Raw genomic sequence first — 64141 nt, 5'->3', positions numbered from 1 at the left:
GTCAGCACGAGATGTCGGAGGCATGCTGAGACGAGAGCTCGAGGTCGGACTCGGGGTCAAGAAGAGGTCGATATGAGATGTTGAATGCATGCTGAGATCAGAGCTCATGGTCGAGAAGAAGTCGACACAAGATGTCGAATGCATGCTGAGACTAGAGCTCGAGGTCGAACTCGAGGCCCAAGCAGAGGTCGATACGCGATGTCGGAAGATGTCGAGACCAGAGCTCGAGATCGGACCCGAGGCCGAGAAAAGGTTGGCACGAGATATCGAATGCATGTTGAGACTGGAGCTTGAGGTCAGACTCGAGGCTCCAACAAAGGTTGGCATAAGATGTCAAATGCATGCTAAGACTAGAGCTCGATGTCGGACTTGAGGTCGAGTAGAGGTCGACACGTGATGTCGGAGGCATACTGAGATCAGAGCTCGAGGTCGGACTCAAGGCTAAGGAAAGGTCCGCACAAGATGTCGAATGCATGCCTAGATCAAAGCTTGAGGTCGGACTTGAGCTCAAGCAAAGGCCAGCACAAGATGCCGAGACCAGAGCTCGTGGTCAGACTCGAGTTCAAGAAGAGGTTGGTACGTGGTGTTGAGTTTGGGGGTTGGAATTTAAAGTCAAGAACCTAAGGTATTAAGATTCAATTTCGATCTATAATCAAAACCAGGATTAATTATTATATTTATTCGATTATTCTCTCTACGTTTCTCCAAAGTTCTCTTTCTTTATTTTAAGGTCACGTAGCAATCCTGGGCTATCGCATGACAAGCACGTGATCACTTAGAGACTCCACCGTATCAATGTCATATTGATATGGCCAGGACTCAATGCACCTGAGGCATGAGTAATTTGACAGAGACATCTATAGTGGTGAAGTCAAGCTGCGGAAGATAAGCTTTGGTATATAGTTGTAAGAGTTGAGAGAATGTACTATTAGGAGAGAGTAGATCTCAAGTTAGATGAGACTTGATCAATCGAATGATTGTAGTTAGGTTTCAGTTGACTAGAATGAAGTCTAGACTACTTGAGAGCTAAATAAACTATAAAGTCAACCAGTGAACAAAATATTCCTATTTGATTGAGTAGTTTACTAATTTGAGTGATGATAAAATCCATTGAATGATGCTATGGAATGAAAATAGAAAAGAGTCATTCATTTGACAAAACTATATTGCAATAATTGGTGTGCAGTTGATTGATGGTGAAATCCAATCGACTCAAGTAACCATTTATAGACTCAGATTAAAAGTAATCAACAAATAGGTAGATTAGTCGGTTGATTAGTGACAGATCATCGTAACAATAAGTGAAGAATGAAGAGTGATTAAGATAATAAAAGGGGTGCAAGGTGAGCAAGCTATGATAAGTGAAATAGAGATGGGTTAAATTATATTAGGTCTTTCCTTGTACTCTTTACATTCCTCATTGTAGTATTCATTATAATTGCTTATGAGATGTTTTTTCATTGCTAATAGTTCATCACAGGAGTGACTCATTTATGTTTTTTTATTTTCGCTGCTATTTTTTATATGATCTTGCAAAGCTTCTAGAATATTCACCTTACCATGGATCAAATTTGTCCTAACATAATTTTTTATGTTATCATTAGGCTATGTAAGAACAAGTGTCCTGTAAAGGAGGAGTCTACTGGATGCATAGTAAAGAGAAGTCTCTACATTGCCATCAAACTAAACTACGGTCTACTGTGCAGTGGTAAGGTGATTCGGAAAAACTTAGAGCATCGTGGTTCGATCCCCAACTATAATATACTTGAGTATTTAATTTTGAGAAAAAAATTATGTTGAGGAATCCACGATTGAAATATTCGATTTGCAGTTCAAATAATTTTACAGTGGTGGAAAGAACTCTATGTGGAGGTTGACATGCTAGCATAGTACTACGATACTTTCATATCTAAAAAAAAATTGTGTTGAGAAATCCACTAAAGATTTATCTTGATAGTCGGTAGGAAAAATACTTGAGTAAAAAAAATCTCTGCACAGTCAGTTTTTCTTTTTTTTTTTGGATGAACGGTAAATATTATAAAATCAAAAGTTGTTTGTTGTACATGGTGATGTATACATTTGACAAACAGTTTATCGACACTAGATACATCATCCTCATGTTGACACTTATTTCTAGTTTGTTACAAAAGATAGATCATAGATAAGCTAGTCAAAAATCACGCTTTGGTCAAGCACCCATTGCCACGGAATTTGCTTCGGGCATAGCCTCGGGATCCTAGGTGGATTCTATCGGATGCCTAGTCACTGCTTCACCTTTGTTCATAAAATCTATATTGATCGGGCATTGAAAGAAGAGATGATCCCTCGATCGTCGACATGTTAGCATAGTGGGCAGGTCTTGCTTGCCTCATATGGCAGCCGATCCTTTGTTCATAGTCGACATTGATAAGCAACCAAAATGTAAATATGTGCTTCAGCAGAAGATATTTCTTCCACATAATACTAACCCAGACTTGTTTGGTGCCTTTTGGTCGAAACAAATCCTAAGCCTTGATCATAGAGTTGTCAAATGGATCAATCCATGATGAGACGAGGCCAACTCGTAGAAACCCGTCGTATAACGGGGTGGGGCGGGCCGGCCCGCAACTTGACGGATTGAAAAATTTCTAACCCAACCCAACTTAAGGCGCATCGCGGATTACGCCCACGGACCTATTAAAAAATAAAAAATATTAAAATATTAAAAATTTTAAATTTGGATTGTAATTTAAACGGGTCAAATTAAAAATTTTAAGTTTGTATTGTGGCATAAATGGATCAACCCACTAATTTATTAAATTTTCTCCTTTAATTTTAAATTTTTTTTAAAAAAATAAATTTTCTCTATCTGCGAACCAACCCATGCAGGTCGCGGGTCAATCCATACAGGTCATGGGTCTAGACAAGTCGATCGACCTGAACCTACCTTAAAATGAATTGATAAAATTACAATCCAATCTGAAATTGTTCCAGGATCAATTCGACTAATAAATTGACGATTTTACTTGGCCACACTTTGTTTCTCTAAAACATATCAATCCATGAGGACCGTATTGGCACTGCTCTGTCCGTCGGATTGCTGCACAATTTGATCTCGCAGCCGCAGCAGCCTCTTGATCAACAATAAACTTATGGCTTTGGCTGGCCGCAGCTTGAACATCCGTGTGAAGTTCTTCACAGTCGTTCTTACAAATAAATAGAAAGTTGCGTTTTGTATTGAACTGCCTTTTGCAAAGTATGGCGTAGTGGAGGAAACTAAAAGGCGACAACGCCAATCTGATCGATCGATCTTCTTCACCCAATCCTATCTACACAAAAGAAAAGAAAGGATCCCTCGATCCACGAACCTCCATCAGTCGATCAGATCAGGAGAAGGTGATGATCGGAAGAAGAAGAACAACAAAAAGTAAAGCTCGCTGCCTGGCTCCACCAATAATTGCTCCGCTTTAAGTTTTCCACGACAATGAAGTGCACTGCTAGACCACGACCTTCTTCTTCTCTTCTCGCATCATTTCGGCTTAGAAATCTTTGTCTAGCTAGAAACTTTATATACCCGATCGCCATGGATTCCAGGTTCCAAACGCATATGCTTAGCTTTTGCTAGCTATGTCTCTGCTCAGCACTGCCTCGCCTAAGGACTGCTCCGAGCAAGGCCTACGCAGCTTCTTCCACTTGGGGAAGAAGAAGAAGAAGTTGCTTTACTGCCTCGCTTCCCTCCTCGCCACCCTCCTCTCCCTCTTCTTCCTCGTCTGGTTCATCCTCCACCCTTCCAAGCCGGAGTTCTACCTCAAGGACGCCTCCGTCTTCCAGCTCAGTCTCGTCGCCCCCGCCCCCGCCGCCGCGCTTCCGCGCTTCCTCAACTCCACCATCCTGACCACCATCGTGTCCAGGAACCCCAACGCCCGCGTGGGGATTTACTACGACCACCTGCGCGCCTACGCGGCCTACAAGGGGGAGCAGATCACCGGCGACGTTGTGTTGCCGCCTTTTTACCAGGGCCACCAGGACGTCAACGTCCTGAGCGCGGCGCTGCGAGGGGCGGGTCTGCCGGTGGCGCCGTCGTTCGGGTACGAAGTGGAGCGCGACCAGAAGACGACCGGGAAGATGTCCCTGGAGCTGAGGATGGACGGCCGGCTGCGGTGGAAGGTGGGGACGTGGGTGTCGGGGGCTTACCGGGTCGACGTCGACTGCGTCGCCGTCATGCTGTTCAGATCCACAGCTGATTCCGATTCAGGACCCATGGGCTTGGTGCAAGCTTCTCAGTGCTCCGCCAACATTTGATACATACATAAATAGCTAGGGTTTATCAATCAATGGTGTAGATATTTCTATGCATTTAGAATAATCAGTGTTCAACTTTCCGCGAATTGTAATCCCATCGAATATCGAGATATCGACTCAAATTTGAGTGTATCTAAGTTTGAGTTGGTTACTACGAGGCAGACTTGTTGCAGTGGACGAGGATCGGGGTATAATTCAGTTGGTTACTATGAGTTCAGATTTGTTGCAGTGGACAATGGTCGAATCTCGATGAGACTGAAGTAATCTCTTATCCGTAGTAGCCAACTGCAACTTCTAGATTTACCTTCTCACAGATGGTCGTGGGGTTAGTCTAAGATATGAGAAATTTTTTAAGATGTAAATTATCTCTAATTAAATAAGGTTAGAATTAACCAATTAAAGCCTAGGTTGTTATTGGATTGAGCTCAAACTTGGGTTTACTATAGAAGCCCAATCAATCAACCCAATTAGCCCATTTAACTCAGCTCAATTAATTAAGTGGGTTGGATCGGATCTAGACTGTTCTAACTCGTTAAGAAGGATTAAGTCGCGATTGGCATTCTTCTGCCCGAGCTCGCGATTTCCCTTCTCTCGGTGGTCTTCTTGGTCGTAGTGGTTTTCTCTGCGGCGGAGTGGTTTTCGCATTGGTGTGAGAGCATTTAGATCGCTAACCCTACTCCTCCAAATGCTCCACCAATGAATCGATCCATCAATTCATCCACTAGATCCCTAATCTCGGTGGAGGAGCCGAAGCCTGCCCACCTTTTCCGTCCCCCTTGCTGATCGATTCCGAAGTTAGGGATCGTTGATCTCATCAGTTGCTGCCGGTGCTAATTGATTGATCGGCAAGTGTCTATAGATCTGATCAATTGAGAACGTTGTGCTCTCTCGTCCTGCGATTTTACCCTTTTCTAAGTGAGACTCTCATCTTATAGCTAAAAGAAAGAACTCATCTTTCTATTTTGACTATGTTATATCGGGAGGACATCTACATGTTATACAAAAAAAAAAGGAGATCCAAGATTTCACGATTCAAATATCAAATACAATGCACTGTAAGATATTTCCCTCTAATGGGATAAAAAATCTAAATAATTATTTTTCAGTAAAAGGTGGAATTTATCCCAACGACCTTATACAGTTGGTCTCATGACTATCTGTGAGGAGGTAAATCAGAAAACTACAACAGGTCATTACGGAGGAGGGCATTGTCTCGACTTCGTCGAAATTCGATCCTTACTCACTTCAGCAAGTCTGTCCCATAATATATTCCTCTAATGGGATGAAAAATCTAAACAACCCACTTCTAAGACTAGTTGAGTCCAAGACCTATATATCTGAATTATTAAAAAAAAAGAACTCCTTCGATTTCCTAAATATACATCTCCAATATCATGTTCTTGGTTACTTGGATACGATCTAAGTATTTGTCTATAAACCGAGATTTAGATCCTATGTTGCCCCCATGAGTGTGCTATAATGATAAACCATGAATATTTTGATGATGGATATCAAAATATTACTTTGAAATAATTTGGTAAACAAATTAGAAAATATTTGAATTTTAAAATATTTCTTAGAGTATTTAGGATATAATATTTAGATTAAATAAAGTATAAATTAAAATAAAATATATAGTATATTATTTTTTTATATAAGGATTTAATTCTTTTTTAGAATTTAAGATTCAAGAGATATGGAGAAACAGACTTGCTATGCTGTGTGACTCCTCGTCCGCGACACGTCCACGACACTCGCGACCCACCGTCACTATCGCCGCCCTCGCCGCACCGTCTGACCGCCGCCTCAGCCGCGATCGACGCGCCACTCGCTGGCACTTCAACTGGTGCCAGATTCCGATCGGATAGTGGTCGGAATCCGGTGAATTTGGCTAGAAACAGCTGCCCCCTACTGCGTGACCACTGTGGACGGTGATCGGGCCGGATTCCAGTCGAATCGTGACCGGAGACCGATCAGGAAGGACTGGCGTCCGTCGTTTCTGGCCAAATTACGGCGCTGCCACTATAGATCCTGTTTCCGACCGAATTCCGCTAGATTCCAGCCATTATACGATCGGAATCCGATGTTGTCGGAGCGCCAGCGAATGGCGTCGATCGTGCCCGAGGAGACGGTCGACGGTGACACGGTGAAGACGGCGGCAATGGAGGTAGATCACGGCAACGCGCAGGGATTCCTCATCGCGCAGCGTGTCATTTCTCACGGAGATGCATTCAACAATATTCCGATCGATTTTTTTTAGAGGATAAATAAGAATAGGGTTTTTTTTTTCCTCGAAGCACCGCCTCGATGTAAACTTCACAGCAAAAGCTTTCTTCCTTCACACGCGGTCAATTCAAGTATTCATGGAGGATTCCCTAAGAGGAGGGCAATGGCGGCGAGCTGCTGGGAATGGCAATGGAAGGTGGCGGCTGGACGGCTCTCTGACTGCCGTTGCGTCTTGCGCTTTGGCGGCGTCGGAGGAATTGCTGGGTTCGTGGATCCCTCTGAGAAGGGCGGCGACATCCTTCATCGCCGGGCGGTCGTCGGGGCGGGCGCTGGCGCAGAGGAGCGCGATGCCGAGGACCTGGAGTATCTCCTGCATCTGGTGCTCCGGCCGCCCCTGCAGTCGGGCGTCCACCACCTGCGCCGCCTCTCCTTTCCTCCTCAGGTGGTCTCGCACCCACTCCACCACGCCCCGGCCCTCCCCGTACGCCGAGTCCGCCGGCCGCCTCCCCGTTATCATCTCCAGCAGCACCACGCCGAAGCTGTACACGTCGCTCTTCGCCGTGATCCTCGCCGAGCACCCGTGCTCTGTTCGATCAAATGCCCATTTGAAAACGATGATCCGGTGGACGAAAGGGAAGCAGCAGAGGAGAAGAACGAGGACTCACCGGGGGCGATGTAGCCGTACGAGCCCGCAAAGGCGGGTCGACGGAAGGGATCTCCTCCGTCAGCCGATCGAGCGAGGCCGAAGTCGGCGAGGCAGGCTTCGTACCGCTCGCCCAGAAGGATGTTCTCCGTCTTCACATCGCCGTGAATGATGACCGGCGCGCAATCGTGGTGCAGATACGCCAGCCCCTCCGCCACGCCGACGGCCACGCCCAACCGCACCGCCCACTCTGCCACCCCTGTCGGACTGTGACTGTGGAGCAGCCCGCCGAGGGTTCCGTTGGGAAGGTAGTCGTAGAAGAGCAGCCGCGTGCGGCGATTCGCCGCCCACCCGATCAGACGCACAATGTTCCGGTGCCGGATGCGCGCGAGGGCCTCGATCTCGGACGCGAATGTCGCGGCCGCCGCCTCGTCGCCGGTGCGGAACTTCTTGACGGCGATGAACGCCCCTGTGGACGGCACTCGAGCACGGTACACCACTCCGGACCATCCTCGACCGATCACATTGGCGGCCGTCAGACTCCGTGCTACATCGCCGACGCTAATCTCCATCTTCTGGAACACCGTCAGTTCCCACGGCGGAGCTAGATCGCCGTTCTTCTCCTCGTCCTCGCACAAATCACTGCGCTGCGCTCTTCTCCTGCTGATGAGTGCCAGGAAAGCCATGGCCAGAAGTACGACCGCAACGGAGAGAAGAACCGCCATGGCCACTCGGACGGTTCTACGTCCCTTGCTCCGGTCTTCGTTGTTCGAGCATCCAGCTAGGCAGAGCGCGGGGTTGCCTTCCATGGCGGAGATTGGGAGCTTCAAGAAAATGGGACTGTCGGGGATGCCGCCGGAGAAGTTGTTGAAGGAAAGATTGAGGGCCACCAGATTTTGGAGCGCGGCCAGAGGCTGGAGGTCGCCGGAGAGCCGATTGTGGGACAGATCAAGGACACACAAACGGAAAAGCTCAGCAAATTCTGTAGGTATCGGGCCGGAGAGCTCATTGGAGCTCAGATTCACGGCGATGTCCAAGGACATTATTTTCCCAATGCTGCCTGGGATCTCGCCGGAGAGTTGGTTGCTGCTCAGATCTAACAACTGGAGGCGCGAACACGAGCCGATCCCCGGAGGAATTTGGCCGGAAAACCGGTTCCTACTCAGGATTAGCTTCGTGACCGAGGTCAGGAGACCAATATTCGGCGGTAAACCCCCGTCAATCGAATTGCCGGCGAGGTCTATGTATTGCAATGATCCGAGGCCGTCGAACAGCCTATTCGGGAGTGTTCCTCCGACGTCGTTATCGTGGAGGTCGAGGAAGGTCAGGTTGCTACACTCGGTTAAAGCCTCCGGTATCGCTCCGGTGAGCCTGTTGGAGCTGAGATCAAGAAAGCTGAGGTTTTTCAAGCTGCCAATCTCCGGCGGAACCGCTCCGGTGAGTCGGTTGCTATTGGCTCTGAACCGGACTAAGGAGGAGCAATCGCCGATCGCCGGCGGGATCTCGCCGGTTAAATCATTCTGGAGTAGCAGCAGCTTTCTCAAGCCGCGCAACCGCAAAATCTCTTTGGGGATGGAGCCGGTGAGGTTGTTCTGTGAGAGATCCATGGCCTCGAGATTTAGGCAGCTTCCCATCTCCGCCGGTATCGTCCCTGTGAGCTGATTCGCCCAGAGATACAGCGTCCGGAGGTTCCCCAGCTGACTGAGTCCCCGGGGAATTCCTCCGGTGATCTGGTTGTTGTCGAGCTCGAGATCAGAGAGGTTTCTGCAGTCGACTATCTCCGGCGGGATGCGCCCCGAAATCTGGTTGATGCTCAACTGCAGCTCTCGGAGGTCGGTGAGATTGCCGATGGTGGCCGGAATCTTTCCCGACAAGCCATTCATCGAGAGATCTACCACCTGGAGCTGGCCGCTCTGTCCTAGCTCAGGCGGGATCACTCCCACTAGATTGTTCTGCCATAGGAGAAGATTTTGAAGGTTTTGAAGTCGACCCAGTTCCGGCGGGATAGAGCCGGTGATGGAGTTCTCGTAGAGGTACACATTCTGCAGCTCCGAACATCCACCCATCTCCGGCGGGATTTCGCCGGACAGCATCGCGGTGTACACGGCCAGGGTCTGCAGATTCTTAAGCGATCCCAAGGTCGGAGGCAATGCCCCGGCGATGCCGGTTTCCGCCAGTCCAAGCATGACGAGGCTGGTGCAGTTACCGATCTCCATGGGCAACGCTCCGATCAAGTTCTTGTTCCCGCCCGCCCGGAACACCTCCAGCCGCGCCAGTCGGCCGATGCTCGCCGGGATTTCTCCCTCGAGCTGGTTGTCGTAGACAACCAGCCACTGCAGCGCCGACAGATTGCCGATGCAATCCGGTATCCGCCCCGCGATGCGGTTGGAGTTGAGCAAGAGCCGCTCGAGGCGGCTTCCCGACCGGCGGCATATCGCCGCCGGTATGCTGCCGGTCAAAGCATTGTCGCTGAGATCCAGGTGGGTGAGCAGCGGGAGCTGTCCCACCAACTGCGACGGAATCGGCCCCGAGAGGTTGGCGCCGGAGAGGACGAGCTTCGAGAGGGAGGTCGCCAGAGCAGTCAGGTTCGCCGGCACGCCGCCGAGCAAATCCACGTACTGTAAATTCAACTCCACCACCCGCCCGCTGAGCCCGCACGTCACGCCCGTCCACCGGCACGGGCTTGGATCGCCGGGGTTCCAATCGGCGAGAGCATCGCCGATGCTATTCTCTCGCTTCCATGAGAGCAGCGCTTCGCCTTGCGGGTCGACGGCGAGAACGACGACGACGCCCATCAGTAGGAGAATCGAACAAAGCGTCCATAGCCATTCCACTACTCTGTTGGACATCAAGTTCGATTCAAGCTCAAGGAGAGTGACAATGGACAGCATCAGGAGCGATTATAAACGAAGAGGGAGAACGGAATCATCATGGAAGATCCAGAAACTCCGGATCGCCGACCACCACCACCACCAGCAGCTGCTGGGCCAACACCAGGTAATTTCTGGGCAAGGTTTGGGCTGTCAGTGCCAGACAGAGGTGAAAAAAACAAAAGAAAAGTTACGGGAAAGAAAAAGCTGGATGAAAGGTAGCATGATCGCCATTTGGATCACCTCGTGTGGAGTGCAGTCGACGTAATGATGGAGCAGTAATTTAAGCAGCGAGAGCACCAGCAAGATTCCCTCGCGTTTGGCCAGACGAGGAGGAAGGAAGGCGACGACTGGTAATGACAGTGCAGGATGATGCTGAGGATGATGCTGATGCAGATCCCGATCTGAAAGAAAGATAGGAGGAATTGTTTATTCGACTGCAAAATCGATGCAAGAAGGCCTCTATTCTTCGGTAAAATATGGAATTTATCATTTCAACAGCTTTCACATAATCAGTTTTATGATCATCTATAAAGAAATCAAAAAATTAAAATCATGACAAAGGAAAGTATTACTCAGATGCAAAAAGTCCTCTAACTCTCAGTTTAGAGAGGTTAGAGAGAGACTCTCATCTAGGGTTTCAATCTAGTCTCCTCTTGAGCTTTTAACATTTTCACTGGAGAGTCTCTGTCGTGCTCTAGTAGACTGATGAAGAAGAGGATAGAACTTGTGTTCTAATAGCTAGCAGTTCTGAATTGGAAGCTGATAATGAAATGGAAACTACACTCAATAGGGGGATGCACCTAAGCAATGTCGGAGCCGTGATCTACTCGGGTTGATCCCGGACTGTGGGCTACGCTGACATGATACCTCAGGCTACCTTCTCCATTCTCTCTTTTTTTTTTCTTCCATTCGTAAATTCAAGTTTTTCTCTTTCTCGACGTCGTCGAACTACCGGGCCCCCGGGCTACAGCCCAGGTAGCTTATAACGTGGCTCCGCCCTTGCAATGGCGGAGCTAACCCAGATGATCTACTCAGGCTGATCTTGGACTGTGGGCTACGCCAACGTGATACCTCGGGCTACCTTCTCCATTCTCTTAAATTTTTCTTTTGCCCATAAATCCAATTTTTTTTCCTTCTCGAGGGCGTTAGGCCGCCGGGCTCCCAGGCTACAACCGGGGTAGCTTGTAAAGTGGCTCCGCGCTTGCACCTAAGATGATTGTAGGAATGCATGTAGAACAAAATGGATAACCAACAAGGGATAACTGGGTGGGTAAGGTTGTTCAAAGACAACTAAATAATCTATTGGTTTTGGCCTGAAAACACTACTGAACAATGAAGAGGATGTAGAGATGTTCACACGTGAGTTGGATAATGTGGTTCAAGTGTGGGGATTTTGCTTAATAGGGTATTTTGCCACAAGATAAGCAGTGATATTGGACAAAATAATGATTATTCTGAAGGTGGAGGTGAAATTTCAAAGAGAAATTTTAGAAAAAGACATAAGGAATCGTAAACGTAGAAAAGCCTCTCTAGATTAAATGAATAGAATAGATTAAAAATCAATCAAAAGTCCTTAAACATCAATTAAATAAATGTTTAAATAGACTTTAAACCCTAATCATGCAAAAAAATCCTAATTTAATGGTAAAATATTTGGTTTGATAGTTTGGACCATCAATTCAGCGACGGCGAAACATGGTCATGTTAGCAGACATAGCTTGGTCGTGCTCAAGAGCATGACCGTGACAAGAAACATGGACGGGTCATGTTTTCTTTTGGAAACTCCCTCGTCAAGGTGTTGAATGGAACACGGTTGTGTCAGGGAACATGAGCTGACTATATTTCATGCTGAAAATCTCGACTGTTCCTCGGCACGACACAGAATGGAACACGATCGTATCATGAGACATGGCTTGGCCGTGTCCCTTGCTTGAACTCTTGGTTGCTTCTCGCCAAGGTGTAGTATGGAGCACGATCATGCCATGGTGTATCACTATCTCCGTAAAACGATATTGCTCTGCTATAGGTGCTTACGGATAGCAGCAATTTATTTTGGTCAAGATACAACAACGATGTCTCAAAATAGTAGCACTTCAAATTTCGAGACCAATGAACTTTTTCGTAAGCTGTATGCTTCAATGGATGAGTTGAATCGATGATTTGATAATTTTTCCAGCATTTGCAGGAATTTATTTATATAAAATGAAGAGGTAGAATGACCTTGCGGTGAATGGATATGACTTTTGTTGGCAGGATTTATCTGGACCGTTCAATCTGGAGGGTTGTAACTCTTCTGATCATACTTTAATCTCATCCGTCAAATGTGGAGGGTTATAACTCTTCAGATTCTCTTTTGTCATCAGCTGTTAGATCTGGATACAATGATCGATTTGATTTGACGCTTCAAATCAAGTCTAATCACCAACAGTTAGATCGTGACTTTTCGCGATCCAATGCTCCAGATTGTATCATATGCAATCCATCACACTTTTTTGATCAACGGTTGCCATCCGTTCGCCTAGTTATCTCTTCTTGCCACATATGCACTGTCACGTCATATGTGAATCTGACACGTCATCCGAGTGCCACGTAGACATTGCTACGTCATCTGAAGCACCCTATTAACATAGCAACATTAATAAGGAAGGAAAGTTCATCGAATTTTACTGATGTGAGACTATTCTCATGCACTTCCTTCTATAGCATTAATTAACAATTAATGCTATTCAACCTAACTTTGAACATTAATTTCTCATTTACTCATCTATTTTGCCTTCATAGTCATACATCTATTCAAGTAGTAAATTTACTAATTTGGTACTTGGGTCCAACTTCATTAATTAAAAATTCCTTGGAAATCCAAGATTTAGTAGTCTAAATAAATGATGCATTGAGTTTTTATTAACAAGAGATATGTATGATTTTCTTTGTCACTAGGTTAGTATTCAAGGATGGCTTTATTGTAGAAGGTAGATGTAAATCGTTCTAGAGTTTTTTCACAATTTCTCAACTTGTAGTTTGAAGGGAACATTCTCTTCCTCGTGCCTTTTCAATTGAGTTGAATGGAGGAAGAGGTGGTCTCCCCCTTTGAGTTTTTTACCTCTATAAGAAGTGATCAAACCTTTTCCTTGGATCTAGTCAAGGCATTACTTAAGCATGTGATTGTTTGATACAACATATTTACCTTAGAGTCACAACTCTTTTGAGTTTATAAATAGATCATCTATCTTCTAACAAGTCCTCTGCGTTTGAGTTCAACTCATATTCCTCACTCTTGTTTAATGCCATGAAAATGATAAATCCCAGTCAGTCTCATGGACTCAATCCCTGGGGGTGGCCAGCCCGGTTCCATGGAAGTTTCCCACCGACCATCAGGGTAAATCGGGAAGTGCATACGACGACTAATCCATATTCCTCACTCTTGTTTAATGTCATGAAAAAAATGATAAATCTCAGTCAGTCTCATGGACTCAATCTTTGGGAGTGGCCGGCCTGGTCCCACGGAAGTTTTCCACCGACCACCAGGGTAAATCGGGAAGCGCATACGACGGCCAATCCAGATGCTCAGCATCCTTTGTTTAATGCCATGAAGCTCATGTGTCTGGTGGTCAAATTCAGCTCCTCTTTATCTACCTCTTCTAAAGATGACTTGTTACACATTTCTTTCAATTCTTTCCTTAGTTGAGGGCACTTCAACTTGTAGTTTCTTTTCTTGTTGCATTCATAGCAAGTGATGTTTGATTTTGAAGATTGTGTGCCTTTGGTTTATGATGTTTGTTTGCTTTTTAAAAAATCTTGTTCACATCTTTCTTGCAAAATTACTATTTCTTCTCGTGAATTTTCTTGCAATATTGGCTAGTTTTGTGTTTTGGTTCTCCTCATTTTCATCCTTATCATCAATTTTAGGATCTAATTCAGACTTTGTCTCCTTTTTTTCTTGCTTCTTGCTTTTATACCCTTCTCTAGTTTGATTAAAGATAAATGTTGAGATACTTTATAAGTATCTACTTTAGATGCCCATAAAGTAGATCGAGAAAAAGCTTTGAGTGTGTACCTGATCAAATCATGGTTCTTGATATGTTCTCTGATGGCATGTTGAATATTTAATATTTATTTAAAATATTCATGAAGCTAACTTACTGATTATCATATTTGATCCGATGGAATATCCATATATATCTCTAAAACGGTATGATATTGTCCACTTTGGACTAACGCCCTTATGGTTTTATTTTTTGGATTTTACCCAAAAGGCTCCATACCAATATAGATCTTTCCATCTTATAACACCAAGATCTTTTCATATATTTCAATATATTTTCAATATAAGATTTTGATTGTATTCCAGATGATAAGGAGGTCCCATACCTCTCAAACCACATTTTCTTTCAGCCCCTCTATCAGGTCCCAAAGACCTTTTGTGCTGTCCAAGGGTCCCACTTTACTTAGTTGCTCCTGTACTATTTTATATCATTGGACCATTTGATGAATTCGAGTGGCTCTCTATTTTCATCTTCTTGCATGAAGCCCCAAAATCATTCCTTTGCGATGATCCCCATATGACACCACATAGATCTGCTCTGATACCACTGTTAGAATAGATGAAATCCATATATCTCCAAAACGGTATGATATATCTCCAAAATGATATGATATTGTCCATTTTACAGATATATCTCCAAAACGATATGATATATCTCCAAAAGGATGAAGAGCATCGAAGACAGTGAAACCTTGGTAGAAGAAGCAAGCGAGCGAGAAAGATAGCATAGGAAGAGAGTCGACGAACTCAGTGCATCTGAGGTACAAAAAACTACGGAAAAGTACTTTGGTGGAACAAAAATGATGACATGGGGAGTGAACATCCTAGGGAAGTCAAGAAGAAGCCTACACAAGGTAAGTTAGTGAGATGAGTTAAGTGACTTGTATTCGATACAAGGGAAGATTCAACCATAGACGGACTCAGGCATAGTCGATTGAGTTAAAAGTTTCAGGCGATCAGAACAAGGTTTCCAGTCCACTAGATCTTCCAGTAGACCAGACCAATTGGTTTGGCCAACCTATGCACAAGATAATGGTCTTACCAAATGAGTAGCTTCTTTAATTAATTTCTTAGTAATGAAATGATATTAAAAAATAATCATGACATGATTCACTTTAACAATGATGATCATTCATAGCTTCAACATCATTGATGGGCAATCATTTATTAAATTAGTTTTGTTTGGTAATCTTATGTGTAAATATACTCAATGCAATCAAAGTTATCATGAAATAGAAGATCATATAGGGAAGACTTTAGTAATATCTTAAAACCCCACAAGATGATGATTATACCCACAAGAATGGTGATGTGGGCTTACATAGGAGAATGATTAAGAGATGAAACTTTGTGAGTTTGGCAAATGGAAGAGAGGCTTAATGTGAAGCCGGGTTTTGCGGTGAACGGGTTTGTCAAGTTTCGATCTTTCGGCACCAAGAGTGGCTTGTGACATTGTTTAGTGAATTTGTCATCATCATATCTCACATACATTAATGAATTGGCCATTATCATGTCTCACACACTTTAATTAATTTGTCACATTGACTTAATCCATATCATGGAGTTCTTCAGCTTTTTCTTTGTTTATTTTAATATGATAAAATCATGGCATCAAAGAAATACAGTCAAGGTAGAAAAAAAAAGAAGAAACAAATAATGCAGAAAAATATTGATAATTAAAGATTGCTATACATTTGTTGATAAATTTTAAATTCTTTTATTTTTGCTTGTATTGAAATATTTCTTTGTATTGTTGTAAGAAGACAAGTAATAAGAGTTTTTTTTACCACCAAAAGGAATTTACATAGTAGAAAAGATAGAGGTAATTTTGAGATTAAATATAAAATATATTAATTAAAAATAAATTTTTTACTTAAATATTAAAATATAAAAAAATTTAAAAAATAAATATGGATCAAATTTTAAACTTCAAATAGGTCAAAGAGGATCAAATTCTAAGTAAGTAGTGAAGTCTCAATAGGTCAAGGTTAATCCAATATCAAGATGGGTGAAAATTCCAAAGGAGTGAATTCTAAATTTGTGTGGAAGTTCTAGAAGAGTAAGCTCTAGGTAGTGAAAGTCCTAGAGAAGGGAACTCTAAGTAGTGGAAGTCTTGGCAATGAGGTTAGACAAAGGAAATCGTAGTAGGATATGGGAGGGGAGAAACTAGGTACGCGTAAAATCCCATAGATGAAGAGTCTCTAGGTAGATATAGTCTTGGTGAGTCGAGGTAGATGTGCACAAAGAAGATGAGAGACATTGTGTCATAGTATGACATAGATTCTAGGTAAGGTTGGAATCAAAGTGTCAGTCAAGTTGTAAAGGAAAATCAGTTGACTAATGAACTTAAAATCACAAAATTATGATTTAACTCAATTCGAGGTTTGAGTAGTCGACTTGAGCTAGAATCAGAATGAACAAACTATGTATGTTCAATTCTAGATGAAGACTAGTCGACTATCCAATTGACTGATGGTGATCTAGGAGCTGTTGAAGAAAAGTTGCAAGTAAAATGGGCAGATTTTGACATGGCAAGTGGAGTAGTTGATTGGAGGAGTTTAAGCAATTGATTGATTAGCGTCATCCAGATCCAAGCAAGAGCTTATAATGGCTTTGTGAGGCCATAAACATTCTCATTTAGGTTACCTTCAATTCAAATACATTTATGTTCATCTCATTTTTTATCTTTAGCTCAATGTAATTGTATAGTTTCGACTTGCATTTCATTTATTCAGCTAACATTTTAAAATTATTTTTTATATAGATCCTTTTATTCGACTTGAACAATTACTTAGGATTCAAAAATACTTCCCAATCGAATGGTTATCTATGGTTTGTTCAATAGTATCTATATTAAGAATTAAGTACGAGTTGAAATGGGACCGAACCTCAACCATCAACCCAACATACACCTCTAGTTAACAACTATGCCACCCGAAAGACGGGTAGTAAAACTACGCGAGGCAAAAGAGTTTCTCTTTAATTGTGCTTTACGGGAAGCATTGTCGTGTCGGCCAACCACTACTCAAGTTTGCCACCCTCTTCTTCCTTCTAGTTCAACATCGAAGAAGAATCTTAGCAAGTGTGATGGAGGATATGATGAAGCCACTAAAGGATCTAGTGAAGAAAGGAATGGTGGTTGTGGGTTCCTCCTTCAAGAGAAGTTGGTACAAGATCAAAAATCAAAGGGGATGACTTGGAGCACAAACTTGAATGAAATATGTGCATGTACAACTTTGATTTTGATCATACAATGACAATTATTTTATTTTCTACTCTTCTGTTCTTCTGCAAAAAAGGTGGAATCCGCCACCCTAGCGGCCCTACACGGTCGGCCCCACGACCATTTGTGAGGAAGTAAATCGAGAAATTGCAATTGGTCATAACGGAGGAGGGTATTGCTCGACTTCGTCGAGATTCGAACCTTTGTCCTCTTCTATAAGTCTGTTCCGTCGTAATCAACTCAGTTATGCCCTGGGAGCATTTACTCGATTCGTCTTTATTGATTGATCGATATATTTGAGTGATGTGGTGTTTAATCAAATTTAGCTAAACAAATGCCTTGCAAATTCATATATAATTAACCTTCTATAACTCAAATTATAAAGCATTTGAAAGTTTGATTTGATTAATTTAAAATTTTGTTTTTAAAAAATATCAAATTTTCTAATTTATTCTATTCGGTTTCTATTTTAAATTTTATACATTGATTAAACATATTAAATCAAAATAACATTAATCGACGACTGCTATATTGTAAACAGTCGACTGATATATCTAAATCGAACTATACAATTCCGTATAACTTGAATGATAATATAAACGGATTCAATTATCAAATATTAATTGATTGATCGATTAATTCGGTAATTGATCAAAATTAATCGATTTTATATCGATCCCGATTTGTTCAATTCGATCGATTCAATTTTAAATCAATTGTTCACCCTTAAATCTATCTCTAAATATACATAAATTATATTATGAATTTATCTAATATATAAATCAGAAACAAAAAAAGAGTCATTAACCTTCAAGATTAACATTATAGCATTAAAAATAGATAAATAGTCTGCCTAACCAAGACAAAATTCCTGGTCTGAGCTATCAATGTAAATAACTCAAACTTAACAACCCAAAATCTAATAATTAACCAAACTCGATTAATTAAAAATCTTAATCTGAATCATCAAACGTCTTATCTACGCCAAACAAGACTACATTTCAACTATAAATTAAATCATTAGAATTAGACACTAGCTCATTGTAGAAGAAGCTAAGCATTAATTAATTCTTCATGGCATTTGCAGTGGCTTCTGATGAGGTTTTGGGCACCTTTGTGCCTGTTGCTGTGTATTGGATCTACTCAGGAATCTATGTGTTGCTCGGTGACTTTAAGGAATATAGATTGCACACCAAGGCCGAAGAGGACGCCAAGAATGTCGTCTCTAAGTCCACCGTCGTCAAAGGGGTTCTTGTTCAACAGGCTTTTCAGATAGTCGTCTCGCTTTCTTTGTTCACGGTATGTAAACTACTCTCCTATCTTGAAATATTCTCGCATCGCCATTTGCCTCGGTCGTCAATTTCGTCATTGTGTTGATTGAGTTTGTCATGTATATCTACGGCAAATTAACCAAATTGCATACTTAACTTTCGAAATTTTCCAGAGAGATTATGGCCAAAGCCGATTGTGAGACCTTTGGCCTTGCTGCGCGGTGGGCACTAGCCACAAAAGTGTAGCTAGGTCGATGAGAACTAGGCTAGAGGTTGACTGTGCAACCAAGCCGATTGTGGACAAGGCAATGATTGGCTTCACCGCGCGACCTCTAGCCTAGACGCGTGGCTTGTCTAGCCACAAAATCGTAGCCATGCTAGAGATTGCGACCAGAGCCAACTGTGAGACCTTTGGCCTTGCCGCGCGGCGGGCTCTAGCAACAAAAGTGTGGCTAGGTCAATCACGACTAGGCTAGAGGTTGCAACCAAAGTTGATTGTGCAACCAAGCCGATCGTGGACAAGGCAGTGATTGGCCTCATCGAACGACCTCTAGCCTAGCCGCGTGGCTTGTCTAGTCGTGATTTTATGGCTAGAGGTCGTGGTCGGTGGTCGTGGCCCACTAAAAAAAAACAGCATTTAGCGACGAATTCTGTGACGAATTTTCTAAAAAAATAGCATTTGGCGCTAAAAAGCTTTTTCATATAACTTTTGATATTTTTTTAATGGAAGGAGTATTTTGACAAAAAAAGTTCACCGATAGCTAAATATCAAACTATGAAAATTTTAGAAATTTGGATAATAATTAGAGTCATCAAGACTTATTTTTTTTATAAAAAAATTAAAATTAAAATAGAAAACTCAATGGTCTAATGAATTTGATCCGTTTAAACTACAATCTAAACTTAAAAATTTTAACTTGATCCGTTTAGACTATAATCCAAACTTAAAATTCTCATTATTTTCTATGTTTTTTTTTTTTGACAGATTCATAAGTTGGCCCGCTTAACCTGTAATCCGTCTTGGGAATTGGGTTAGCTAGATTCAAGATTATTCAACTCGTTAAATTAGTGGGCCGGCCCACCTCGCCCTCTAATAATAATATCTACTTTGAATCAATTCAATCGCTTCTCCTTAATCATCTTGCTACTAGCTAAGGCTGATATATATGTACCCTCGGGGCTTGGTTGAGTTGGTTACAAGCCGAGTCAATTCCCTTACCATAATGACCAATTGCAGTTTTTAGATTTACCTCCTCATAGATGGTTGTGGAGCCGACCGGTCGACCGTGTAAAATATTGATATATATATGTGCTACTACTCGCAGGCTGTCAGCGACGATAGTGGAAGAAAACCGCCAGAAGGCAGCAGCTTCCTCAAGGTCGCCATCCAGTTCGCAGTCGCCATGTTCGTCCTCGATACCTGGCAGTATTTCATTCACAGGTACATGCACATCAACAAGTCCTTGTACAAGCACATCCACTCCAAGCACCACACCCTCGTCGTGCCCTACGCCTACGGCGCCCTCTACAACCACCCGCTGGAGGGTCTCCTCCTCGACACCGTCGGCGGAGCTCTGTCGTTCGTCGTCTCCGGGATGACTCCTCGCACCGGCATCTTCTTCTTCTGCTTTGCGACCGTCAAGACCGTCGACGACCACTGCGGCTTGTGGCTGCCGGGGAACCTGCTGCACCTCTTCTTCAGCAACAACACTGCGTATCATGATGTGCATCATCAGCTCTACGGCACCAAGTACAACTTCTCGCAGCCGTTCTTCGTTACGTGGGATAGGGTTTTGGGAACTTACATGCCCTACTCGATCGAGAAGAGGGAAGAAGGTGGATTTGAAGTTCGACCTATCAAAGTCAAGAGCTAATTAATTAAGCCATTATGTTATTATTATTCAGTCTTTGTTTTTTGTATTCAGTCTTCGTTTGCTTCTTGATGGATCTTAATTAATGTTGTTGAGTCATTGTTATTTGTCAGCTACGTTGAAGCATGATGTATGATGTGGCGGATCCTGATTAGTCTTATATCGCAGCAATAATGGTTATGGAGCGAGCCGATGTGTCAAGTTAGAAAGTCAATAGTCAATCTTAGGTGGACTAACGCTGTCATCCCGACCTGAGTCATCTTGGTCTTTCGGTCATCCCGGCCACTCGCTCATCCCAACCTAAGCCATCTCGGTCTATCGACCGGCTCGGCCACTCGACCATCTCTCTCGATCTCGGCCACCTCGGTCACTCCATCTCGGTCACTCCATTGGCCTCTCGACCTGAACCATCTCGGTCATTCGGTCATCCCGACCTAAACCATCTCGGTCTCTCGGTCATCTTGGCCACTCGGGCATCCCGACCTCTATCAACTTGGCCTCTCGGTCATCCCGGCCTATATCAACTCGGCCTCTCAGCCATCCCAATCTGGACCATCTCGGTCGGTTCCTCAGTCCTCTCAGCCTCTCGGCCATCCCGACCTAGACCATCTCGGTTCCTCGGTCATCTCGGCCACTCGACCATCCCGACCAGTATCAGCTCGGCCTCTCAACCATCCTGACTTATATCATCTTGGCCACTCAGTCATCCCGACTTGTATCATCTCGGCCATCTCAACCTAGACCATCTCGATTGGTCCCTTGGTCCTCTCGCGGCCATCCCGATCTGGACTATCTCGGTTCCTCGGTCAGCTCGGTCTCTCGGTCATCTGGACCTGAGTCATCCCGCTCTCTCGGCAACTCTAGCTCACCCCTTCCCGGTCTCTTGGCTGCTCAACCGCTCCTCGCACCGGTGTCTTCTTCTTCTGCTTTGCGACCGTTAAGACCGTCGACGACCACTGCGGCTTGTGGCTGCCGGGGAACCTCCTGCACCTCTTCTTCAGCAACAACACTGCGTATCATGATGTGCACCATCAGCTCTACGGCACCAAATACAACTTCTCGCAGCCGTTCTTCGTTACGTGGGATAGAGTTTTGGGAACTTACATGCCCTACTCGATCGAGAAGAGGAAAGAAGGTGGATTTGAAGTTCGACCTATCAAAGTCAAGAGCTAATAAATTAAGGAAGCCATTCATATATTATTATTATTATTATTCAGTCTTCGTTTGTTTTTTTTTTGTAGTATATATGGTACTGTGAGATGATGCAAAGATATGTAGAATGATACCTTATGTTGTTGTTGAGTCATTGTTATTTGTCAGCTACTTTGAAGCATGATGTATGCTGTGGTGGATTCTGATTAGCCTTACGTGACAACAATGGTTAAGGGATGAGCCGATATGTCAAGTCAGAAAGTCAATAGTCAAAAGCTAATTAATTTATAAGCGAATTAGTCTTACTCGATCTAGCAGAGGAAATAAGGTGGATTTAAAGTTCGACCTATCAAATTAAGTCAAGAGCTAATTAATTAAGCCCTACTCATTTGTTTTGAATTTATTATGGTACTGTCATATGATGCATGCAAAGATATATAGAATGATACTAACGTCGGATAGAATAGTGATTATTCTAGAAGTGGAAGATTGGAGGAGAATTGGTGAGAAAACAAGTTCGAGAAATTGAGAAAAACAAGAAGAAAACGGTGATGACGCTGCCTCTAGGATTTTTTTTTTAAAAAGAAAATTTTATTCAATCAATCAAATTGGCCGTAAATGGCTAAACATCCCTATAAATAGGCTGTAAACTCAAACCCTAACTTGAAAAAGTCAAAAATACTAAAAAAATCTAAAAATAAAAATTACTATAAATAGTAAAAATACGTTTGAAGCTACGAATGGAGCACTACATGATGTCGGATGGATGGATCCGAAAGGAGGTCGGTACGGGTAATGCATTGTATCAAATAAAGGTCTCTGAAAGAGCTTTGATTAGCAATCGACCATGTCTCGTTCTGATATCTGAGCTAAAAGTTATAATCCGTTAAAGTTCGAGACTCCTCATGTGTCACCCCTGCATCATATACCTTCTTTATGGATCTTAATGTTGTTGACTCATTGTTATTTGTCAGCTACTTTGAAGCATTTGAAGCATCATGTACTTAAAATTACTAACTTGTTCTTGCTTTCTTTTATTGCATCATATTTTGAAAAAAACATAGACCTCATTTCTTGCATTTCTTGTTTCTTGTTGAAGGTTATGCATCTGTACTTTCAAGTTAGTTTCTTAAGTAGAAATCATCAATTTCTCTGGGATGGAACTTACAATATATTCACGGTCACAAAATAAAAAATTCACCAAAATATGATAAGATTAATTCTCTACACTAATTTGCTCTATTAATCAAATTCAAGTTGTATTAATCAAATTCAAGTTGTAAACATTGTAGATAGAAAACTTAACTCAAGGCGGATTCGTGGGTTGGACAAGCTGACCCACACCCACAGGCTTACTAAAAAATATTTATATAAAGTTGAATTTTTTACATTTGAATATGGATTAGTTAGGTTAATATATATATATATATATATATATATATATATATATATATATATATATATATATATATATATATACGAGAATGCTATCCTGCGCGATTCACTCGTGCGCGACCCGTGCGTGACGCCCTGACCCATCGCCGCTGTCGTCACCCCCGCTGCCCCATCGGCTACCACCGGCTGCCGACTCGACCGCGATCGACGCGCCGCTCGCCGACGCTCCGTCCGACGGTGGATTCCGATCGGATAGTGGCTGAAATCCGACGAATTTGATCGGAAACAGGGCCGATCGCGATCGGCAGTGGCGCGCGCCACTGTCGACCCTATTTCTGGCCGAAATTTGTTGGATTCCGACCACTATCCGATCGGAATCCGACGTCGGACGGAGCGCCAGTGAGTTGCGCGTCGATCGTGCCCGAGGGAGAGGTCGGCGGTGGCCGGACGGCGCGGCGAGGGGCGACAGCGACAGTGGGTCGTAGGTGTCGCGCACGGGTCACGGATTTCTCGTCGCGCAACATAGCATTTCTCTCTCTATATATATATATATAAAAATTTTAAATTTGATTGCGAATTAGGTAGGTTAAGTCTACGAGCTCATTAAAATATTTACTTTTATTTTAAATTTAAAAAAATCTCAATCTGCATGCCAACTCAAGCCCAGTACCATGAACTGACCCACGTAGGTCGCGAGCCCAGCCGGATTAATTTTCTTAGATTCACCTTAAAATGAATTAGATAATTAAGATATCAACCTAACCCACTTAAATTGTTTAGCAGAGCAATCAATCCCATAACATCTAGATTTCCACTTGTTTTTTTTTTTTGATAATTTGCCGTTCATTTTATAAATGATCCAAAGTCATGAAACACTGATATTGAAAACATTCTTCTTTTTATTCTGAGAGACAAGTATCCAACGAGGAGCAGTTGTTTCCTTTAATTAATTAATTATTAATTAATTAATTAATTAATTGGAAACTGTTTCCCTTCAAAGATTTGCCCATGCTGCCAGTTCGCCGGCGCCACGTTATCCGACTCCACCATCTTCCCGTCGCCGGTGGTCACCTGGAACGACAGCCCCTGCCCCACCAGCTCCGGCTTCATCATCACATGCCAGTTCTGCCCCCACTCCCTCTCCATCGCTATCCACTCCCCGTCCTTCGACCCCTTCACCGACACCGCCGCCACGTCGCCGGAGCCGGCCACGTTGTAGACGAGCACCAGGAACCACCACGGGTTCCCCTTGACGTGGAACTTGATCCCGCCGGTCTTCACGCACGGCACCCTCCGGAACTGGATCGGGATGCTCCCCGCGTTCGGCGAGTTCGAGAGCGTCATGTACATCGCCATCGACATGTCGAAGTGCTTCCTCGGCGGCTGGCACAGGCCGCCGCCGGGCAGCTTCGGGTCGGGCGGGCACAGACTGGTCACCGTCATCTTCGCCACCGTCGTCGTGCAGTGCTGCGTGTTGTTGAAGCACTTCACCTCGTAGCAGGCGCCGCAGGTCTCGGCGTCGTTCCAGAGCACGCCGCTGACCGCCGTGTTCGCCAGCCCGTACCCCTGCGCGAACAGGTCGCCGTAGCCGCAGGGCCCGCCCATGGTGGCTTTGCCGGACATGTCGCCGTAGAAGGTGGCGTCGGCCGTGTCCCACTCGCCTTGCGCCGCCGCGCTGGTGGCGCCAACGCCGCCATCATTAATACGCCGACGACGATCCTGTGCATCGCCATTATTGCTCTCGTCCTCGCTGCTTGCTTTCTGGGAAATGCACAGGAAGAATTAGATATATATAATATATATAATTGGTAAAGGAATAAAGAACAGATGGATGAAATTTACAGGCCAAAAATAGTAAGGCGTTGGAGGAGGAAAGTGAGGGATGGCAAACGAATTAGGGTTTTCTTTTTTTATCTTTTCTATTTTTTTAAAAAATGATAAATAATCTCATTGACTATCTTTGGACGGTCCGGCCCCACGGAAAGATCCGGCCCACCGGTTTTCCACCAATCACAAGATAAATCGGGAATCGTACGCAGCGGCCAGCCCAGACATCCAACATCATTTGATTATGCTTCCGATTTGGAGGAAAATTCTACAAATATTATTTTTTCTATTTTTAGATTATTTTTTCTAGATGGCAATGAATGATAATGGAAGAATTTAATCCCTACTTTGCAGTTGGCACCGCTTCCTTTTTGGCGTTGTTCTTGTGATCCAGTTAGTTTGGCGGGTTTTTCTGGTTTTTTTGGCGGGTATTTTTAGGAAACATGTTTCATGGCTCTCCATAGTTGATGTCTCATATTTTTTTTTATTATGTATAGTAGTAATAATAATTCTTGTTAGGGTTATAGTAACTCATAAAATTTTATCATTTTCCCTCGACATTCAAAAGTTTTCAAATTAATTATTGTTATTTGATACTCTAAATATATAGTGATCCTTTAGCATAGTTGCATAATTAGACAACTCGCTATCCACGAGATCCAATAACCCGTTAAGGTTTTGAACTACAATTTCTATAGATATTAAGTCTTACTTTCTTCTTTTTCATGGAATGAAATATTTGTAGGAAAGGATATGCATGTGATGAAACTAAGTCTGAAATTCTCCGGTTGTGTTTTTGCTCTGATGGACTGGTGCAGATGGGTTCTACAAGGGTGTTGCTACCAATAGACCTGGGGTCGATTATCAGTAAGGGTATAATCGAATCGAACCAAGCCGAACAGTAAGAGGCTCGAGCTCGAGCTCAGTTTATTTCTCTTAAGCTCGAGCTCAGCTTGAGTTCGATTCGAGCTTTAATTCTTAAGCTCGAGCTTGGCTCATAATGAAATTAAATAGTTCGCGTATGGACTCTGTTAAGCTCAGTTTGAAAATGATTTATAGTTCGAGCTCAGTTCAAAAATGACTCATTTAAAAGTTAAACGAGTTTAATTCTAGCTCGGCTCGTTAATATATAATATTTATAATTCATGTTATATATATATATATATATATATATATATATATATATATATATATATATATATATATACCAAATGCTATTAAGCTCGAGCTCGAGCTCGACTCGATAATGTTTTTGAGCTTGAAATCAGGTTTGAGCTCGGCTTGTTAACTTAATCAAACGAATTTGATTGAATTTTTTTTGAACCAAGACCCGAATAGCTTGGGAGCAACTTGACGTGTTTACACCCCTAATTATTAACAGGTGTAAAATACTCTACTGGTTGTCTCACTCCCTCTTGCAGGCATTACTATTGTTGGGCAAAGTCCTCCATAATTTACTCCCTTCCAGGAAGTGTGGGGCTCTTAAGGTGATGATTTCACCTTTTGCTACCAATCAATAAATAATTCTTCTATTTACTTGCTTGAGTCTTCCAACTTATAGCTGAGTAGACTATGACATATTAATTATGATACTTTATGTAGAAAATTAACTGAAAAAGCATACACAATTTAAATTGATTTGAAACACAAATGTGAAACTTGTGTTGAGAGAAAATTAACAAAGTAATCCTTTCAACATATTGAAAAAAAGTAGTAGTTCTAATTCATATTAATGTGTGTGACCTAAAAGGGGTACTGACATGTGGTGAAAATAATTATTTCATCATTTTTGTTAATGATAATATAAAATTCTGTTATGTATATCTTCTCAAAGTAAGAATGAAGATATATAGAAATTTATTTTCTATAAAAAATGAGATTGAAAACTAGCTTAATAAAAAAAATTAAGGTGGTATGAAGTGACTAAGAAGGTGAATATATATCACCATTCGTTCATTGAGTTTTATGTTTAACATAGAATTAGACATAAAATAACAACTTCTTATACTTCTCAGTAAAATGATATTGTTGAGAGAAAGAACTATACTCTGAAAGAGATAATGAATGTTCTGCTATTATGTGTTGGATTGTCACAGAACATGTGATATTATGAAATCACCGCGACTATATGAGCATGTTGCTAACTCTTAACTATGTTAATTATTAGATTATCTTGCCTTTTAGGAGACCTAATTGATGTAGATACCGGCTAGGCATTCGCAATAAAACACACCAAAAAAGCCCTATGCATCTCATCTCGCAAGTATAACATAAGTTTTTTTTTTTTTTAATCTACATGAGAATTGACTACTTCACATGGAAGGTATTTACGATTCGAATCTTAATTATAATATACTGTAGAATACTTTTTTTAGTGGGATGAAAAATTGACTACTGGGAAGAAATCATTTGTGCTTCCGGATTTACTAGATTAATTAGGTCAGTAAGGTTATGAATATTGGATTATTAAAAAAATATTATTTTCTTTTTCAAATTTATATGAAAATCCATCCGAAAAATGTTGGTCAAGAGTAGAGCCATCAATTTTGATTAGACCCGTCGGGTTGGTCCGTCCCGCTGAACAATTTAAGCAGTTTGAGTTGAAATTTTATCAACCCATTTTAAGGTGAATTCAGGTTAGGGGCGGCGAGCCTCCGGGACCCCTAGGCGATTTTTTTTTAAATAATTATTATTATTTAAAAAAAATTCTTTTATCTTCTTTTATTCGGATTTGAGATCGACAATGGTGGATTTAAATTTTTTTAATAAATTAAAATATTAATTTTAAAAATAATTTTTTTATATAAACTTAAATTTTTTAGCTTTTTGAGATGCAAAATTATTAATTAAATTTTTATATTCATTTCATTTGTAATTTCTTTAGCAGAAATCATAGCAGATATGAATCCATTTTCTCTATACTCATTCAAAAAAGAAATAAGACCTTTTAATTGATCTAATACAACAGTAATATTCATATCGTCTTTATATTGTAAAAATTTACTAACAATATTAACTGCGAATAAGATTACAAGTTTACAATAGGAATCATTGATAAGAAAATAAGAAATTAACAGAAGCATAAAAAAAAGATTTGATAGGGAAATAAGGAAGACAATACCTTTAGGTTTTAAGAATTGAGAAATATTAAATATATTGAAATTATGTCAAAATCTTTATGAAATCTAATGACCATGTCAAATCTCTATAAAATTCAATAATCATACCAAATCTCTCCAAAATCTAATAAAGATATTAATAATTTTTTATTCTCTTTATATATATATACACGACCTGCGTGAATTGGTCCGCGGGTTGAGAAAATTTATTTTTTCTTTAAAAGTTAAAATTAAAAGAGAAAATTCAATGAATTAATGAGTTTGATCCGTCTAAATCGCAATCCAAACTTAAAAATTTTAACTTGACCCGTTTAAACTACAATTCAAACTTAAATTTTAATATTTTCTATATTTTTTTAATTTTTTTGACAGGTTCGTAGGTTGGCCTGCGTAACCCGCAATCCACTTTAAGTTGGATTGGATTGAAAATTTTTTAACCTACTAATTTAGTGGATCGGCCTGTCCCAACGTATCATATGATAGATTTTTGACGGATTAATCCGTCCTATAATGAGTTGATCCATTTGATAGTTTTAGTCAAAGGCAAAAAAAAAAAAAAAAAAAAGTTGGGCCATGAAAGAGGCCCGTTTAATAGTTTAGTTCTTTCTTCTTCTCTAGCTTTCGACCTTCTCTGTTGAGGCCATCGTCCTCGATTCACCGAAGAAGCGATCCAGATGGAGGCGCTGCCGAACGTCGCCGAGTACTCCCGGAACTTCGCCGTCATGGTCCGCTCCCTAGGCCCGGTCAGTCTCTCTCTCTGTCTCTTTCCGTCTCTCTCTCTCTCTCTGAGCGAACTTCAATGGATTTGAATTGTTTGCTTCCCAGGACCCAAAGGGCCTCAAGATGCGCAACCATCCTTTCCACCTCCATCAGTGAGTTTAACTTCTAAACCTTTTCCTGTCGATTTCCCCTCTTTTAGATAGCTGCTGCTTGACTTTGCGGATTTACGAATTTATTTAATTGAAATCAGGACGGGAATTACAACCCTTTCAGCCTCGGGGATTTTACTGCCTGCTGGTTGCCTCAGCACTCGGCCCCCGATCTTTGATCATGTTTGCGGCATTCATGGACACTATGGCCATCTCGTTGTCACCACCGCCTCGTTGGTGGAGCCCTTCCTGAGTCCTGAATACAGGAATAAGTCCACTCAGGTTGTTTTTGTTGCTTTATTATTGAAGGAAAAATGGAAAATGATCATCGAATTACTTCATTTGTTGTTGTTTATTACTTTCAATCGTTATGTTAGTGAGAATGTTTTTAACAAAAATTTTCAATTTTTTTTCTCTTTGCTTCAGGAATTTTCACCAAAATTGATTTCTTCTGCTCATATTGATGTTCTGGTAGAGGTATTGATTTTAACAAACCTACTGGAACTCTGAACTACTAGGAGGATTTGAGATGAGAAACAGAGCTAAGATCTTGATTTTTTTTCCCTGTGAAGAAGCACCTACGTCTTATACTTTCTTAATGATTTTCTTTTGCAGGGAGCGGAAAGAAGAAACAACAAAGATTTTAATACGATTCCTCTCTGGCATAGCTGCAAAATTTTGGCTTTGGTAGACATTTTGTTCTCTTGTATTACTTTGTGATATCTAATGTATGGCTGAGTGAATGCTTGTCCATATCTTATATTTGTTTGTTCAATGATAGTTGTCTCGTAGAAGATCTCATTCACTGTTGTCAGCTAGAATTTTTTATTAAGCATTTATATGTCCCTGCTCAACGAATCCCTAGAACTCACTTTCCTTCTGTGAACATCTGGAGACGCGGAAAGTCCTCCCAGCTCAGCTTCTCGCCAGCGTCGCCCTCCAAGTCTTCCTCGTAGGCCGACGATTTCGGACGCTTCATAAAGAGAGAAATTACTGCCTTCCGGATCTGATTGCTTCAGGAGAGAGGAAGCAGAAGGAAGAAGGGAGAGAGAGAGAGGAAGGCGAGGGAGGTCGACCTATCCACCAGCCATGGCCATCGCTTTCTCTATCTCTTTGGCTTGGGCTTATCAGAAGAAGGAAAGGGGGAGGCGTGCAGACGAGGGATTCTCCTTTACCTCTCTTCGCGCGATGAGGAGAGGCTTCGGCGGATAGAGGAAGAGGAAGAGGGTATTTTAGTAAATAAATAATTTAAATTTTTTGTTTATATAAATAAATAATTTAAATATAAGAGATTTATTCATCCTCCTTGTATCAAAGTAAACAAATATAAGAGAGAAAAGATTCCGTTCCCTCTCCCTAGGGATTTATTTTCTCTAGGGATTCCTTTCTTTTCCTCATCCATTGTATGAAGTAAACAGAGCCAGTATCCCAGGGCATGCCTGCACTACCAAGGCCTGAATCTCTTAGTTGAAACATTGATTTTAGTACAGTTAAAATTTATGGAAGTGTATGCTCTTTCAATCAGCGCTTGTCACACATCCTTTTAAGGATTAGTGTTGTGCTTTTGCTCCTTAAGTCACTGTGGGAATTGACTGTGTTATATGTGTTTTCGTTGACATTTAGCTAAATGGCTCCTTTAATTTAATTGAAGCCTTATCCTAGGCTAAATATAAAAGTTTGCTGGTTTCCTTCTTGGTTTGGTAATCTGAACCAAGGGGCCAAGCTGCCAAGGGGTTGACCTTTGCCTTGTTTTAATAACAAGATATAATCAACCTTTTTCAAGTGGATATGTTAAATTAATTTCAGAGTCCAGTTACTGGGCATGTTTCATTTGATTCAAGTGTATTTTGTTAATTAATTTGAGAGTCCAGACTATCTGTGCAAGTTACATACAATTATTACTATTCTTATTTTTTGTTTTTTAATTTGCTTCAGGTTGATGTTACTGCATCTTCCATTGCTCTTCAATCCTTGGTTGGAGGTGAGAATATTTTGCAAAGTTCTTCATGGGATGTGGGTTTTTCCTTGGCTAGTCGGGATGACAACAATGAGACAATGGTAGATGTTTTTGTTAAAAACTTTTCCTGTTCAGTTTCTTCAAACTTAAAAATGCTCATCATGCTTTGATTACCTTTATATTTTTTTTCCCATGCCAATGGGTTGACTATCTTGGTAATATCAAAAAGGTTTAACTTTGCAACTAAAGTCATTGACTCTTAGTTATGAGTAAACTATCTTACTTTGTATGTACATAACTATAAAAGGTTAACAGTAAAATTATTATTTCATCTGATGCATTTTTCCATTTAGGTTTATGTAATTTCTCATATACTGAAGGACATTACGATGTATCGAAATTTTTTTCTAGTTTGTATAAGTTTGGTCTATTATCAACTCAATGCTAGCTTCAAAACCTATGAGATTAGGATGCTAGTTATGCATTAGGAGGGGGTCATTTAGTAGTGACCATTGTTTGAAATCTCGTATTGTATGATGGCAAGGTTAAAACGTATCGTTATGATAAATTATTGAAATTTAATACTATCTGACACAAACAATGTCACCTATGTCATTGTGTTAATCATGTTGACATGCCAACACTCAACACTCCTTTGCATGCTATAAGACACATGCTGTAAGATAGGTTAAGATGAATTGAGATTATTTTAATCCAAACTTACAATAAAGAGACCCTAGTGGGGCATTTCAATCGTGAGTTACATCCAAGGTTCAAAATCTCAAGTCGTACTAGAAGATCGAATTTTGACTGAATGATACTGTTTCGGTACTGTATCAATGTTTCAACGCGTGGTGCTCTTGGAGAATTGAAAGGAGGAAGAGATGAAAAAGAAGAATAAGAAAAGACCACATGTATTCTAACTTCCATATAGAATTGTGCAATTTTAACATTGTATTACACGAACAAAAGATAAAAAAACAAACATCTCTTTTAACTTGACAGTTTGTCACATGTCAAAGGTTGTTGAATGTTAGTATGACACTATACTCATTGATGTGATTGATAGAATAACACACGATAAATTACCTATGTTGAGTAGTTTTGTCTAGTTTCAAGTTTTGGTAATTTATTAGAATGGACCATCAGAATGTAGTAAAGACTACATGCTTCCCTATCAAAGGTTGGACTTGCGTAAGATCATTTTGTATATTGACTTTGATGCCAAGATAGTATGAAATCTATGTCGAGCTATATCTACCTACTAGTTGGTTGATGTTGTCTCTCTGGAAGAATGCTAAATTGTCTTTTATAACCTCTTCTACTATGGTGGTAGAGGTTATAGCTTGTTATGAGGCGTCTAATCACAAAATATGATTGTGAAATTTTATGACTAGGTTGCACATAGTGGAAGGTATTAAGGACCACTCAAGTTATTTTGTGACAACAAGTTGGCAATTTTGTAATCCAATAACTATAAGAACTTGACAAAGATAAAATATATGGACATCAAACTTCCTAGTTGTTAAAGAAATTGTTTAGATTGGATAGTTGTCTACATAACACATCAAAACAAACTCTATGGTTGTAGATCCTCTAAGGGATTGCATGCAAAGTGTCATGGGTACACCACATTGCTCGTAGATGTGTTATGCCACTTGAGGATATTCATTTTTAGATTTTTAGTGGGTTATAATTTTAGATGCTTTTCTGACAATTAAAAATTTCTTCTTCAGTTGTTTCTGTTTATGGATAATTTGAGGTTATTTTTGAAAAAATAAGTTTTAGTTTGTTTACACCTTGATGGTTGGATCTTACCAAGGTTTAAGGGTTGACTAGTTGGAAATAAATTTGTGAAGATCACATTGCATAAGATTTTCATGCTACACATCCACCTCATGATCCATGCCATTCAATTGTATTTGCATGTGACATTGATGGGTCAACGTTATGACAAATGTAGTGAAGGCTGCTTTGATCCTATGTTGGTATGATTGTTGAGGATTGGTTATAGATACATTTTGATAATTACATCAATGTCAAATTCACACGATTATTTTTGCAATGCATGACTATAAGGTTACACATATTGTTGTATCCTTAATCCAACATTGAACTTATACGTGAATAATTATGCATTGAGCTCAAAAGTCCTAAGTGATTGGATATGGGATTATGGGTTCTACTCCTAGTCTAGTCTATCAAGGCTTAGAGTTAGTAGTTGCCGATGTACCAAGCAAGTCGGACTATCATATAAGGTTAAGCCCTTTTAAAAGTGAATTTCTAAGGCTTCAGCGATCCAGGCTTTAATGTGTCCGATAGCGTGGACTTTTAATGTGTAGAAATTTAAGGGTATTTTTATGATAGGTTAAATTAGAAATATCAAAAGATAATGGAAGTTATCTATCTATATGGTGGATATGGTTCACAGGACACACATGACATTACTTTTTTTGACATCTCATGATCGGAAAAAGATAACAGGGAGCAAGGAAAAAGATTCTTTTGGAAAAACATGTTAATCCAAAAGGTAAACTGCACAGTTCTAAACTAGTAATTAGTTGTTATGGATTTAAGTATGATTCTGCCATATGCAGTAATAGGTTGTTATGGATTTAGGTATGCTTCTGCTATTTTTTTCTTGAAAATTTAACATGAGGTATTGAATTTAAAAGATGTCTTCCATCTATTCAAGTTTTTTCTAACAGAATCCTAGGTCAAGAAGGGTTTGTGAAGTTGTGGGACAAAATTGGCATAGTGATGCTCTATTAAAAAATGAGTACAAGCTTCTCATTTCTTGACTGTTTTTCATGGGCATGAAGTTGGTATACTAGTGAGACCCTGTTCAAAATTTTATTACTGCTTTAATAAGTACTTTTTATTTAATCTTGGTTGGTTGTAAAAGATTCTAGAGTTTTATTGATTCTATCAGTTAACGTTGTTTCCAGTGTTTAGCTACCTACTCTCTCGCAGATGGTAAAGTCAGTCTCAAGAATTGCTATTCTTGGAATTTCAGGATTAGAACTGAAGGTAGGATTTTTGGTTATGGATCCTGTATACTTAATGTCTTTTTAAGTTCATGGTGAAGTAAATTGGATCTTCTGTAATTCAGCATATTTTTGGGATTGCAATATGCCACTACTAAAAAAACCCATGTTGATCCATAACTGCTTTTGATGATTCTCAGAACATTCTGCCTTTAAATATTTCTCAAGATCAACAAAGAGGAGATTTACTTCTGGCTATGGGGTCTCCTTTCGGAATCATGTCTCCATTGCACTTTCTTAATAGGTAATGATGTTGTCATTTACCAGAATAACTGGTTCTTGTTTTTCCCCTTGTTGCATGTTAAATTATGTAAACTAATTGATTATGGTGATATTTTGAACTTTTAAATACTTTGTTTTCTTTGACAATGTTGAATTGAATATCATGCCTATCATAATGATTAATTCAGTGTCATAAAACATGGAAAACCCACATAGGATGGTATTAATATGAGTTTTTATGATGGTCTGTTTTATATCGAGCAATAATCAACAAAAATCCAATTATGTTAGATATGTAACAACATATAAGAGAAAATTTCATTCTATTGAAAAAGGACAGCCCAGTGCACGAAGCTTCCGTTAATGCGGGATCCCAAGGAAGGGTCTATCAGACACACTCTTACCCTACTTTGCAAGAGGTTGTTTTTGAGATTCGAACCCGTGATCTCTAGGTCACACAACAACAGTTTTACTGTTGCGCCAAGCTCCCCTTCAACACTTTGATTAAATTAAATTTGAAAAATTAAGGAGAAAATACGAAGGCCATAACCTGAATGCAAGAAACTTTATCCTATGCCAAGTTTCCGGCCATTGGCACCAGATGATTTGAAACTATACCTCAAGATACAATGAGTGAGAAGCTCTCTGCTTGCAATGAAACAGTGGGAGATGCATCCGATGTAATTTTAAAAACCCAAGATGAAACAAGAATATTGAAAATAATACACCCATCCACATGGTGAGTTATCTCTTTAAATAGGATCTTGATCTGTGATAGTGATAAATTGATGCTTATTGGGCTAGATAGATTAATTAGATAACATTTGCCCACTATTTGTATAAACTCAAGTCATATCTAGTCAATTAAATTAATTTTCAAAATATTTTGGAAACATTGTAGATCCACTAGTTAATGGGGCTAACTGAAAATTGAGAAAAGATTAGATAAAATATGGTGGCAAGAAAACTGCCCTAATGTAATTTTTTGGCCTTTTGTGCAGAACGATCAACTGCACCCCAAGATATAACTGGTGATAACCTCTCATTCCTGGTAGTGAATAGTGGGAGATCCTAAAATAACAAGAATATAAAAAATAGTACACCCATCCACACCATGAGTTGATCCCTTTAAATAAGTTGTCTTCACCTGTGATAGGGATAAGTTTATGCTTATCTATATTGGCTGGATATATTAATTAGATAACATTTATCCATTATTTGGATAAACTCTTAAGTCTCCACTTAAATTGATAAAATATCTTAGGGAAGTCGTGGATCCACTTTATATTAAAAACCTTCAAAACTAAATAAATAAAAATTATATTTGGAATTTTTGAGTTTCAAAAAACTCTAACAAGTTATTGGATTAACAATGATTGGTATAGTAAAATAGAATGAATCCATAATTTTTTTACCTGGATAAAACGTGGAGCATAAAATAGGATGATATTAATATGATTTTTTGTCATGGCCTATTTTATATCAAGTACTAATCAACAGAAACCCAATTACTGGATTTGAAATGATTGGTATAAAATAGAATGAGTCAAAATTTTTCTACCTAAATAATCTCTTATTTGATTAATCTTTATTGCATATTGAGTTATTTGATTATTTTTCTGTCTTAATCAGTGTGTCTTTTGGAACTGTTGCAAACTGCTGCTCTTCTTGTTCTGTTCAAAATTCATTACTGCTTGTTGACATTCGTGGTCTTCCAGGTATGTCAATGTGAATACATTTTTGTTACAGTGACAAACTGAAGGATCTGTTCTTCTACTAATATTATATCGCTAGTCAAGCTTGATGCATGTTTATTCAGGAATGGAAGGTGGTCCTGTTTTTGATAGACATGCTTGCCTCATTGGCATGCTGACATGTCCTTTAAGACAAAAAAATAGCAACACAGAAATCCAGGTAAGGAATGTTACTTGGATATATTTGGCTTTTCAACTGTATTTGAAATTACAAATGGGATCTCTTAAACAGCTTGTAATCACATGGAATGCAATAGCAATTGCATGGGGAAAAGGACTGCAGGAATCTCAAGATTCCCAGCAAGAACTGACAGGAAGGTACTTGGACAAAGAAAGCAGTGTGTTGCATGACTTTGCTTATCCAAAGGCTAGCAGATGCCTACCTGAAGTTGACCGTGTGCCTTCACTAGAAAGAGCTATGTCCTCAATTGTTCTTATTTCAGTAGGCGGATCCTGGGCTTCTGGCATTGTACTCAATCAACAAGGTCTAATACTAACAAATGCCCACGTCTTGGAACCATGGAGATTTGTTAGAAAATCATTAGTAAATCTGATGAAGAAAAGAACTGCATTCCCTGCTGAGGATAAATTTTGTTTATCTGAGCCGGAGGAAGAAACCATCGAACAAGAAAACCAGAGATTGTTTTCTTCTGTATCAGGAGCTTTGAGTTCTTATGGTATCATTGCTCATGGCATTTCATCGCTCAGTTCATGTCAAAACTATGGGAAAATCTCAGTTCGCCTCCACCACATGGGAGTTCAGTTTTGGAGTGATGCTACAGTGGTTTATGTCTCAAAGGGACCACTGGATGTTGCACTTTTGCAGCTTGATTGTGTTTCGTTGCAACTCTGTGCCATTAATCCTGAATTTAATTGCCCATCTATTGGTTTACCTGTGCATGTTATTGGGCATGGTCTGTTTGGGCCTCAATCTGGTGAGAAATAGAAGGTTCCTAGAGAATTGATACATACTATCAATGTGTTGTTAGTTTTCTGTATTATTATTATATTGTTTTGCAGCATTGCTAAACACTTTATTTACAAGGTACTTCCTGATTGCCTTTATCTCACTGCAGACCTCTGCCCATCTGTTTCTACCGGAGTGGTTTCACATGTTGTTAGATTACCACGGCCTCTCCATGTTGAAGAATCTGGCGACATGGAAATTGAGAAAGCAAGTGTACCTGTGATGCTTCAAACAACAGCAGCAGTCCATCCAGGTGCCAGTGGTGGTGCTGTTGTCAATTCAGATGGTCATATGATTGGATTAATAACAAGGTTCTTTGTCTTTTTCAGTTAAATAAAATTTATTTCTTTTGTTCTACTTGTTATTTTACAATAACTTACAATAAATCTGTCAGTTGTTAGGAATTCACTTAGACCTCAATAGGAAATGGGATCAGAGGAAGTTAGGTGGAATTTGGTGGAGCTCAGATTAGATCAAGTACAGTTTGTCTGGACTTGAGCCAGTTCAAACGAAGTCAAAAAGAGGGAATAAAGTGAATGTCAACTTGTTGAAGTTGTTCAGGGGGTCCGTTCGAGTTGGTTGAGTCAATGCACTATGAACTTAGGAAAATGACTATGATGTAAGATTGAGCTTGGATTAAGTACTTTAATCTTTGTGGGAGAAAATGTGGTTAAAAATAGATTGTGAGACAAAGTGAAATCACAGTGTCCAAACTGGGGATGCCTTGCACAACAATTTCACTCATCTGTGTAGCAATTTCACTCCTAAGAGCCAGTCCAATCATATCTTGCCATGTGTTGCTTAACAATCAGTGGATCCGAGTGCTATTTATTGCATTAACTTTCTTTCATCTGAACTGCATCACCTCTTCTATAAAGATTCCTCAGATTACCTTTTCTACCTGGATGCATGTCTTCCATCTGAGAGAGTCACACTAATGGGTATTTTACTCATATTAGTTACTCTCCCTCAGATTAAGCTTTTCAAAGCGTTATTTCACAGAATTTGTTTAGACATTCATTATATATTTTGCATTAATTACTTTTGTCTCAACCTTCTATCTCAATTTATTTTCACATCTAGTTCTTGCTTTAACTCCAACTCAGACCATTGTTCACTCTACTGCTATAAATTTCACAACAATAAGGATCTCTTCGACTCTTCACCTTTTTTATTTCCTATTATATTTGATTTGATTGTCCAGCCTTTGGATCTCAATTCCAAGTTTTAATCATGTCTTGAGACTAATTTGGACAAACACACCTTAGCTTTCATTAGACCCTTTCATACCTCATCAACCAATTTTCGAATGAACTGACTTTGATTTTATTTTGTCTATGCCATCCCTCAAATGGAACATCTTGAAGTTGTTGCCCTTCAATCCACTCACCCAACTTTGGCCAGGCTAAATCTACCAGGTGACTTGGGAGGATGTTTATTTCAAGTACTCAACTATAACCACATCCAAACTTGAGAAAATCCACTTCCAGTCCTAGATTCTGAGTCCTTCATGCTCCAAACACAATGACAAGATGACGAGGTCTATAATATTCATCTAAACTGTTACAACATTTTCCAAGATCTTTTTATTGTCGTCTTTGTTTTGCCCTTCACGTTTTGATCGCAACATTCTAAATTTATGGAATTTATTTGTGAGTCAATTCTCTATATGAGTCAATTAATAGGTAAAAAATAAATAAAGCAAGAAAGGTTCAATTTTTTAACACAGTTCGACAGATTCCTATTCCATAGTCTGTGAACTCGTAAGGTGAGTCAACTCATGCAAAACCACTATATTTTGTCTTTCTCAGATTCTTCTAAAGGTGAAGAAACCTTTTACAAAAAGCTTTTGCAGAAAATAAAAGTAATAAAGTGCAAGAAAAACCTTTGCAGAAAATAAAAACAATAAAGTGCGAGAAAAGCTTTGTAACAGAGCTGAAGCTTGAAGGTAAAGACCATAAGCTTTAAATAAAAATAAAATAAGACAATAAATTAAATATAATTTGAGCTGTGAATTAGTAAGAGAAAAACCACTTTATTGCACCGGAATTGTTACTAGACGAGCTCCTGTTGACCCTCCTTTTATAGTCCTCTAAATAACTATTGATAAACCCTAACTGAGTTGTATTAGTTGACTCAATCATGTCATCAATCAACTCAAACTTAGATCATGTAAGATTTATTGTGAACTTTTTTCTTCAGTTGACTAAACACCTTTCAAGTCGACTCGTATCTAAATTAGCTGACGTTGACTTCTCTGAATAATAATGTAAGCTTGTTTTCTAGACAATCACGAATTATGAATCACTATTGAAATTGTTGTTAGAAGCTCCCATTGACACTCCTTTTATAGTCATCTAAATGACCATTGATAAACTCCAACTAAGCTGGATTACTGTCAGCTGACTCAATCATGCCATTTAGTCGACTCAAACTTAGATCACGGAAGACCTCTCTGGCAACTTCTGCCCTCAGTTGACTTAACATCTTTCAAGTCGGCTCATATCCAAGCTAGTCAAACACTTGTCAGTCGACTTCTCTAAATCAAATATAAACTTGTCATCTCTACAATCATGAACTGAGTCATCCTTATTAGTCAACTCTAATTGTACTTAGTTGACTCCAAGCTCAAGTAGATAAAATCTTACTCAAACAGTATTATTTTTGAAATCAGAGCATTAGCTCAACTAATTTCCCAGTTGACTACGTGCAGATAGAAAAATTTTGTTGTTTATATTTGTTATCAGGTCTTTAATTGGCTGCGTAGTCAACTAAGATTTTTGTTTGTGGTTACCTAGATGAGGTGATGTTGTGGAACCTAGCTAAAATCTTTATGACCTCTCTATAAACTTGCTTGTTCATTCCTTCAAGAATATAGTACTTCCATGAGCAAATTGTCCGCATCAACCTTTTCTTTGAGGTAAGTCATGGGGCTTAAGGAGGAGAATGCTAAATTAAAGGAGAAACAAGTTGAGATGGCTGAGCTTGAATACTTTAGGAAGCAGGTTGATGAACTCAATGACTAGTTGATGGATGCCAAGGTGCAGAAAGAGGCCTCATTGAAGTATGAAGAGGATTTTGGACAATGAAAAGTGGGAGCTCATCTCCTACTACAGATAATTTCAGTCGATTTGGTTCTTTAGGTAAGCTTGGTGTAGCCTAGAGGAAAGTAGTTTCTTGACTAGGAAGAGGCCTTGAAGTCAGAGACAGCTAAACATGATAAGCCATCAAGAACCTCAAGCTTGCTCATTACCGTGCTGAGTGAGCAAGATCTGCCAGCATGCTAGGGACTTGGAACTTGACCATTTTCAGTGTCAAACTGATTGGCTTCGCTTAGTCCTCGTTTAACTTGGGCTATGTCCTCTGCAAGTCTCAGGCCATGAGATCCAACCAGGCCATAGGGCACATTTTTTTTAAGAGATATAAAAAGGCTCCTACAGATGAAGAGGTTGAGGGCGGCTAACTCCATTTGCCGATAATACAAGAATTTCTTTGGTTCCTCTTATTCAACCATTGCACCTCAATTTTAGTTTCTGGTGGCTTCATGTCCAAGATAGCTTTAACCTCTTTTGAGTTAACATCAATTCCTCTCTGATAAACCCTAAATCCTGAAATTTTTTTGGACCCAATACCAGTGGTAGATTTCAGTGAGTTCAACTTCATACCTGATTCCTTGAATGCATTAAATACTTATCTAAATTTTTGTGCATGTTCTTTTCTGGTCTTAATCATAACTACCATGTCATTTATATATGCTTCTAAATTCCTTCTGATCATCTCCTAAGCAACTTGTTCATCAATCTTTGATAGGTGACACCCTGTATTGTTCAGGCTGCATTACTTAATAGTAATATGTATCTTTCAAAGCCCTGAATGATGTGTGCAGCTCGTCCTTCTCAACATCATAAATTGGTTGTAACCAAAGAAGCATCTAGAAAGCTCAATGACAAGCCAATTGTGTTGCCTGCCATTTATTTACATGACAGGGGGAAGTAACCTTTCAGACATCCCTCCTGCCTAGTCAATTTCTTTAATCAAGCAGACTCCCAGTAATTGGTTTACTTCATTCACTGCTTGCCTCCTTTCGCTAGCAAATTTCCTGGCCTTTTGATTTGTCTGTTGTGCCTTGGGCCAAATGTATAACCTGTACTCAACCAGTTTTCTTTACTGACCACGTAAAGATCTTAAATTACTTTCACAATATCAGGGTATCTTGGGCCTCAGCTACTAACTTAGCCCCCAGCTTCAGCTTGTTGGTCAAGTGTCCCTAGTTAATGGAACTTTATGCTGATTCTTGGAAACCTGTGTTTTTAAGTCTGCTCCATGAAGCAAAGTTTTCTTCCGAAGAAAATAGGAACTATCGAGTTATTTTTTTGTCTTATATTGTTGGTTGCTTACCAGCTTCTTTTTCTTTCAGCAATGCCAAGCATGGTGACAGGAGTACCATACCTCATTTAAATTTTAGCATCCCTTGTGCAGCATTGCTGCCTATATTCAGGTTTTCAGGTGATGTATAACTTTTGTTTACAGTTTTCGATCTCTTTGTTTACTGCTTCAGTTTCTAGAAATACAAAATCATTATGTTTGTACAGCTGAACGTAACTTCTCGATACTAAAAGTTTTGGACGAGCCCAATGATCTCTTATCTTCTGTTTGGGCATTGCTACCTCCATCCGAATCGCAAAACCCCTCAGATTCACATAAGATCAACCGCGAAAGTAAAGGATCTCGTTTCTCCAAGTTCCTCGCAGAAAAGCATTTGGGTATGGATGCTGAGAAAGGTATAACATATCTTATTAAAGATAAGCCGCCAAGTAAGATGTGATTGAGAATGGAATGGAGATGATGCTGGATTCGGAAGATGCCTGAAGCAGCGGTGCATGAGCTCGTTCACTGCCGTAAAACTTTCGATATATATATTCGGTAGGGAGATGGGATTGTGGATATGGAAGATGTATTCCATAGGATCAGGAGATGTGATGGTCGATTTTGAAGACATGGTCCCTATCTGCAACTTGTATAAGAAAGTCGTCTCAAGCAACGATGGACAGGCTCATTGATAACAAAAGAATCATCCACGGTTTGAAATCAATTTTCAACTTGTAAATTTGTGATTGTATTAATGTGTAATTTTGTGGTTATTTTGATTGGTAAATAATCATACAGAAAGCTCACAGAATGTTGTCACTTTTTCTCTATTCTTATTTCAATCAGGTGACATCAAACATTTAAGGTTCTCTGGTCCTTTCTCCCAAAACTACTCTTAAAATGGATCATTGAAGACATGTTTTGCTTCGCATAGCAATCCTCATCCCACATTGTGTTTGCGCAATCAGTCTTTAGAATTTTGATATTTGATAATATATTTAGATTTGATAAGATTTAATCAAGGATTGATCTAAACAGGATCAAATGTTAATGTTTGAAAGTGAGTTAAATTTAGTTAAATCAAGGTTGATTGAATGATTAATAAAGAAAAGTTTAGTCAGATAAAGATGGATCGGATTATTAGCAAAGAAAAAAATCTAGTTAGGTCAATGTTCATTGAATGATTAGTAAAAGTTTAAACATGTCAAACGTGATTGGATGATTAGTAAAAGTCCAAGAAGACCAAAGGTTGATTGAATATTTGACAAAGATAAAGTTTATGTAGATCAAAGATGATTGAATGTCTAACAAGTGACAAGTCTAAGCAAGTCAAGATGACTAGATGCTTGACAAAAATAAAATCCTAAGCGAGTGAATTTTAGGTGGCGAGAAGTCTCAGATAAGTGAACTCTGAGCAAAAAAAAAAAAAAATCTAGGGGAGTGAACTTGATGTAGAAGACTTGGAGGAGTAAACTATGAGTAAGAAGTAAGTTTAGTAGGTTAGGTAGACTTGTAGAATTAGGTTTATGTATTTGTTTATGTTTTGTAGGAACCTAAAGGAAAGTAAAATGGAGAGTAGAAAAATACAATCCGATAACGTTGGAGCTTCGGACTTAGCTCGGGTTGAATCAAACCTGAACTGATCTGATTGATCGGACAATCGGTCCAGTCAATCAGAAAATCGATCCGTATATCAATTGAGTTTATAGATTGAGTACAAAAAAGTTTTTAAAATTGAGGAAAATTTTAAAAAGGCAAAAAAAGGGGAAAGTTTTTAAATTTTTTTTTAAAAAAGAAAAGCCTTGAAAAAATTCTATAAAAGAGATATTTCAATCTTTTTATAAAGAGAGCTTTCAAAATATTTTTTAAAACGGAGCTTTCAAATATATTTTTAAGGGGAGCATTGCAACTTATTTAAATAATTTAATTTAAAATATATCTTTAAAATAATATTTTCAAAAATTTTTAGAAAATGATTTCAAAATTTTTTTGACAAATATTTTTTAAAAATGGTTTACAATTTTCATTTAAAAATAATTTTGAAAATTCTTTTCCAATGTTTTCAAAATTTTTTAAAATTTATTAAAATATTTTTTTAACTTTTTCAAAAAAATCTGAAATTATTTGAAAATATTTTTTAAATTTCTAAACAAATATGTTTAAAAACTCTGTGCAAAACATGTTAAATATTTTAAAGACATTTTTGTAAATACTTTGAAAAAGCTTTCAAAAATACTTTGAAATTCTTTAAAATTACTTTGAAAAATATTTTCAAAAATACATTAAAAATCCTTTTTCAAAATTACTTTTCAAAAAGACTTTGCAACAATAGTATTGAAAATTGCTTTTTAAAAGACTTTACAAAATTTTTAAAAATAATTTGGAAAGTTGCTTTCGAAAATTGACTTTGAAAATTTTCAAAAATAGAAACCTTAAACTTTTCAAAAATTGGTTTAAACAAAATTTAGAAAATTTTCAAAAATTAGTTTGAAGAATGTTTTTAAATTTTTAAAAAAATTAATTTGAAAAGTATTTTTAAAATGACTTTAAATGTTTTTGAAAACTGATTTAAAAACCATTTTCAAAATGCCTTTCAAATTAATTTGAACAAACTTTCAAAATAAGATGAACACTTTTTTTTATAAAAAATGATTTGAAAAAGGCTGTCAAACTCAAAGATCTTGAAAAACTTTTGCAAATAGCCTTTGAATATTATTTTCGAAAGTGTTTGCAAAAATTTTCAAACTTAGATTTGAAAATTTCTTTGAAAGCTTTTCACAATTGAATTAAAAAATTGATTTTGCAAAAAAACGCTTCAAAAATGAATTTTTATATTGCTTTTTCAAAATATTCAAATTGATTTTGATCGACTGATATTCCAAGTCGTCTTTCAATATTAATTGTTTTAGAAAACTTAATGTATATCTAAGATCGAGTTGGACAGATTAATTGAGATCAATATTTGTTTTACTTATCCCTAATTTTCATGTGCATCAATGGCGAAGAATATATGAGGTTTGAAGTTAAATATTTTTGAATATAAAGGAGAAGAAAATATTTTCAAAAGAAAAAAGAGGATTACTAACATAGTTATTATCTTATTTTATTATTTAATTTTCTAATTTTAAATATATTATCAAATATTAAAACAATAAAAATCATTGATACATAAGAATAAATGATCGAATCTATATTTTTAATGCATGATAAAGGACAAAAAAAAATTGATCTAAAGAAGCTCTAGTGGATTAGAATGACTTAAACAAGTAAAATCTTAAGGATCAAGAGAATCGAACCTTAGATAAGAGAAGTCGTGATCGAACTGAATACTAGACAGTAAAGTCTTAGTGGATCTAGAGTCTTAGTGGATCTAGAGGACTAAACATCAAACACGAAAAATCTAGATGGATTAGCAAGAAAAATTCAAATAGGTCAATAGGACGGCCATTAGACAAAGAAAGTTCAAATATTAACATGCCTAGACATTTGACATGGTAAGAAGTCTTAAATAACAACCAGACAAGGTAAAGGAATGAAGATAATTTTAACTCTAGGACAAGGACAAGGATAGACTTGTAGTTAGACACAAACCTGAACAAGAAACCAATAGGAGTTCCAAAATCAAGATCGACAAACAATTTTAACTATCCTAAAATGATAAATCCCAATCAGTCTTATGGACTCAATCCCTGGGGATGACCGGCCCGGTCCCACGGAAGTTTCCCACCGACCATCAGGGTAAATCGAGAAGCACATACGACAGCCAATCCAGATACTCAACATCCTTTTAACTATCCTAACATGGATTATATATCACCTATTTGTCGAACTAACTTTGTACTGCAGGTAAATTAGTATTCCAAGCGAGCAAAAGGAAATAACAAGCAATCAAGTCCTCGATAAGCTTCGAGTCAGGAAGAAGTCTTGGATAACCAGACAAGGTAAAGCAATGAAGATAATTTTAACTCTAGGACAAGGATAGACTTGCAGTTAGACACAAACCTGACCGAGAAGCCAATAGGAGTTCCAAAATCAATATTGACAAACAATTTTAACTATCCTAACATGGATTATATATCACCTATTTGTCAAACTAACTTTGTACTACAGGTAAATTAGTATTCCAAGCGAGCAAAAGGAAATACAAGCAATCAAGTCCTCGATAAGCTTCGAGGCGAGATAAATTTTGGATCGAGATGAGCACCAACCATGATCCAAGCGATTGAAAAAAAATCCAATCAGTTGATACAACAAAAGGTTATCTAGAGAGAGAATGACATGTAGATTCAAGCAATCAAAATGTAGATAACAGAGACTGAGCATCAGATAACAATCAAGCTGTGAGCGACCAAAACACCTATACGAAAAAAGAAAACATCATAAAATTGCTTTATGCACATTTTTATTTTCTCTCTGCTTCGCTCTTATATTTCCACTCAAGTACACTAGTCTCAAAAGAACAAGATCTTTCAAAACCAGAATATACTTTCATGTGTAACTGCTACGACTTAGACTTGTTAGCTAATCAATCACACAGTAAGAATCAACATGCAGCTTCACTTTCCTATTCAACAAAACTTTTTACTTGAGGGGAAGTGAGAGCATTGCAATTACCATTAAGTTCAATGGCATACGTTACTCCATACGATCCAACTTGGTGTATCGATTGATACAAAACAGAGCTTGGTCCTGCAAATAGAAGATTGGCATGGAGAAGTGAAAATGGCATTGGTCTAGAGACAACCGTTTAATGAGATTCTGAGACCAACAAATCATCGAGGGAGACGTAGTTGCTGTTCTTGAAAATTCTTACAGAAAACTAATGTCGAGGCTTGCAGAAGCAATCTCTCTGATTTTTTCTTCAACGGCAAACTGCTAGGCTAAGAAAATTTCACTTCCACTAGTGAAATATAGAAGAAACAGTCAAATGCAGAGAGAATTGGAATACAATTATAGAAACATACATGGGGAGGCAGAAAATTATCTTTGCAAATTACACCTTAGATAGATTTAGTCATATTTCTCCATTTGTCCTTCAGATCGTGCTGTTAATAGCGAAATAAATAAAGAATAGATGAGAAACTAATGAAAAAAAAAGGCTCTTTCTGCCAATATAATGAGAACATGAGTACCTCAGTTCTTTTACTAAATATTTCAGAGTGGCTTGCCTTTATGAGTTTCCAGTTCCCAGCACCATACCTTTCATCATAGAGATTAGGGATGTAAGAAATAAGAAAGCCATACATTTAAATGAATAATTAGGAAAATTATATGAGTAGACCTTGTATGTTATGAATAGGTTATACAAAATGAGAATATTAGTCGACTAAATATAAGAGTGAACCACTGCTATTTAACTTGAAATTGAATATTAACACTTACTGCGCGACAGCATTTCTTAGAGTCATTTCCTCCTGTGGATTCCATATCCTTCTTCTCCTCTTGAAAAAAAATCCTTCACCTGACCTATTGGGTTTCAATTTGTTCATTTCCTTCCCTCGATGTAGGGATTGTCCAGATTCGGTTTCACCAGAATCCCACTGTAGATGCAAGAGGTTGTTAAACAAGGGGCTGAGCAGGAAAAACAAGCATCATTGTCATCTCCCTATGAAACAATAACTTTGTAATATTGTGGTTGATAATAAAGTTCATCAAGCTCCAGAGTGTGAAAACATATCCCCACCAATTTTTTCTAATCCAACATGTGCCTCAAGTTCAAAGTCAGTGCAAAGGGTCTTGAACAATGGCATCTCCCTTAAGCTACTAGTTTCTCATGCCCACATTCTGAAATATACAAGTAGTTAATTGTGATTTCATCTGATACTTTACCATTAACATTGTGACCCAGCTGCTTCTAGTGCAGGCCATTACCATGAAAAAAATTAATCATCAATGCAACAAGCACTTTCAGAGAGCGGAGTGTTGCAGCTCAAACTTCATATTGAGTGGGGAATTCATGTAGATAGATTTATTTTGAATATGACATGAGCTTCAGAAATTATTAGAGGACTCTATACGAAAGCTCAATAAAAAGTTTAAATTCTCTTTATGCAAATTGGGGAATAACATCTTCTGGCACAGGAGACTATGAGGTACTCCGAAAAAACAAATGTAAGTCATTGAGCAAGAGTGAGTGCAAGTGATTAAAACATGATAGAAATGAGCAATCGTCAATTATATCTTTCCTTGAGAATAATGTTTCCAAAAGGGCTGCCAAAATTATAGGAGTGTTACATGGCAAATAGTGTTATTGACCTGGGCATCTAAGGAGGATATTATACAGGCTGCACATGGCAGAAAATAGAGATCTTGTGAAGCATGAATACATGATTTTAAAAATCATTATGTACATATAATTAAATCACTACATAAGGACTAATACCTTGAATCTGGGAAATGAAACAAATGTGGAAGATACAGCACAATCAAACACAATTTGCTTGTAGGAACACAGGTAGATAGAGAAGGGTATTGATGAGTAGAGTTTTGTGATAACACAGACTGTGCTTGGTCATGAGCACTCACACACATAGCCAATGTACAGTGAGTTTTTACTACTCTTCTCCATCAATGTTGACATATGATTCTAATGCAAACTAAGAGGTCTTTTATACAAATTGTGAGCAATAGCTTTGTACAGTTTGTATTTACTTATCTTCTCGGGGGTGGATCCTCCACATTATATCACTATTTTTCAATATTTATTTGTGTTAGTTATCTTGTTGTTTATGAGGAAGTTCTCGACAACGGGTACATTGTTCAAATATGTTGCTTCTACCACTATAGATAAAGATTCCAGTGTTGTTTTGTGGTGGGGATGATGTTCACACTCTAGACCATCCAATTCACTCTAAAAAGAGCAATTTGAGGTAGAATATTCAAACATTACCTAGATAGGATTGGTCCTACAAGTCAATAATATACCAAGAAATGGTGATACAGTGGCCCCAACCAAGTTTTTTTATTGCATTATTACATGCTCTAATTAAATGTCATTTTTCGCACATCATACTAGCTTAAGCAGTCTAGTATATATTTTTTTCAATGGCTTGCATGATCATGTGTTGTGTTTTTAGTTGAATTATCCATAAGGTATAAATGATGATTATTCCATACTCTTCACTTGATTTGTTTAAATGTTAACAAGAAAAAAAAGGATTTATAAGGGCAAACCAAGCTCCGCAAAGACTTGAACAAGGAAAGAATTTGAATAAATCTTTAATAGAAGCATTAGAATTGTTAAAGGTACTATAGATGAGTCCCTACCTCATATGTTGAAGCGGTTGCATTCCTGTCCATCAAACTGCGCTTCTTAGTTTTAAAACCATCCAAACTGGTAGTGGTGTCAGCATCTGAAAAGTTGCATCTAGGTTTTTCATCAGACAGAGAAACTTTCTTGGAAAAATCCGTCTCATCATTGTTGTTTGTAGCATTCGCATCAGATGGAAATGGACTAGAGTGTTCTAACCGGAACTCATCATTGCTATTTTTATCATCGCCACCACCCTTTCCTCGAGAAGTTGGGGAATTGTCGATGGAGAAATCTTGCTCTACAGCAACCATTCCATCTTCTCCATGATTTTCCCTAGAAATACACCCTGCCAACTTAAATCCCTTACTGCTCCCATCTGAATATCAATTGCTGGTGTCAAAAGCTAGTTAATTTACCATAAACAAATGAAAAGGTTCACCCATCTTTGTATAGGTCAGGGGTTACCTTGGTTGGACAGAACCTTTGATCCGGATGCGTTCATCTTGCTTGGTGCGCGATGCATTTCGGCATCATTTTCTGTTGGTTGGAACTTACAGGACTGCAAAGTTTTGATCTTTCCTTGCAGTGCTCTCAAAGATCTGTCAAGGTCGCTTGATGCCCTGCTATCTTCACTCTCCCAGCCCAGGACTGCTTCCGCGGCAGCCTCAAGAAACGTCGGACCCATCTCCTTCCCCGCCTCCTCCACAAAAACCATGACAGCCTCCAGAGCCGATTCCTTAGTCTCTCGCCGGCCCAATTCCTCCCTCAATGCAGGATCCACTACTGCGGCCTCCATCTCCTTTCTCGCCTCTCTCATCGCCGGAGACACCAATTCCGAGACCTCCGACCGTTCGAGGTCAGACACCTTACAGTTCCATATCCTATTGACTGCGTCGAAGAACTCGGCGTCATTGTCAGAGGAGGACGAGGAGACAGAGCGGCGGCGGAGGGGAGCGACGGTGCACTCGACGGCGACAGAGGCGAAGGCAGGAAGTAGGGAAGGGAACCGCTGGAGACGGTAGAGGTGCTCGAGGGTCTGGAGCGTGCTGAGGGAAACGGATCGGCGGGACAGATCGGCAGAAAGGCGACGGAGGAGGAGAGAGGCCTCGAGGCGAGAGGAGAGCGGGAAGGCGACGGGGAGTGCGATCAGGCACTCTCCGGCGAGGGCGGTGGAGAAGTCCGAGCGGCGGAGGAGGAACTCGAGAATCGACGACGCTACCACCGAATCCAGCGTCTCGCACATCGCGGCGGAGAGGGGAAACGGAAGGGAAACGGTTTCTTCCACTAGATGACCGCATATTTAATGCCTAGTGGCTTCTCTCGCAAGATACTAAATTAATATTCTGACCTGAAAAACCTACCCTAAAACCTACCCTAAATAAGAAAAAAAATTAAATTAAAATAACTTTCCTTTTTATTTGTGATCAAAATAATATTTTATTTTATCTTAATTTATTTTTATTTTTAAAAATATTTTTATAATATTATTATAATAATTATGAAATCATAATTATTATTAATTATAATAATTATAATTTCAAAATTATTATAAATATATAATTATAATAATTATGACATAATAATTATGGTATCATAATTATTATAATATAATATTAATAAAATAAAAATATTTATATTTATATTTATTATAATATAAATATTTTATAGTAATTTATATTATAATAATTATAAATTATAAATAGTAATTGTGCCAAATCTATTGGCTTAATAGGTAGATTTCTCTTATCCTTTGAGCTACTGTGGAAATCATAAAAAGACAAAAAAAAAAAAATCTTAAAATTTTCAAATTGTTCAAACCTATTGTATTTTTTTATATAAGTAAAAAAAATTGTATAAATAATAAATCTAAGAGTACACAATAATCAGGAATGAGAAGTGATTCATGTCTGATAAATTAGCATATCTAAATACACTTCTAATGTCCTACATACATGAATATGCACGCTCCTATAAATCCTCTCACAATCCAACTGCCCCTCATTAAAGAAATTGCGATTACATACTCTCCATACAAGGTGAATTAAAGAAGACAAAGCAAGATGTCACGTCTTTGTCAGTAGTCGTCCACCTTTATAGCACTGCCCATAGATCTGAAGCGTCTGTCGGTAGGCAGACCATCTACTATTTCATGTGAAACCAATCTTTTATCCTTCTCCATAAATTTGTGATAGGCGAAACATCTAAGGAATAGATGCTCCTACGTCTCCGACACTTGTTTATAAAAAGTGCACTGTCGATTCTCGAAATAGTCTTGCCTGTCTCTAGTTGAAAGATGTCTCAGTGCTAACATCCAAATAGTAATTGTATGGTTGGGTTGAATATAAGGTTTCTACACTGTCTACACTCAAGGTTTTTTAGGGTTAACCTGTCTAAAGAAATCATAGGCTTTGGCCACTCTACCATCCTACTTAAACCAATCTGTCATCCTCTACATAGCATCCACTGACGACCCAACAGTCAATAAGATGAGATCTCAGATATGCAGTAATTACTTGATTAGTGGAGAATCTAAGTGCACTGCTTCCCAAGTCCAGACATCCACTCTCCTCAAGTAGATGTGGTGCATCCACTTGATCTATAGAGCATCCTCCTTGACTTTATCCACTAGAGCACCTTAGCCAGAAGGGCAAGGTTCCAAGCTCATAGGTCGTGAAAACTCAATCCATCCTCATCTTTAGATGTGAACATATCTACCAATGATACCGAGGGTGTTGTGACGTCCACATAAAAGATCTGTAGCTTCTATAAATACAAGCAATGATGCCCATGGGGATAGAAAAAATCGAAAGCCAAAAGTCCTCAGCCCTTGTAGGACAGACATGATTAGCTGTGCTTTGCCAAGGTAAGACAAAATCTTTCGTGGTCAAGCATTGATCCATCAACCCAGGGAGACAAAATTTTATCAATCTTAAGTAGAGCTAGAATTTTTTATGAAACTCAACTAACAAAGTTATTATCAAACTTTTTTCAATACATAAAATTTATATTATTTTTTATTTTAATATATTATAAATAATTTAAAATTATAAAATTTATAAATTACTATATTTTTTTATATAAATGAAAAATTAAAAAATAATTTTATAATTAAAATTTACACAAATTAATAAAAAAATTTATTAAAATTTAGTTATTTATTTTTAAATCTTAAATAAATATAAAAACAAATTTTAATAAATAAACTAATAAATTTATTTAGGACTATCTAACTCATTTACCATCCTAATTGGCTGCATTTTTTAATTTTTTTTTATTTATTTAGAAGGCACTAAAAATGTAATTTGGTATAATAAAAATGGAGAATTTGTTTAAATAAAGAGAGGCCTCTGACCTTCGCTTTCGTCCCCGTCGCAGCCGCCGCTTCCATAACCGCCGCCGCCAACGACGGTTGCATGAGTAGCAGATTGAGATGTTGAAACCCTTGTCCAAGGCAACCCTCGATTCCTCCCCTCATCCAACGGGGGAGGTCGATTCACACGCTGTCGCCGCTGATGGTGATGGCGACGCTGAGTCTCTGCTTGAACACCAGGGCGAGCGAGACGAGGAGGACGAGGAGGACGAGAAGGTGGTGGAAGAGGAAGAAGGGGAGGAGATGGAGGAAGATGAGGCAGGAGGAGGAAACGAGGGAGAAGGAGGCTCCGATTTGCTCAGAGACCAAGACGATGGTTTGTCCCTTTTACCGATCTTTCATCTTCTATATTTTAAAACTTTTTCTATTGATTCCTCTGATATTGTCTATTACTGAAATCCCCTCATGCCCCTTATTGGGCTTTGAACTGCTAGAATGTATGCTTTAATTTACAGCAAATTGGCAAAGGTTATTTCCGTAGTTTTCTGGCAGATCATTGAATTTATGAAGGAGTGATAACTAGTCTATAACATGTTCTGAAATCCTGAACATTGAACATCTGCATTTATTTTGCCAGTATCAGGTACTTTTTTAGTAAAATCCACTTGAACAACTACTAACAGCAGTTAAAAGCTATGGTTTCTTTTTCATTTAGATGCACAATTCTTGGAAGAGCTTATACCCTTTTATCTAGCCTAACCGTGGACTGTTAGGTTTGAGTTCTTAGTTTCTTGCCTAGGTTTCATCACCTGGCCGCACCATTCCACTATTAAAAGGGTTCTTTTTTAAAGCAAACATAGGTTTATGAGTAGAAGTATTAAACTGAATTATGATCAATTTCATCCATCTTAAGATCAACTTGAAATAATAGCACATGTTAAAATTACAATAGAAGTTATGCTGTCTATTTTTTCTTCAATTTTCTATTCTAGGTCTTTATCACATTACCATTTATATTGTTTCATCTAGCCAATACATTTTTAGTGAATTGTAATAGTACTTTCTAATGAAGACTTAGTAGAACCTTTAGTGAAGTGGTGGTGCTTCTCATCACCTTGCTTTTAGATCATCAAAGGGAAATGTCTTGCTCTTTGATCAAGAAGGTTTTTTAGTCTTGCTTAACGAGTAAGTGGAGCTTATCCTTTGAAAGTTGGCAAATGCGATTATGGTGTGAGAGTTTTGGCATGAAAAGATGTGATTAGGCGATAGATTGCTCCACGAGTAGGATTGTGTAAGAGGACACTTGGATTCTTTGAAGTAGTGCCCTATTCTCGAAAGAATTTTTTTAATAAATGATTGCTAGCATGAGTTTGTAGATGTTTGGGTGATTGCTTGTTGAGTACTCACCCTTGGCTTACTATTGTAGAGGTGGTTGCGATAGCATAGCTGTTAGGTGATCACAAGTTACGAGCGTAGTGGGTAGGAGATGTATCCATTATGGATCAAACAACAGTAGCTAGGCAAGCTTGGGTTGGTGAAGAGTTGATGGCTTGTGTGGAAGTTATACCAACAGTGGATAGGGCACACAATAGGGAAGTACATGAGAAAAAAGAGGGGTGATATTGTGGAAATCGACTTCCTCGTTGGACATTGATGATGAATCTCCCTTCCATTGTATAGATGGACCTGCATAGATCAACATATGTCAGAGGGCGCTAGAGATGTCCGACAAAGCTTCTTTAAGGCTTAAGTTAGTCTCCAAGGGAGAGTTTAGGAGAAAAAAAATGAAATTAAGAAAGAAAAAAAGTCAGAGAGAATGAGGGAGCTAGTTTACAGCAATCCCCTAGTTTTACCTCTTTTATATGACTAGACTCTATCAATGTAGGTCTTGCGGTAGTGGTGATGGGATTCTAATTAAGATTGGTTGGTCTTGTCAAGGCCATACCTTTTGACGACCTTCTGCAATCCGTAGTGGCAAGGTGTGTGCCTCATTCTAACCCATATAAGCAGGAACCATGCCTTGCAAGATCCAAGTAAGGTCATGACTTGCTCTTGTCAAGGGCATGCTTGTGATGGGCCAGGGGTCCGTTGCCTTTTTGGGATTAGACTCATTGTAAATGGGTGGATAGGGGTTCAAAGGGGCAAATTATGCATAAAGTTGTGTGAAGTTTCAATTCTGAATCAGACGGTTAGGAAGCCGAGCACTGTGGAGTTGAAAAGGCGCTTGGGCGGCTAAGCCCTCTGGCAATCAAAGGGGCAGTTGGGGTGCTTGGGAGCATTATAGAGTTGAAGAAGTGCTTAGGAGATTGATCCCTCTGGCAATCGAAGGATCGCTCAGGATACCAAGCATTTTGGAAGAGGAAAGGGGGGCTTGAGAGGTCGAGTGCTTAGAAGCTAATGTGGTCGAATGCCATGTGTGCCGAGTTGGTCGATTGGTCTATTTACATGGATTTGAGTCATGTGTGTGTTGAGTTGGATGGGGGATCATTCATGGGGTATCACAAGTCCCTCCCTTAAGTTGGGTAAGGAGTGGAGTTGAATGAGACCCAATTCTTTAGGGGATGGAGAGATTGGCGAGAATGCTAATATGTAGAGTTGTAAATTAACAAAACATTCGTGAGTAAGCTTGGTGTTCGGATTAGTAAAAGTATTTTTATGTTTGTTCAATATACATAATGTTAATTAAATGAATAAGTTTTAACAATTCATTAAACTTAATGAATAAGTTTGAACACATATGTGTTCAGCTTGTTAATATCCATGAATAGAGATTGTGAATTGTTCATGAATAATATTTATGAACAATGTCCGCGAATGAATCTTATGAATCATATTTATCAATAAAATTCTTATCAACTTATAAATAAATAAATAAAAAAGCTTTGAAAATGAACTAGAAAGCTTGTAATATCATATAAGTTTAATGTAAAAGCTTCAAACAATCAAACGAGCTTGAAATAAGAACTTGATAACACTTAAATGAAGCAAGCTTAAGCCAAGCTCGAACAAACCTCAAGCTAAAAAAAAGAAGTAAAGCGAAGCTTGAACAACCATTTCAGTAGTTTGGTTCCTTTAAGGCTTGACTTGGTTTGGCTCAATTACCTTATCAAATAAGCTTTAATAACACAAAGCTTGGCTGGACTTGGTTTGTTTACAGCCTTACTGAAGTATCTTCAAAATTATGGGGCCTTGTCCCATTACATCCTGATACAAGCTCCTTATAGCGGATGCAATAAAGTAGGGCACATGATCCACCTGCTTTTAATGCAACTGTGTTGGTTGTCCTTTCCCAAGCTTTGTTGCACTGTTTGACACGATGTCGAGACCTTGATGCCCATCTCCACCATCAGATTAGAGAGGATCCCCTTTGTAAATATCGTGGAAATCCACTTCCCACAGTGCCAAAATGATATCACAGAAATCTGCTTCTTTGCTAGACATTGATGAAGAAGCACCCTTCCATTGCGTGGACGGACCTGTGTAGATCAACACATGTTAGAGGGTGCCAGAGATGTCTCGTAAAACCGCTCTGATGCGAAAGTTAGTCTCCAAGGGAGAGCTTAGAAGAGAAAAAATAGAATGAAGAAATAAAAAGAGTTGAAGTGAATGAGAGAGCCAGTTTGCAAAAATCCGCTGTTGTAGTTGGTTTTACCTTATTTATATTACCTGGGCTCCATTAGTGCGAGCCTTTCGATAGCAGTGAGGCATGTTGATTAAGACCGATTGGTCTTGTCAGGGTCATACCTTCTCACAGTCTTCCACAATTTGTAGCGGTAGGGTGTACACCCCTCTCTACCCCGTATAAGCGAGAGCATTGCCTTGCTATGTAAGGTCATGGATTGCTCCTACGAAGGGCATACCTGTGATGGATTGGGATATGCTGCATTTTTTTGGGTTCAGATCCATCATGCAGGGGTGTATAGGGGTCTACGCTTTTTGAAGGGGCAAATTATGTATAGATCCGTGTGAATCTATGATACTGAATTAGGCACTCAGGAAGCCGAGCACTATGAAGCTGGAGAAGCACTTGAGAGGTTAAGCCTTCTAGAACTCTAAGGGACATTCGAGTGCTTGAGGTGCCAGGTGTTGAGCTGAAGAGATTCTCAGGTGGCTAAGCCGTTTGGCAGTTGAAGGGGCACTCAGGGTGCTTGGGATGTTGAGCATTCTAGAAAAGGAAAGGGGCACTTGGGAGGCTGAATGCTTGGAAGCTGACGTAGTCGGATGTCATGTCCCTCGGGCTAGCTAACAAGTCTACTCATGTGGATCTGAGTCACATGAGTGTTGAGCTGAATGGGGGATCATTCTCAGGTTATCAAAGGGAGAAGAGAAATGATTGTTATGTTAAAAACTAGATCAGAAGTCTCCTAAAATCTACCTTGTAATTTATTCTTAAAGAACAATGTAGCTAGAGAAGATTGAACTAAGAGAAATTTAACTGACTTTGAATTTGTGATTATTTTCTCTTGAGTTGCAAATGGTTTAATTGAGGTTAACGAGCTACTCTTGTGTGTGATTTAACTGAAGGACGAAAAGAAGGCTAGAGGGGTGTGGTGGTGGGGGAGGGGGGATGGTGTCTTTTAACTTCTACAAGGATTAGTTCGCTGTGATAAAAAGAAAGACAAGAATAGAAATCAAAACATAAGCTGAAATGTCAATAACAAAAATAATATGAACAACTCAAACCTTTATATAGTTTATCCCCCGACTTCTATTGCATTCCACGACCTATGACCCTTTGGTAGGCCACTCCTTGAAATCTACTAATTTTCTCCTTCTCTTCTGGCAGTGATGACACCTTTTACAAAAACCTTCTTTACAAGAAAAATACTTAGAACAAAAAATGGTTATAATAAGAGTAAGACAATGGAATGGAGACAAGAGACTTTAGTAGAGTATCAATGTTTTGAATGTTTCAATTTGTAGCCTTTAAGCCTCTATAAATAGCCTTCAACAAGTCTTTCACTCAACCTTCAAAATAAGTGTTCTATTCTAGTTCAGTCCATTATTTTGTGCTTCCAGTCAACCAAATTATTCCTTGCAACTGCTTTACCAGCCACATTTGTCGACTATCTGTTGCCACCAGGTGATTGATCGCCATTGGAGCTTTTGGATTCTTGCCATTCCATTGTAACCATTCAATTACTTAAGTCGACTCAAGATCCCATTAGTCGATTGATCAACCATTTTGTGATAACAAACAACTATTTCTTTAGTCGATTTAAGATACCTTCAATCGGCTCATTAATCGATTGCTCATCCTATTAGCTGACTCATTAGTCGAATGGGGGATCATGACTAAGCTACTTCTAAGACTTTAGTTTGAGTCTAATCTAACCCTCGATTAGCCTATAGTTACATATGCTCTCACACTCATCTTTGCCTGAATGAAACCTACCAAGAGTCCAAAGAATATTTTAAAAGTCTTACTTCCGATCTTGCTCTTTTGCCATGTCTAGCTCTTTTCCCATGCATCCATGTCCTGCTCTTTTGCTATGTATCCAGGCAATCTAGACCTGTCAAGAGTTATATTTGCCAAGCATTTGATAAACGTTGATCTACTAGAACTTTCGTTATTACACCTATAACACTTGTGTCAAGCATCTTGCACTTGACATAATTCATTACTAGCCCCAACATCAAAACTTATTGCACTAACAATCTCTTTTTTTTCACATTTGACATGATTTTAGTTAAATAAAAAAACGTGATAAATGTATGAACTTATAACTCCCCTTTAATAAATCAAGGTCTTTCTTATCTTGACTTTTCTTCTTCCTTTTTGCCATACATTAAATTAAATAAGAGTATATGTGTATAATAATAGTATGTTTTTATGAGTAAGCCTCCCCCTTGATTTAAACCCTTCTATATCAAGCTAAGGATGCACCAATAATTTTATATATAGACCTTTAGTTCTAGTATTATTTCTTTTGTTTCAGAATATAATAAAAGTATATGATGTTTTGGAAATATGATGAAATTTTTCAATGTTTCAATTTCATTTCTTGTTAATAGTCGATTGGTGCACGGTGACTTGATTGAGATTGTGAAATTATTTTTCACTGGAATTTGAAAAAATTGTAGAAATTTCAGTAAATGTTAGAAATTGAAGAAATTTCATATACATGTTTGTTTTATAAAGTTGTATAAAAGAAAAATATGCTTTCATTAAAATTTATTATTTCTATGTAATTTAGCATATTGATACAAAATGCTGAATTTCTTTAATAATTTACCTAATGTTTGTATCAAGTATAAGAGAGCCCAATGAAGTAGGAGGAACCATATAACCAACCTCACCTAGTGGGATAAGACTTGCTTGTTGTTGTTGTACCAAGTATAAACTTTATCATTAATATGTTCTATTTCCAAATTTATGATGATTTTAATTTATGTTTTAAAGGAATATTAATTAAACATGTCTTTCCATGTCATTTTCACGATCTTTATAAATTTAATGATATTTGATCCACTTACATGCATCGGTATGCTGAACTAAAAACCATTATAACATCTCACATCGCTTCTAAGCTTTTCAATACACAACCATTGATATCTTTAGGTTATTTATAATTTGAAATAAGGTTAGAATTCCTATCTATGTGATTATATAAGTCTATTATGATATATATGCTTAGTTTATGATACATATACCAAGTTTTATACAAAGTGATGAATGTTCCACTTTAGGAAGAGCTTTGGAAAATATGTGGGTTGGATTTGATTTAAACTCAACTTAATTGAGTTTTATATCTCCTCTTAACATTACCACATGATCTCTGAGAAAATGATGCCAAACCTCTATATCTGTTATTCTATAATGATGAATCAGTTTTTTCTTAGGGTTATAGTTTCTATATTGTCACATAGTATTTGTACATTTTTATATTCTGATCCATACTCTTTTAAGGTATGGTTTATTCATAATATTTGTGCCACACATTCACCTATTGCTATTTATTTGACTTTAGTGGATGAGATTACAACACAATGTTGTTTCTTACTATTCCAACTAAAAACTGTAGAAACTATAGTTCCTTCAATTGCACTTTTTCTATTTAGCTTACTTTCTGCATAGACGGAGTTGGAATATTCTTTTAGATTTAGAATATTGCTTCTAGGGAATCATAAGCCTACGTTTATAATTCCTTAAGATATCTTAATATTCCCTTTACGATTGCTTAATCCTACTCTTTTGCTTATAATTGGTATCTAGCATATAGTCTAACTGTAAATAATATATCCGGTTTACTAACAATTAAGCGTTCCCCATTTGGAGGAAAATTCCTGCAAATACGCCGTAGCTGAGGATCGAACCGCGGGTCCCTAGGTCACAATCCGGATGTCCTACCGTTGCACCATTGCCCCGGGGACTAGAGTAGACTACCAATTATGCTTCTATCGGGTTTTAAATCGATTTCTTTTCCATTTAGATCATCATCTAATCTAACATTTGTTGCAATTGGATTTTCATTCGAAACCTTTTATAGTTCCTTAGTATATTTGGATTGGTGAATATGTATTCCCTCTTTTGTTTACTTAAAAATTTTAATTTTCCTAGCATGCCCATTTCAAATTCTTTTTCTACAAGTGTTATAAATTCATTAAGTAGGATTTTATGTGTTGATCCAAATATTATATCATCCACAAATTTGTGCAATGGGTACTTCCTCTCCATGTCTTATTAATTTGTCTCTGTTTTATCTATATAATTTTTTTTAGCTTATACATATGATTTAAATGTCAGTGGTTGATTTACATGGACTTCTTCTTTAATAAATTTGATATAATTTGAAGCCTTAATATGCAACAAATGCTAAAAGCATCCATTAGGATTTTAATTGAGCTAGGGTGCATTTGTTTTATCATAATATAGTCCCTCTATTTGACTAAATCCTCATGCTACTTATCTTATTTTATTTCTAATTATATTATCTTTTTCATCTACTTTACTTTTAAAGACCATTTAGTATCTATAATTAAGCCACCTTGAAGTCTTAAAATTATTTCTCATACTTGGTTCTATGGTAAATTGTTTTTTTGTAAGCATGTATAAGCTGAAAATATTTCATAATTATGAGGTATCATAGCATACCTAGTTTTTACAAAAGTTGAATATTTTTGTAGAAAGTTATTTTTTGTTTTTTTAAAAAAAAATATGTTATCAATATATAAAAGGGTTCGAATCCTTTGTATTTTGGTGTTTGAGTTAATACAATTTTCAATTTAGACATAGTCTCAAAGCCATAATCTTTTTCTTTTTTCTCTTTATAACCCTTATCTTTTAAAATCTTTTTTTGTTATTCTTGCTCATTATAGGCTTTTTTGTCCTTTTTTTTCTTTTCTTCTATTTTAATTTTTTCCTATTTCCTTCATACACATTTAATTTTGTAATTCACTTTCTTTTCTCTTCTCTCCTTGTCATGATACATCGTTTCCTCTATTGCATCCTCCATGTAATTATTGTCATTTCCATTTTTCACTGTTTGTTCCACCACCATTATTAATTTCTCATTCTTCTTTTACCGATCTTCATAGTTGAATTATTCCCTTTTTGTTCTACCTTCATTGTTAATTTTTTCCATTACTGATCTTCATACAACCTTTATTGTATAATTCAGGATAAGGATTCAGGGAAGAACATGCTAAAGAATATGATGGACTTTACTATATTGAAACATTAGGACAATTGAAGATTATTAGAGACAAGATACGTTCCTCCTTAATTTTAGGACTTTTGGCTTCACCACCATCGACTTGGACACCTATCATTTAGAATTATTTAATTTTTATTTCCATCTTTATTCCAAAATATAGATGTTGAGAGGTTTTATTGTGAAATGTGTGAGCTTGCTAAACACAAACGTGTGCCTTTGCTAGTAAGTGACAAAAGCTCTTTCTCTTTTATCTCATTAACAGTGATATTTGGGGTCTTTTTACTACTAATATTTTTAGGCAAAATGATTTGTGTCATTCAAAAATGTAAATTTAATGTTAGCTATATCTCATTTCTTTTATTCTATGATTAACAACCAATTTGGGGTTTATATCAAATGTTTTAGGAGAAGTAATTGTTTCAACCATTCATCTTATAAATCATTTGCATTTAAAATCCTAAGGCTCAATAGTCCAAAGGAAACACTCCCAACATTCTCTCTATACATACACTATAAACAAACTTGTTCGTTCTGAGGATATTTGGATGTGCTATTTGTTCATGTGCATAGTCAAGAATAAAGGGAAGCTAGATTTAAGGGCGTTAAAATGGTACAAGTGTTATCTGAACCCAACATCAGTCGAACTGCTCCACTTGAAATTTAACAAGAACAACTAAGTTTTTATCCCACTAAGTGGGGTTGGCTATATGGATTCTCCTATGTCATTAAGCTTAATCCCCTACTATATCTTTATTTATATATAAATGAATTTTATCTGCTTTATCATTGTTAGCTAAGTCTTCTTTAGTATTTTCTCTTCCTCGATTAATGTGTATTTGTCATGTTCTTTCATTGCCTAATTGAGATATATTGATCATCTAAATACATATAGGTATCATCTTAAACACATCTCTCAGAGTTTTCCTTCAATAGGTACAAACTCGATTTTCTTTTTAATATTCTTATTTCTTATTCTATCCATCCTCCTATATCTATATATCCATCTTGACATCCTCATCTTTGCGACTCATCTCTTGCTCGTGTGTTCACTTCATAGCCCAACATTCAATTCCATATAACATAGCACGTTTAACTGCCATTTTGTAAAAACTTTTCTTTAAGCTTTAGAAGTACCTTATGATCGCAAAGAACACCTGACACCTTCTATTTTAACCATCTTACTTGTATCCTATATAAAACATCTTTATCAACTCTTGCATCTTTTTGCAAAAAAGATCAAAGAAACTTAAAGCTTTCAGTTACAAGTAACTTGTTATTTCCTATCTTAACAATTGTTTTGCTATGTCTACTATTGTAATCTTAAATTTTATATATTGTGTCTTTACTTTTTTAAGCCTAAAGCAAACAATTTGTACTATGGTAACGTGTTTTGGATGTGTCTAGTGAGTTCATCTATAACCAGTGTAAAAAGATATAAACTTAAAGTTGATGTTGAAATAATCCTATTTTTATAAGAACGTTTCAGTTAACTTGTTAGTGTTTGTAAGGTTTGCTTCCGATACTTTTTAATCAATTGTTTAAGAAAATTTATAACTTCCATTGTCGACCTTGACATGAATCCAAATTGATTTTTAATCACCTTGGTCTTCTTCCTTAATCTTTTTTCTATCACTCTTTCAAAATTTTATTGTACGACTCATTACCTTAATACCCTTATACTTCGCACAATTGATAAAAATCTCAAGGAAAACTAAGAAAATGGTTTTAAATTTTCACTAGTTGCACAAAAATGTAATTTTATATTTATCAAACAATATATATATATATATATATATATATATATATATATTCACAATGTATGGAACTATAATGAAAATTTCATGAATAACCATAGAAAATAGTGAATTATTTTAAATTTTAATTTTTAATCATAGTGGATTGAACTATTGAATAAGTGATTTAACTAAGTAAATTAGATAGCAAGATGGAGAGAGTAGTTTTTTTTTAAACATTCATTAAACCATATTATCTATTTGAAATGTAGCTAATGTTTCCAAAGGTTCATACTAATTCTTTGAACCAACGGAAACTATAAAAAAACAATCTTCAAGGAAGCATGGAAGCTTTCCCCTATGCTGACTGTAAACACACTAATTTCATTCCACCCTATCCAAGGACGTTTGAGCTTCTATATGTGAGAAGTTAACAAGGACAAAAAAATGAAAGTGCAGATTTTTTTCATTCTAGCATTACAAGTAAGTTTTTATATATGAGAGTACATCAGATGGAAAGCATACACATATAGGCCAACCATACAACTAAACTTAACATAAAAGGGTGAACTAATAACAAACCATATAATACAATTAACAAAAGAGGTCAAACTTAATTCAATAGAATAGTGAAGTAGTCACTAAAAAAACGAGTTACTAGGCTTCACTATATGTTGTGGAGAAGTCGACCAAGAATCCCAATGAAAGAGATCAACCAAACAACCATAGACGATAGCACTTAGTGGTCATTGGCTCACTGATGATGATGAGGGAGCAACCATGAATTAGAGATGAAGGTTAGTGGAATGAGAAGAATAAAAGCTAGTCATGGCTTGTCGATAATGGATTTAAAATGGAATACCCACCCCTCTTGTTCGTTAGGATGTGCTACGATGAAGATGATTAATATTGAGAATTTGAGATGGGAGGGAGAGAGGCAGAGCTAGGAAGGCCAAGGGGAGGCCACGGTACTATTACTTTTTGTTCAATTTTGTATTTTGTATTTTTGTGTAATGTTAGAGGTTTTTTTAACTAGCTTAGGAAATTGATAGCTATCCTATAGAATTGGTAGGGGGCTTAAGAAATTGAAACATGTATAATATTATAAATTAAACATCATCTCTATCATTTACACTTAATCATCAAAATATACCTATAGACGGTAAGTAATCCTATTTAATATTGTATTAATCATTTGAGTTTAAATTGAGTTCATCATAAATTAATTAATGATGATCATGATAATTATTAATGCAATTTATTAAAAATATAGTAATTAGTGTTAGTTGATTGTTAAATTTTATTATTATTATTGGACCAATTCAACATTTATATATATATATATATATATATATATATATTTATATATATATATATATATATATATATATATATGATTTATTTAGATAAACACAACATAGTTAATCATAAATATATTTTTATAAGCTAACTAAATTAACATATCATTTGACTTATATATAAATAGAATTAAAGCCATATTTATTTTGATGATAAATATATGTTTTAATGTTACATGAATACATTATTATTTAAATAAGATCTAAAACAAAAAGTGTCTAACAATATAAATTTTTATTCATCAATGTCTTCATCATCATCATGAAAATATTGACTAGGACCCTTAATTGGATCAACGGACTGGTTACTCATTGACTCGATTAGATAGGCTGGAACTGTAGTCGGTCCGTCTAGGGACGGTTAGTCTGGCCCGAAATTAACCATGATTGTTACTGTCGGTTCACCATTTTTTTAAGCAGTTCTGATTATTGGATGATTTTTTTAAATTTGTTCAGATTATTTGATCATTTTTCGATCAACCATTGTTTTCCCAAACTGTCTAAATAGGCTATTCCATTTCATTATTTTATATCAGCTTCTTTACTCTTGTCTTTTAATTCAGAAATCTCGATTGTTTTTAACTTTAATTCTTCAATTTAAATGAAAGGAAGTTCACCTCAGTCTCGGAAGGGCAAGGAAATAATAATTCCGCATTTGAATTTCGGCCATGTTAAATTTATCGATGATGAACCAGTAGGGTTGTTAAAAATGAACATGATCTGC

General features: G+C 38.0%; 6 protein-coding genes and 1 pseudogene across 11 annotated transcripts in view; 4 read left to right on the top strand and 3 right to left on the bottom strand.

Moving 5' to 3' along the window:
* The first annotated feature begins 3548 nt into the window (after positions 1-3548).
* Positions 3549-4413, top strand: LOC141843356 (NDR1/HIN1-like protein 26). The gene has a single exon (XM_074731437.1). It carries the CDS (start codon positions 3607-3609, stop codon positions 4279-4281), a length of 675 nt encoding a protein of 224 aa, XP_074587538.1. The 5' UTR covers positions 3549-3606; the 3' UTR covers positions 4282-4413.
* Positions 4414-6634: 2221 nt separating this feature from the next.
* LOC141842842 (uncharacterized) lies at positions 6635-10000 on the bottom strand. The gene is made up of 2 exons (XM_074730833.1): positions 7173-10000; positions 6635-7092 (listed from the first exon to the last, which is right to left on the bottom strand). The coding sequence occupies exons 1-2, from the start codon at positions 9997-9999 to the stop codon at positions 6635-6637; spliced, it is 3285 nt and encodes a 1094-aa protein (XP_074586934.1). The 5' UTR covers position 10000.
* Positions 10001-18362: 8362 nt separating this feature from the next.
* Positions 18363-20433, top strand: LOC141843324 (sphinganine C4-monooxygenase 1-like). 3 transcript variants are annotated; one of them, XM_074731393.1, is made up of 3 exons: positions 18363-18591; positions 19629-19644; positions 19893-20433. In XM_074731393.1, the coding sequence occupies exons 1-3, from the start codon at positions 18363-18365 to the stop codon at positions 20431-20433; spliced, it is 786 nt and encodes a 261-aa protein (XP_074587494.1). The 3 variants fall into 3 exon arrangements, with proteins under 3 accessions (XP_074587494.1, XP_074587496.1, XP_074587495.1); XM_074731395.1 differs by lacking the exon at positions 19629-19644 and adding an exon at positions 19119-19122 and having other exon boundaries at positions 19908-20433; XM_074731394.1 differs by lacking the exon at positions 19629-19644 and having other exon boundaries at positions 18363-18587; positions 19885-20433.
* An 888-nt stretch (positions 20434-21321) lies between these two features.
* Positions 21322-24710, bottom strand: LOC141842841 (expansin-A4-like; annotated as a pseudogene).
* A 3863-nt stretch (positions 24711-28573) lies between these two features.
* On the top strand, positions 28574-41948 carry LOC141843239 (glyoxysomal processing protease, glyoxysomal). 2 transcript variants are annotated; one of them, XM_074731286.1, is made up of 14 exons: positions 28574-28666; positions 28749-28795; positions 28894-29074; positions 29219-29269; positions 29408-29479; positions 30728-30850; positions 33723-33779; positions 33937-34040; positions 35651-35736; positions 35838-35932; positions 36005-36707; positions 36849-37050; positions 41157-41245; positions 41332-41948. In XM_074731286.1, the coding sequence occupies exons 1-14, from the start codon at positions 28598-28600 to the stop codon at positions 41562-41564; spliced, it is 2112 nt and encodes a 703-aa protein (XP_074587387.1). In that variant the 5' UTR covers positions 28574-28597; the 3' UTR covers positions 41565-41948. The 2 variants fall into 2 exon arrangements, with proteins under 2 accessions (XP_074587387.1, XP_074587388.1); XM_074731287.1 differs by lacking the exons at positions 29219-29269; positions 29408-29479.
* A 4077-nt stretch (positions 41949-46025) lies between these two features.
* LOC141843257 (uncharacterized) lies at positions 46026-49611 on the bottom strand. Its single transcript, XM_074731311.1, has 5 exons — positions 48825-49611; positions 48374-48735; positions 46490-46647; positions 46240-46306; positions 46026-46152 (listed from the first exon to the last, which is right to left on the bottom strand). Exons 1-5 carry the CDS (start codon positions 49600-49602, stop codon positions 46108-46110), a joined length of 1410 nt encoding a protein of 469 aa, XP_074587412.1. The 5' UTR covers positions 49603-49611; the 3' UTR covers positions 46026-46107.
* A 2144-nt stretch (positions 49612-51755) lies between these two features.
* LOC141843111 (protein FRIGIDA-ESSENTIAL 1-like) overlaps positions 51756-64141 on the top strand; it is an 18218-nt gene continuing 5832 nt past the window's right edge. For all 3 annotated transcript variants that reach the window (XR_012603015.1, XR_012603014.1, XM_074731141.1), the window contains exon 1: positions 51756-52045. Coding sequence is in view for 1 of the 3 variants with exons in the window: in XM_074731141.1 (XP_074587242.1) it covers positions 51790-52045 (256 nt within the window). In the remaining 2 variants the exon portion in view is untranslated. The remainder of the gene's footprint in view (positions 52046-64141) is intronic.

This window comes from Curcuma longa, chromosome 12 (assembly GCF_044706935.1).
Source record: "Curcuma longa cultivar G26 ecotype Majalengka, Jawa Barat chromosome 12, ITB_CL_G26_1.1, whole genome shotgun sequence".
Lineage (NCBI taxonomy): Eukaryota > Viridiplantae > Streptophyta > Magnoliopsida > Zingiberales > Zingiberaceae > Curcuma > Curcuma longa.
This window is presented reverse-complemented; position numbering and strand designations above follow the sequence as displayed.

Excerpts from the sequence above, each read along its gene's own strand:
- LOC141843257 (XM_074731311.1), bottom strand. The coding sequence starts at position 49,602 with ATGTGCGAGACGCTGGATTCGGTGGTAGCGTCGTCGATTCTCGAGTTC. Across the intron at positions 46,307-46,489 it reads CTAAGAAATGCTGTCGCGCA|GTATGGTGCTGGGAACTGGA; the intron begins GTAAGTGTTAAT and ends CTATGATGAAAG. Across the intron at positions 46,153-46,239 it reads TATTTAGTAAAAGAACTGAG|CACGATCTGAAGGACAAATG; the intron begins GTACTCATGTTC and ends CGCTATTAACAG.
- LOC141843356 (XM_074731437.1), top strand. The coding sequence starts at position 3,607 with ATGTCTCTGCTCAGCACTGCCTCGCCTAAGGACTGCTCCGAGCAAGGC.
- LOC141842842 (XM_074730833.1), bottom strand. The coding sequence starts at position 9,999 with ATGTCCAACAGAGTAGTGGAATGGCTATGGACGCTTTGTTCGATTCTC. Across the intron at positions 7,093-7,172 it reads GTACGGCTACATCGCCCCCG|AGCACGGGTGCTCGGCGAGG; the intron begins GTGAGTCCTCGT and ends TTGATCGAACAG.
- LOC141843239 (XM_074731286.1), top strand. The coding sequence starts at position 28,598 with ATGGAGGCGCTGCCGAACGTCGCCGAGTACTCCCGGAACTTCGCCGTC. Across the intron at positions 29,270-29,407 it reads ATATTGATGTTCTGGTAGAG|GGAGCGGAAAGAAGAAACAA; the intron begins GTATTGATTTTA and ends TTTCTTTTGCAG. Across the intron at positions 29,480-30,727 it reads GCTGCAAAATTTTGGCTTTG|GTTGATGTTACTGCATCTTC; the intron begins GTAGACATTTTG and ends AATTTGCTTCAG.
- LOC141843324 (XM_074731393.1), top strand. The coding sequence starts at position 18,363 with ATGGCATTTGCAGTGGCTTCTGATGAGGTTTTGGGCACCTTTGTGCCT.